The sequence below is a fragment of the Salminus brasiliensis genome, chromosome 1 (genome assembly GCF_030463535.1).
Source record: "Salminus brasiliensis chromosome 1, fSalBra1.hap2, whole genome shotgun sequence".
Lineage (NCBI taxonomy): Eukaryota > Metazoa > Chordata > Actinopteri > Characiformes > Bryconidae > Salminus > Salminus brasiliensis.
Window position 1 is genome coordinate 61,106,309 of NC_132878.1, and position 61,977 is coordinate 61,168,285.

Sequence of the window (61,977 nt, forward strand, 5' to 3'; positions counted from 1 at the left end):
AATAGTTCACGCAGATCAGAGCTCCATCACTCTGAGCAATAACTGACAACAGGCAAAGCATTATGATTTCAGGCTAAATCTGACAATGTGTAGGTCTATGGTGCCTTCTTCCAGCCCTGAAGCCCTGTACTGTGTAAGATCCTTCTTTTTCTAACACACCCAGCTTAAGGCATCAGCAAATTGTGCAGCCACATCAGATTTAGGGCTAAATAATATAGGTACTCGCACTGGCCTGCTTAAAACATGTGTGACAGAACACAAGCTCTACCTCAGCTCTGTTGGGTATACATTTGTCAGCCTCTTCACCTGCTTCTCTACTTTTATGCATAGGGGTTGTCTTTTTTTCTTTTTCTTTTTTTGCTTTTCTTTGACATTCTACTCTCTTTACTTCTGTTTTCTGAAAACAGTGTAACATTGAAAAGCTTAAAAAAAGTTGCCAGAGAGAATTATCAGACTTGCAGGTCCTTTATGTCTTCTACTATGTGACAGTGCAGCTAGGGTGCTCTTAACCCTTCCATTCCAAATCCTTATCCCACCCTTTCCATTTGTTATAGTATTTTACCATGTTCTTGTTGCTTTTACACTTGTGTGATTTTAGGTTTCTTTTACAATATTTTTTTGTTTCCTTTTAATTATCTTTGTTAGCTCTGTGAAAAATTATTATTATTATTATTATTATTATTATTATTATTATTACTACTAAGTTTTAATTTACTCTTTGTAACACTCAACAATCTAAAGGGCTCGCTGATAAGGCGATCTTAGTGTTAAGGTCATCTTAAAGGGTTGAGAGAAGGTTCAGTGTGAGGCTAAAGAACAGGATACTGCAGGACACTACATGAAGCACACTAAATCAACCTGATTGAAGGAACAAAGGAAGAGTTGCATTAATAAACTTAATGATAACCACCAACAGTGTCATATACAACATATACAAGTACTATCTGCTAAATGCTATAAAGATGGTTGGTGGCCTAATATGACCACACCTGCTGTTTGCTAAGAAATCTGAAGTAATAGGTAATGTATTACAAGGATGGCTCATTAATCAGGTACATAAGTGCATAGAGAATAAAATGTAAATCTCTTAGAGGTTCAAAGTACTTAAACAGACAGGGAAGGGCTAAGTCAACATTACACCACACTCTCCTCCTCCACTTGTGGTTTGCTTTCATCCCAGTGGTGAGCAGCCTTCATTCAGGTTGTATAATCTCTATAAAAAAAAAGCACTGACGATAGAATGGGACACTCTGGGGCAGCCATACAAGAGCCTAAGATCACCAAGCCCATTGCCAAGTGTCAGTGTCAGGTATAAAGACCCCCCAGTATTGGGCTGTGGAGCAATGGAACTGGAGTGATCCCATACTTTTGGGATGAAAAAGTGCTGTTCTGGCTGAATGCCAAGCTAGTGTATAGCCTTAGAAGAACAGAGACTGGTACTGTCGCAAAGGGAGGGGGCGCTGCCGATTAATATCATTTTCAGATGAATGGGCGCCGCCCAAACAGAACTGTAAGGCCAAGACCAACAATGCCAACAATACCTTTCTGAACCTAGACATATGAGGCTTCCAATTTCTAGAATATTTTCTAGCTAGACAATGCTAAATGCCTTTGCGCAACAATAACGTGCACAAGCTCTGGGTTGAGTAGCCCCTTTTATTGTTGCTTCCATAGAGTCAGTGTAACCACACCTTAGCAGACAAGGAGGCCACTGGTCTAGATCAGCAGGTTTAGTGGGTAGAAAAGCAAGAGATTACGAAGCAAGATGTAGCTTCTGAAGTAGAAAAAAATGCTTAAACAGGAGTAAAAAAGGTATGACATTAAAAAAAATATATTCAAATACTGAAATCTCTAAAAGAAAAAAAAGAATAAGATATATAGCATTGCAATACTTACAAAGCACAATATATATTTTTCTGTTGAAAGAAACATCAGTAATGCCGCACAAATAATAATAATAATAATAATAACAATAATAAGCTATCTATCATTTAACATGTGATAAATGCAATTTAAGAAATGTAATTAGCATGCTTCATCACTTACCCCAGATGCAGCAGATCAAGGCCAAGACATGTTTGACACCTTAAGTCTGCTCCATCAGTGTAGAAAGTGAGATGCTATGCTAATGTGAGATTGGTGATCGTCCAAGTTCAGTGTTTGTTAGCAATGTTAGCCTAGCATCTCTCAAACATCGTCTTGGCTGACTGACTGCATCAGGGATCAGCGATAAATCGGATATTTCACTGTTCCTTTAACTGTCTTCTGTGGTCTACAGAAGCACTGACAATCGACAGAAAATAATAGTGTTGTCTCAGTTATCCAGTTATCATAACACAGCATACTGCCAATTCTTCCATCAGCATAAGAATTATACACTCTCTGTACAAGAGCATGAACCACAGGTCATGCATGCAAATATATAATGAAATACTAAAGCCTGAAAAGCTGAGGATGATGATGATGATAACTGTGGATGATTGGGGGGAGGGGGAGGGGGGGGGTGTTGCACAACAAAGCCACCAAGGCAAAATGGTCTGGTGCACTTTGCTTGCTTAACTGATGATCTGTCATGTCCATGGAAATGTACAGTAAGGCCACCAATGCAAAGGCAGTAGCTAGAAGGCACACCCACCGCAGTCAAGATCCGTGAAAACCGGATATGAACAGGGGATAAACTGGTACATGACGAGTGGTTTTGCCCTCCTTCCGGCTCCACAACGCACAGACCGGGCTGATGAGCCCTGGGTCAAGAAGCTCCTGAGCCGGTTTGTGTAGAAACTAGTCTAGCTAGAGTTAGCTACAGCAAGGCAGCACTGTTTAATAAACGTTGTGAACAGTGACTTGTGGCTCGTCGCTGCCAGTGTTACAGCTACTGTCTGTGATTTTACAACAGACCATACAGTCACACAGTATTTACAGAAACCCGAGACCCCCCAATCAGGAAGTTATGCCGTGTTAGAGAGCCTGTTAACGGGTCTGCACTGAGACAGAGACAGCCTGCTGTAGAAAGACCCAGCTACACGTTTACAAAACCTTACAAAAGAGGAAGCGGCAACGAGCTGGGACGAGGTCTACGGATGTAGAGTAGTAGTGTGCAAGTTCGTGCGGGGTTTGGCAGTCAGAACGAAATTGTGGCAGAAGTTCAGGAGGGATGCGATAAGACGTCGCACCGTTGCCCTCGGAGGATGTTAAAGTGGCTAAACCGAAACTGTTTACCTGTCCTGTGATGCCGGTGATGATGGCGACCTTCCTGGGCTTGCTTGCTCCGCCGTTGGCGGCACAGGCTGCAGTTTTCGCGGCGCATTCAGCCATGGTCTCTCCCGGCGGTGTTTCGGTACTTCCCGGCTCGGCTCTCAGATTCGCTTCTGTAACCGTCAACAGACGCGCGTGCTAAACCCCCACAGCTGCGCGAGCGACACATCAGGAACCCGCTACGAGCAGCCAATCAGAGAGGAGGATGCCAGTGACGCACTGTGGTGACGCAGCGACTACAAATATGGAGGAAAAGAGGGGAAAACAAAACACCCCCAGCAGAATCACACAGCGCCCACTAGAGGACACGAGCGCAGGAGAGGAACCCAGCCCTTTTCAGGAAAAGCCTCTCTGTCCAGTTCAGGCAGTTTTACTCGTCATTCTCGCCTCATTCTGGGATGGGCGGAGTTCAAACACAGTCACAACCTGCGTCAACTGAAGTTACTACATTAAGGCCCTGGGATCGGTTTATACTGATAAAAAGGTAAAGGTGCACGTGTCATGAAATGTGTCCTCTGCATTTTACCCATCTGTGGTAGTGAACACACACACACACACACACACACACACGAGAAAACCCAGGGCAGTGAGCACACACACACCCAGAGCGGTGCCCTGTCTCGCCCGGCGCCTGGGGAGCAGAGAGGGTAAAGGGCCTTGCTCAAGGGCCCAACAGCCCGGGTGTCGAACCCACAACCCTGTCATCAATAGCCCGCTGAGCCACCACTGATACATTCAGTACAACGAAGATAGCACGATAGGCTGCCACACTATCAGGGTGTATTTTGTAAGTAGTTTCCCATGAGCTAGATAGATATATTTCCCATTTTTATATTTCCCAGTTTCCTGATAGCTAGATATATAGATATATAGACGGAGAGATAGATACTTTCCCGATGGAAATGTAGCATCCAGTAGCAGTTACACAATACAGCACGGTAATACAATATAATAATAAGGGTGGTACTGTGTATATATACAAAAAAAGAAGTAGTCCAGGCACAGCAAATATAAATAAATAAATAATCTATAGAAGATGCCATCAACTATAGATATATATATCTTATTACAATAAGGCATGAATATATACATAGATAGATAAATATCTCACTTACTACAATAAGAAAATCCTTTATTAGTCCCACAGTGGGGAAATTCTCAATGAGTCAGATGAAAGGCTGTGCAGTACATTAATACATGAATGGGCCTGTGCTTCCTTAGTATAGGTGCTCCCTGCTCAAAGGATGACTTACAAACATAGCACAGTTTATGTTGAGCTTATGTTTCTAAAAAAAAAAAAAAGGAACTATATATGTATCTAATCTCAGTAATAAACACTGCATGAAAAACTGCACTTGCTACTTACTACAGTAGTATTAATTAATAACTTACTTTTTTTGTATAAACATATTGCTTAAAAAATATTACACATTCATCACGCATTTCAGATTCTTGGGAACATACTTCAATAGGACTCAGTTGTTATTATTGCTGTTTTGTCTTTATTTAATTTGCAAAAAATAATAAGTTACATTCCACAATACATCAAACCAAACAGAATAAAATAAGTATGTGACAATTAAAGCTACAGTCTCAAAAACCGAAATCAACTGCACTAAACATTTTGAAAACATCTACACTCTGTAAGGCTACGAAACACAATCATGTTGAGCACACTCAACAGGCATCTAGTACCACAATATCCTCAGTTTTGAGATCATGATGTATTCCCACATGATTTAGACTCCCCCTTAGACTCCTTCTCAGAAACCTCCATGTGCATATGTGAGACAAAGGTGACAGTTTGTTAGTTTTTAATCTTTCATATCTGTACACTCTACACAAAACTGTTCAAACCTTGCACTTCAAGTACATTTTGGATACAGACCAGAAAACGTGTGCATATAGCTAACTAGCAATAAAAACATAGGTAGTGTTCTGTTGATGGGTTTGCCTTCATGGAAGGTGAGTTGAAAACCCAGCAGATGTGAGTGTGAAAGCAGTTTTACAATAAAGAGCCTGCAGCTGCGTCACAGTTTTGAATGATCTCAGAAATTCTCTACTATCTGTGAACGTAATCTGTATCCGCCGCATCTGTTATGTACAGTCAGCTGGCGTACTAAATTCAGCTTGTTTGTCAACCTCTGGACTTGACACACAGTATATATGTGTGAGGCAGTTGCAGAATTCTGTCAATATCTAGGTGAATCATGTATTTCTGTACACTTTAATTAGCAATAATTCTTCAACTGTAATGTGACGAATAAACGTGTAAAACAATGTTACATGTCTGATTTTTCCTAAAATCTGTTGTTGGAGTGTAATGGTTTTGGTACCTACATATTTAGGTTATATAGCCAAGTATATATTCTCAGAATACAGCAACCGCCCAATTGCTTCCATTATTAATAGGTTTCAAGCCAATGTATACAGAGAACTTAATGTATACAGAGAACTTTTATAAATATAGTAAATATATCATATATATAGGACATTTCAACAGTATTCAAAAGCTAGACCCCATTTACACACAGCTCAAACCAGTTCAGGAGGTGAAGTCATATTCGAGCCACACGTTATAGCAATGTTATAGCAGCACATCCACAACCAAAACCCCTCCAAGTACAACCAAAACACCAGTAACAGTGAATTTGCATATTTCACAGCGATCGGGACCAGAAACGCATTTGACTATCAAGTGTAAGCGAATGTAGTTACAGTCTTATCAGGATACAATCCAGATACTAGTCACATGATGTGACCAGGTGTAAATGAGGTCCTAGAGTATTCCTTTAACTTATGGGCACTCACGAGATCTGTGCCTCAATATCTACACAAGATTTTAGTGTATATCTTAATAACACAAATATGCACGTTGATTAGCTGGATCATATCAAGACTGGCACTTCACAAGAAGCTGGTCTCAGATCAGCAGCCCCACAAACACTTGTCAACTGCAGAACCTTCTCAGGGCTTTCAGAGGACAGCTGAAAGTTTGCAACCATGCACAGCAGAAATAATAAAAAACACTGGTCCTGGCATGCAGCAAACCGATTTGAGCAGAGGATGTAGGCATGTTGGAAGCTGCTTGGGAAACTTACCAAATCTATAAACCAGCCCTGCTTAGACTAAGCTTTTGGTTTATCTAGGTCTGGGAAACCAGCCCAATATGTTCATGATGTCCAACTTGTCCATATCTAAACACATGGAAGGTGCTGGATTTGTGTCATAGAGTAAAAATGTTCACGTAAGCCAAAATGCATAGATGACATAATATTTACTTACACATTTACAAGATCAACTAGAGCAACAGTTTTCTCAGTTGAGCAAGCAGAGAACTACACTTTATGGACCAAATTATTGGGACACCTGCTCATTCATCTTCAGAAATCAAGTGTATTAAAAGAGTTTATCCTGCTTTTGTTAGAGTAACTGCTGTCTCTACTCTCCAGGGAAGGCTTTGTACTCTATTTTGGAGCATTGCTGTAAGGATTTGGTTGCATTCCGGGACAAGAGCGTGAGGTCAGGATATTAGATGATCACCAACCCACCTCCTTCCACATCTTATCAAAAGAAAGTACTGAAATGATCATCAGTGTAGCTCCAGTGCTTCTACATTCGACATTTGGCAATGTACCAATAGGTTCATGTTTATCTAGATAGTACTTCTCTACAGGGACTAGATAAGCTGTGTGTGTGCATTTGCACATTTGTGTTGGTAATGGGTGCAACTTAAAGTAGCTGAAGGCATTCATTAGTAGTAATAGTGCTCTCAGCCAATTTGGTTTGTCCCATTTTGAAGAGAAAGACCTGATGTTAGATAGCACATAGCACATCAAACTCAAACATTAGTGAATGAGCTGCAGCTAAAATTGCTTACATATTGTGTAAGATGTTTACTGTTTATTCCCATCTGTACTCCTCCTATTCCATGATGTCCCCAGACTGGGAAGCTTCTGACAATGGAGCGCTGAGACCTGATCTTTGCTGGACTTCTGATCTCCTCACACTTAAAAAGCAGGCAGTTGTGACCGTTGTGCCACTCTAGAGCTGTGAAAATAGGCTACATAAAAACAACTGAATATTCACGTCTATGCAGATCTAGAGTGCTGCAACTGTCTAACTTGCTATCGCCTGCTTGTCAAGAGACAGGCGATATCACCAACACCATAGCCCTGTGAGGCCTGTGAGTCTGAAAACAGGAAGCCCCCCCACCCCCACCCTCCTCCTCATGTAATAGCAGAGTCCTAACCCACAAATGGGAATAAACAGTGGACACAGTGAAGGAAAAGAGACACAGACCTCACTGCAATGCAGAACTGCAAATGTAAGCTAGGTGTGAAATGTGAACTTTCCATTAAACTACACAGAGTTTACTCAAAACACTCTCTATAATCACTATTTAACGTAGACGTTTTTACTGTGTACCAGATGGACCATACTGGAAACAGTACATAGTTTACTGGCAGGATATGGCGATGGAACGATATTCAAGTGTAAATGACAGTACATTGTTTTGTGTTCATTTCTTAAAGATATAGTATACTGGTATAGTAAAAACTAAATGTTCAGCATTTTACATACCTTCATAATTATCAAGCAAACAAACAAAGTATTTAATGTAACATTAATAAGACTTAAATAAATGTTGGCTTTTTTACTGTATTAGAGTTGTGCGTATAGCAGATGAAGCAAGTGGAACCCTATAAGCTATAAAGCTATGAATTTCCTGTTAATATAAAGCATATATTAGTCATGATGCACCTGTGTAATAGCTATTCATTGCATGCATAGCAGCTGGGAGGCCATTCAGGTATGTTGTTGGTCCAGTTTGACATCCTGGCTCCAGGAGGGTAAAGGACACCGTCTGTGTATAAAAAAAGGGATGGTAGGCTTGGTGAAACTCAATATAGGAAAAAACAATATGTGTGTGTCTTCTGCGAGTAGATAATGAGGAGTGAGAATATGGCCAGGTGTGGTTGGGGAATTGTAGGGCACAGTGTTACCTGTTTAGCTTTCTGGAGGAGGAGAACGGGTGGAGTGGCATTTGTTTTTCTACAGAAAAACACACAAGTCACTAATAACAAGAGCTCCTACTACAAAGTACTAATGAATTTGTTAGCGAGGCATTGCTTACTTTCTGATGGAGACGATAGTGAAGTGTTCGGTCCGACAGCCAGGGGTGTTTCAGCGATTGAGCTGCACTCATCCTCCAACTACAGAACAAAAACACCAATTTACATTTAAGCCATTTGGGGATTAAGTCATTATGCAGAGGCAGGCGAATGAAGCATTACATGTCTTGCCCAAGGATTCTTGTTGGTATAGCTACTGTATAGCTACAGTAAACCAATACACAACAATTAAATAAACTATTAATAGTATAAAAAAAATAATATGCTGGAATAATATCTGCAGTGTATCTTAGTAGTTTTGATGTGTTACCGATCTACTATCATAGATTATTTTTTGAAGGAATGACCAGATATTAGAAGCAAACAAGAAAAAAGACTGAACTGGTTCATGTAAACAGTAACACACACACACAAACGCTTGCTTACAGTACACACATCGTACCTCTTGCTCTTAACAAGCAAGCATGTGATGAAGTCTTTGGCCTCCTCAGAGATGTCTGCAAACTCCGCCTCCTCGAAGCTCCATTTGCACTCCAAGATGTTATTCAGTGTCTCATTATCATCATCACCCAGGAACGGGGACAGGCTGCTTAGCCTTTAAACATACAATTAACATAATCCACAATAAACGCTTATGAATTTTAGAGTTTGGGAGGTTAGCTTTAGTAATGCACACAGAAAAAAGTTTGCAACTGAGTTTGAGTACCACAAAACCTTTTCAATGTAAACTCAAGTGAACTTAGAACATAGATTATCCTATAAATGACCTAAACCACCCCATTTATCTTGCCTTATCCATGTAAATGCTAAAAGTAAATCAAAAATATAAGAAACTGGCACTCACAGCATGTACGTAATGACCCCTAAGCTCCACATATCTGTTGGGAAGGAGACAAATTCATAGTTGATCACTTCAGGAGCCAGGAACTCAGGTGTGCCAAAGTTCACCTTTAGCTTCTCCCTGGGTTTATATCTGAACAGAAAGAGTGAGGAGCATAAAACGAGAGTTGGGTGGTGTGGAATGAAGGTGGTGGGATAATTTTGCAATATACAAACCTTCTCGCCAGGCCAAAGTCAATGATCTTGATTTTATTTGTTTCTCGACTCACACAGAGTATATTTTCTGGCTGGAAAAAGCAAGGATTGATAATCATTAGCATCAAATTATTTTTGCCTATGAGCGTTAATTGGATGTTGGCTGGTGACTGTGTTCTACCTTCAGGTCGAGATGCAGTATGTACATCTTGTGCATGTGCTGCAGGCCCTCAGTGATCTGTCTGATGAACAGCACTGTGTCCAGCTCTGTCAGCTTATAGTTCTCATCAATGATTCGGTCAAACAGCTCTCCTCCTTCAACACTGAGAGTACACACACATCTGAATAGGCTTGTGTGAATAATATTTATGCTTTCCTGTACTTCAATTAGTGTCCAGGACATCCTAGACTCTTGCTTATCCAGTGTTTCTTCAGAACCTGCTGCGGCGCTTTATACAATGCTTAGCACTGAGCATAGTGACATTAGGCTCATATGTGGCTGCTTCAGAGACACTCATCCTATTTGGCTTTTTCATAGAGATTATACAAGCCGTGTGTGCACAAATGAACACTGAAGGGTTGTCTGCACACTCTTGGACACACAGTATGTGTGTGTGCGTGTGTGTGTTTTTCTTTACTTACTACTCCATGACAAGAGTGACATCGAAGCGAGATTCATAAGCTGCATAGAGCTGGATCAGGTTAGCATGGTTCAGCTGGTTCATGACCTCAATCTCACTCTTTACCACGTCCTGACGAGACATATCACAAATCAGATGTATGTAGTATTTATTTCTATATTTCTCAGTCAGAAGAGGTGGAGCTGACAATATTATGGTACTGGTAAAAGGATTTACCTTCTCTTTCTGACTTCTGGCTTTGATGATCTTAGCTGCCAATGTAAGACCAGAAGACTTCTCCACACACTTATGTACCATTCCGAAGCGGCCACTAAAAAAAACAAAAAAACACTGCATATCAGAAGAAATTAACATGAAGCTGTTACAGCTAGAGTTGTCTATTTTTACCTATTATTTTTACCTACTATACAGTATGATACACATACTATATACATACTATATACTATAAAGGATGTAGTATGTATAGGTCACTATCATAAGACATTTTATTGAGGAAGAAAAAGTCTAATTTTTCAGTGTACGTCAGTGATGTACTATACGCAAAATCTGCTTTTTTAATATCCCACCCTTTACAGAGGCTTATATCACTCCTAGAACACGAAACCTACCAACCTGATTGGTTAAATTAAAACTGATAAATAAATATAGTCAATAAATCAGAGTTAATGAGTCATGTTAAGGGGTAATTTATTCTGGTGAAATGTGAAAGAGAGAAAACACCCATTTCCTTGCCAAACCTCTGAGCAGTCAAAGAACAGAAAGAACACCTGCGTGTATTATTTGGTTTCCTTTAGTTGCTATGGCATGAGAACAACCAAACACAAACACCCAAGCAGTGGTGTGGACTTCCATAAACTAACTAGGTGTGGATGTCTAAACTCTGAAACTCTAGCCATGGTAGACTTTAGTTTAGCAGAATGTGGTGATTTTCCTGTTCAAACACAACTGACTCAACACACCAGTTAATCATCAGGTTCAGTAGGTGTGCTGGAGGAGGAAATCACCAAACTGTATTGACTGCAGGCCTCCAAAATTAGACTTCCACACCCCTGTTGAAGGCATCAAAAAAAGTAAAAGTAATTACTTGAGTAATAAATAGTAAGAGTAAATAAACCATTTACTCTTATGTCATTTTCGTCATTAGTACTTTTACTTGTACTTAAGTAAATTATCAGTAACGTAGCAGACCTTTTACTCAAGTATGAATATTCAGATTCTTGGTTCATTAATAAAATGTTAGAAACACAATTGCTGTAACATTCATATGTCACCACTCGACACATTTGACTTTGGCCAATTCAAAGCACATCTCGCTTGCTTAAGAGTCCTAGAGTCATGTAAGAGTAAAGCACATCATAACCTACCTTTGTATAGACACAGGAAGGAGTTAATGATAGTGGTAGGGGATTAGGCCCTAGAGCTCCACTGGCTCTTTCGGGATTTACTTTCATTGCAGGAAAAATATACCACCTGACACATGAGACCTGATTGTCTCTCTCTCTCCCTCCCTCCCTTTCCCTCTCTCTCTCGCTCTCTCTCCCTCCCTAAGAGTACTGTACATATACACTCTTTCACCTGTGGGTGTAACTTTATGGAAGCACAAAGTAAACTAGTCCTTAATCCTTCAGAGAAAAATGACTACAGAGTTTGCCACACTTAGGAAACATCAGTCTCTGGTACCATCAGAAACAGGCCAGCCATGTCCACAGGAGATCAAGTAACACAGATCAAAACTACTGTTCCTGACACATTGTTAGACAATCTTTAGGTCATAGCTGTAATGGTGTAAATTTTTAATTATTATTATTATGATGGGTTCTCATTATAACTCCTATTCAGAGCAGCTTGCATCTGAATTATGTTTCACAAGTAGGTATATAGTGTTAAGAGAGTGGAGCATAGTGTGCTCCCCCAGCTGAGAATTCAAACCCTAGTCTGCGACAGGGAGGGTACTGGTGTTTACCACTCTATTACACTACACCATTAAAAACATAGATGTTTTTAATGCAACCAGCTGATTGCTGTCTGTTCTAACCAATGACTGTAGAGAACATGGATGCTGTGGTTCCACTGTTTTATAGAAAAGCCAAGATTGTCTGTCATGTTCTCACATTTGCAACCTACGCAATAAAGAACAAAGACAGAGCCAGATTCCCCTACTGAGTTGGTAGACCCGCCCCCTTCTCCCAGACCAAGCGTGTGACCTTAAGCTTAGAGTGCAGAAGCAAACTGGATTTTCCACTGGATACCCAGTTTGTCCGGTAAGTGTAATGTCTAAGCAGTAAGTGCAGTTTGTTTCCGTTCCACTATATCGCAGGTACTGAACAGAAAGTGTGCAATCCAGACATCCATTTTTATTTTTTGTATGCTTCTTTCTTTAACTCACCCCCCAAGCACTTCTTCTCTGTTGATGGTGTAGTATGTAGCTATCTGTTGGGTTTTAGATGTCACCACTCGGTGTTCAAAGGGTGCAGGAGGTGGAGGTGAACAATCTGGAAAAAAAGAGCAGAAAGGAAAATCAGTCAATATTTATTTTATTGCACATCTATAGAATAGAACCGACAGCAGAAAATCCACTACCAATTATGTACTCTTCAGCTACTGTCTCTCCTTCTTTCTTCTCCCCTTCTGGTTCTTCTGGTTCCTTTGTTAACACTTCTATAGCCTCAACTTCTGGCTTTTCTTCCTCGCTCCTCTCCACCTCCCCTGACCTCTGCTCCACTCTGCTCTTTTTAAGGTCATCTTTCTCCAGATTCTCTTCTGTGACCCGTCTCTTAGTGCTGCCAGTCAACTCTACGTGTTCTTCAGAGCTAAACACACTTACAAAAAAAGTGGGATACTTAATAGCAGTCCAATATGACTAGACCAGATTAATTATATTAAATAATAAATTATATTACCACATGACCAGTTGTTGCAGTAGATTCTTAGAAAACCAACAGACAGCATTCATGATATCCATGCTTATGAGTCAGTGTATTTGAATAATTCATTAAAAGGGGTGTGTTCAAAATAATAGCAGTGTGGAGTTCAATTAGTGAGGTCAATCATTCGGTGAAGAAACAAGTGTGAATCAGGTGGCCCTTATTTAAGGGTGAAGCCAGCACATACATGCATTTCTCCTTGAAAGCCTGAGAAGTATTGGTCGTTCGAGACATTGTTCAGAAGAACAGCGTACCTTGATTAAAAAGTTGATTAAAGAAGGTAACACTTATAAAGAAGTGCAGACAATGATAGGCTGTTTAGCTAAAATGACCTCCAATGCTTTAAAAGGGAGATCAAAACCTGAGAGACGTGAAAGAAAACGGAAGACTACCATTCGAATGGATCGAAGAATAGCTGGAATGGCAAAGGCTCCGCCAATGATCAGCTTTAGGATGATCAAAGACAGTCTCAAGTTACCTGTGAGTACTGTGACAGCTAGAAGAAGCCTGTGTGAAGCTAATCTAATAGACATGAAGTCCAAACAAAGTCCCACTGTTAAAAAAACGTACTGAAGCGGATACAATTTGCCAAAGAACACATCAACTGGCCTAAAGAGAAATGGAAAAACATTTTGTGGACTGATGAAAGCAAAATGGTATTGACCCCAAAACTCTGAATTCAAGCCACAGTACACTCTGAAGACAGTAAAGCATGGTGGTGCAAGCATCATGATATGGGCATGTTTCTCTTACTATGGTGCCAGGCCTATTTACCGCATACCAGGGATCATGGATCAGTTTGCATATATCAAAACACTTGAAGAGATCATGTTGCCTTACACTGAAGAGGAAGTGCCCTTGAAATGGGTGCTTCAACAAGACATCAACCCTAAACACACCAGTAAACAAGCAAAATCTTGGTTCAAGTCCAACAAAATTGAGGTTATGGAGTGGCCAGCCCAATCCCTGGACAAATGTACTGTGGAATGTAGTCAAAGCATCCTGGGCTGGGCTGCCAGACGTGGGTTGACTCTATGCAACATAGATGTGAAGCAGTTCTAAATATTAGGTAAGTGATTCACAGGAATGCTAAATTAAAAAAAAATGATAGTAAAAATTTAAGTAATATTTTGAGTTTGTAAAGACAAATGCTGACACTGCTATTTTTTGTTATTTTCTGTAAAGTAGTTCAAATTATATACATTTCTCATGTACATGTTCTGATTTAGAAAACAGTGTGCAATGTTCCCAATGCAGGGAAATAAAACTATTATAAAGATTTTGTGCTTAACTCATATTTTTGAACAAACTGTTATTATTTTGAACACAACTGTATGTAAAAATTGTCTACATGGTACTGAGCTTTGAAAATGTAAAATACATACACTTGAATAGATCATACTGTATAAATGGAAATGGAAATATATCACTATATTATACTATGTATACTATTTATGAACTGAAATAAAGACAAGACAAACAGATAACTTTGACCTAAAAGAAACACATGCGCAAAAGTGTTATGTGACATAACATATAATTTATCTAGTTTAGTGAACTGGTCAAATTTGTAAAGCAAATTTTTCAAGTTTGGAAAACATGAAAAATATGCTGTACAGTTTGTTTTGGAAAAACATATTATTTATGTTCAAGCACATTTGCCTATGTATAAAGCATAAAGAGTGCCTTTCATGCATCTTATTGAAAGGGAAGAAACTGGCAAAAAAAAACATTGCATGGACTGCATGAATGGGTGTACATTCTCAGTTTCAAACCAAATGTATTTTAAGTACATGGCCTGAAACCATACTAAACATGAATAAGAACACCATTTTATCATTAACCTAGACACCTAGCTATGTCTAAAGCTGAGATTTTGAGTTTTATTTTGGCACTAACCCACGGCAGGCAGAAACTTGACCTTCGAAGAATCATATTAAAGGATAATTGGGAGACACAAAAGGTTGAATGTGGTACCTTTCCTGGTAGACTGCACTGCTTTCACTAATTTCGCTGGGTGGGACAAGCAGAGGGGGCATTACTGGCACACTCAAGTCCTCGGGTCTCTCTGTCTTCTGTTTCAATTCAGCGCGTATGTCGTCATCTTTCTCTCCTTCCTCTTTTTGTTCCGCTGCCTGCAGTTCTTTTCTCTTTTTCTCTGTCTCCTTTTCAGTCTGTGGTTCTTGCTCATTTCTAATGAAGTCCAGGTGTTCTGCTGCACAGGCAGCAGCCTCGGCATTGCCATGAGAAAGCTCAGTGTTCTGCTGGTTCAGCTTTTGCACTTCCTCTAAGTCGGTTTGGGCTGCATCTAAACACAGAGGACAGAGTGTAAATTGTCAAAGAGCATCAGTCATAGTCTTAAGGTTGTCAACATATTTCTTTGTCTGAATAGTTGAGGCCTTGCTCAGAAACTTCAGCTTTTTTTAAAACTAGCATCTTTTTCTTATAAGCTTATAGGAACCCCCATGGACCCAGCATACCCTTCGGAGAAATAACTACAAGCTAAACACTTTATAAGAGCGCACAAATCATCACAGATATGAGTTGTATACTTGCAATGAGTCCAAGTTGGAAATGGCAATGTTTTCCTTACCTGCTACATCTGGAGGCTTTTTCTTCTTCTGGGATTTTAGCCCTTTTAAGCACACTTTTGGCTTCTCCACACCATCCTTGCTTTTCAGCTGGACAAATGAGACAATATTTTACAAATTGATTTTTTATCAGTAACTTTCTGAACTCCTCTATAATGTAGATGAGTTACAGCATACATGTTTATTCAGCCACAGTGGTACGAAAAAGTTTGGGCATCCCGGATGATTTGTCTTTATAAATCATTGGTTGTTCGGGTTAAGCAATATCAGTTAAATATATCATATAGCAGACGAACACAGTGATATTTCAGAAGTGAGATTAAGTTTATAGGATTTACAGAAAGTGTGCAATAATTATTTAAACAAAATTAGGCAGGTGCTTAAATTTGGGCACCCCAACAGAAAAAGTACATCAATATTTAGTAGATCCTCCTTTTGCAGAAAAAACAGCCTCTGAACGACTACTATAGCTTCCAATGAGAGTCTGGATTCTGGTTGAAGGTATTTTGGACCATTCTTCTTTACAAAACATCTCCAGTTCAGTCAGGTTTGATAGTTTCCAAGCATTTAATTTATTTATAATCTTCAAACCATGTAAAGGGCAGCTGTTGTGTTCACTTCATGTATTTTGTTAAAGGGACTATGACAATATGATTTTACCATTTACTCTGCTGCTTAACCCAAAATATTATCATTTCATAAACAGGACTCTTTTACTGTTTTTGGGCCCCAAAACTGTATTGATTGAGTATTTTGGCAGGTTGTGGGGCCCAGTGTAATATCTTTTCATGGGGGACCGAAATCCCTGGCATGTAAATTCAGACTATGCAAACACATGCAAACCTAAAAAAAGGCGAGCTAGGCAAATTGCAAAGAACAAAAAACACAGACACAGTCACAGATATCAAGAAGTACACACAAATACACACACAAGTATGTGGCATCTTGCCAAAGTAACTTTAGAGCCACTCTGGGTCAGTCTCAGCCCAGGGTCAGTTGTCTCTTCAGGTTTAATGTTGTTCATGAAGCAGAAGTCTCCCAGTGTAATTAAGTGTGCGGTAAACATTAGTTATTCTATTCACCCCATCAATTCATCCATCCAGATCACTCACCCCCTCGCCAGCATGTGTGTGAGTGCTCTTGAGGAGTGGAGAATGTTTGAGCACCTCTGCGATGAAACTGACAGCATGCTGGAGCCCACTGAGAAGCTGCTCCAGAGCGTTCAGCCTCCTGTCCTGTTGCTCTGCCCGCTCCTTCACAGTCTTCATGTCAAGATGCAATACATTCAACAGGTGCTGCAGATTCTTCTCAAAAGCCTTCTCTCCACTGATCGCATCCAGCCGGCTCATGGCCACCTCCTGTAGAGAGAGCAGCTTGTCTACCTGACTGCACAGTGCATCAATTCGTCTCTCGAGCGGCAAGAATGAGGACTTTGAAGACGGAGAGGGGGTCATCTGGGCTTTTTTGGCATCTGTTCGTCCATTGCCGGGGTGTTTCTGAGCATGTAGAGGTTTCGAGTCATAAACCCTGGCTAGAGATGTCACCAGACTGGAACTCATCTTGGTGTTAAGACTGACTGGAACGAAAGGCAGAACTCGCAGAAGACCTCAAGCAAAAACTTGACTAAACCAATTTGAAACAATTTCAGTCTAAATTAGCCTGCTTGAACTAGAATGCATTTATTAGTCCCCAGGAGCAAACTCTCTCAGTTTATTCATATGCTGGCCATCCCACAGTGCATCCCACACTTTTATACTTCACTCCATGGGCTAGTGCTGATTGGTCAGCGTATAAGTGGTCACTGTGAGCGCTCTGACAGGGTATAGATATTTCCCTATGATCCCCCTGTGAAGCATGAAGCCAGGTGTGAGGATACTAAATCCAGAGCTGGTCCGGACAGTTGAACAAAACAACTTGACTTAAATGAGTCACACACACACACACACACACACATGTTTGCTTTGATATAGTGACAGGACAAGGGGTCGTACATACATGCTATATGAAAACATATGAAAGTATCTTTTCAGCTAAAGACTTCTAATACTGTAGACCTAAAGAGTTGTAGAGTTGTGTGCATACGTGTCCAATGCCTGATGGGTGTGAGTGTGTGTATCAGTGCATGTCACACTAGGATGTCCTTCTCTTTCCTGACGGGAAGCATTTCCTGGTTTAAACACACAGGCAGGTGTGAAAATGTGAGTGAACCGGAGCAGGTGTACAGTAGAAGCAATTCAGTTTGTACACAAGGACAGTTGAACACAGTACTGTGTTAAAATGAGCTGTACAGCACCGCTCTGGCTCAAAGTCAAAGAGGATGTTTGTTTTATTACATAACATTTGCCAACTGGAATCAGCTTTAAACCAGTAGCTCATAATTGTGTATATATTACTGTACTGGTACAATACCACTACTCTACCAGGGTTTACTTAGGGTTTACTGTTCAAAAGTTCACTTTAACTATTGTCAAATCTAATTAAGGATATGGTTTCGATCTGGGTCTAATAAAATACAGTATTGGAGACTCTGAGAGGTGCCATGATACAGTCAGCAGTCAGCTGGTGGAGTAATGTTAGTCTGCATCAGTCAGGAGGGAATTCAGCTGTGTTACGCTGTGTTATACTGGCTTTATGGATTTTAACTAGATCCACTGGGCCTATGACCACCTGTGAACCTGCTCCTGACCCCCGAGGTTACAAGTGTACAGGTGTTGCTAAGAAACGCAGACGCATGGAGAATACACAGTGCATGCTACTGATAGGTAATTTCACAAGCACGTGTGCTACCTGGAAACCTGAAGCTGCTAGCCACTGGATTTGTATGGCATTATTGGAACTGTAATAGTTTAGGACTATCATGATGGTCACTGTAGTCTTGTTTGCCCCCTCTTGCTGCTGCGTGTAGAGAGAATGACTGATGCTTGTTTTTGTCTCTCTTTATTTTTCTTGAATGGATGCAATATTGAGTGAAATATCACTTTGGCAAATAGTTTGTAACATTTTTAGATTTTTATTTATATTGTATAAGTAATTATTACATAATAAAATAACCCATAATGTTAACATGGCAAATGCCAAACATCTAAACGGTGTATGCACTTGCAATAAAATAATAAAATAATAAAAATAAAGCTGTATACAGTATGCTTTCCTCTGCTGTGTCCAGATTAGATACAGTTCAGATAATAAACACCCCTCTCACATGCCACAGTGTAACCTAATAGCCTGAAAGCATTAGTAAAGGACAAGAGCAGAGGGCCCAATAACATACCATGGCACACAATGATCTTTTAATAGCCTGGATCTGCTGCTCCAGTTAGTTTGTACTTGTGATGTGATTGGCTTGGTCATTAATAGTCTCTGCCTGAATGGCTGGCGTTGTCCCTGAATGAGAAGACTGCATCTAGGGGGCTGGTGACTTGTCCGGAATGTGAACCTGATAATGCAAGTCATCTTCCTCTTTCCCCACCACAAAAATATGTGAAAAGGGAATACGTGCCTTTTTTGTTGTGTGTGTGTGTGTGTGTGTGTGTGTGTGAGACTTTGCAAAGTGCTTTTTAGTGAAGCTACATTCTTCACTTTTTAAACCACTGATTTTTGGATACTGATGTTGAAAGAATGCTTCAGCAAACCATTTCTAGTAAACACTGGACTTGCACTATCACAAATTTTATCTTGGTAAATGCATGACCATTTTTTCTAGCGTGGAAAATCTATTAGAAAGCTATGTTAACAAGTTTACCTAAAAAATAATCTTTAAAATGGCATCAATAAACCCTATTTAAACATTAAGCTAAGGGGAATTTATTTATGCGTTAGACTAAACAGTGCTCATAAGATGTATTCACCCTCTTGAATGTTTTCCCATGTTATTGCTTATAAATGGAAAAAGTTTGTATGTGTATATACATATATACTGGTTTAGAAACAGACAACAGATGTATATTTTAAGACATTTTACCACAGAAGAGTTTGTGAATGCTCTGCAACGTCTCTGAACATGATGGAATGCTGAGGACCCACATGTGTCAAGTGTACTTAATGAAGCATCGGGGGGTGTAGGCGGGAATGGGATGGTTTGGAAAAAGCTACACATCTAGGTGAAAAATGTAGGATAACATCAGGCCAGACCTACAGACATAAACGAAGCTTAAATTAAGCACCATTTGTCCAGACCAGTTTGACTTGCTTCCTTCACATCAGAAGTTGGACAGCAGGTGGAAAATCTACAGCTATACCTGACCCTCACTGTAAAGGTTCAGTGTTTGTGAACTATATAAAAATCAGCACAGAAGCTTTTTATTAACCCGGGGAAATTAGATATCAGTAGAGAAATTCCATGGAAATACTTTTAATATTTATAATTTGATAGTGGAAAGAAGAAAAATCATTTTTGAATCAAAACAAAAGTCAGAAGTGCATATAATTATGTAATTAATTATCAAATAGACTTAGTAGCATATATTTTGGGTGGTGGTTGAGAGAAACCGAGTGTCACGACCCGAGTACCTTAGCGGTTCCGGACTCCATTTCCCAAAATCTCTCAGGTGATCGTAGGAGTGATCACATGACTCCGACCATCCCTCCACATCCTGAGTACTGATTTGTATCACCTGTGTATACTCAGATAGCTTAGTATATAAGCCCAGGCTTTACTCTAGGTAAGTTAAGAAATATATGCCTATCTTGGTGAACTACTGAGTGTTATCTTCTGATTGTTTATGACGTCTTGCCTTTGTCTTTTCTACTTTGTTTTTTGCTTTGTCCTTTGGACTTGTTGCCTGTATGTTTTGCATTGGATTTCGACCCACTGCCTGCTTATGTGACTATGAGTTTGCCTTGACCATTTGGATGTGTTCCTTACCTCCGTTTATTCTCCTTTGCCTTCCGGAAGTGATCCTTGCCTGTTTTGTTATTACGAATCTGGACTATGGTATTTTTAGTAAAGCCTCGTTTTCAATTCAACTCTGCGAGTGTCTGATTCTGTTTGACACATTAGACTGAGAGTAAAAAATCTGTTGTTACAAGGAAAAGAGGATGAGCTGGTTATGCAAATATATAAGGGACTGGTGTGTTACTGGGGGACAGACAGGAGCTAAAGCTAGACACTAGGCAGAATATAGATGTACTGTATGTACATACAGACACACAAACACACACAATGTAAAACCTAACTCACTTGTCATATCCCACTTCTTCAATACTTTAGCACTTCAACACAGCTTCTAATAGATATACTGCTGTGCATCCTCTTTTGATACTGATATTGAAATCTTGAATATTGTTCGATACAGATCGAAGCTCAAAACCACTCAAACACATCTAATGTTAAGTCAAAAAGTTTCTAAGCAACTTTGCCATAAGGCTCAAATATATGTGTGTATATACTTACTACAAGTTTGGACATATGAGTGAAAGTGTTTTACATAATCTTAAAGACATGTTGATCTTTAGTGATTAAGAGATAATTTATTTCAAAAACAAAAATACTATAATTTATAATATAAAAATGAATAAAATAAAATACAAAAATTATATATCTATAAATATTGTTTTTTACTTCATAAAGGAGTTGATGTGGCATCATGTGAATGCCAATAGAAATGCTCCAAAGTGACTGAAATCTTTTTACATTTCCTTCTCATGAAAAGTCACTATTTTGGAGAGGTTTTTGTGTGACAGTGGCAATATGTAGCATGTCCTCGCACTTCCTACACACTAAAGAAATGTTAACAATTTGCAAATGAATACAATGTGTTACATGAGCACAAATCTTGCACATATCTGGTACGCTAAATAGGCATTTGGGTGATGTAGCACATGTATGGTTTATCACTTTTTACACTTAATCATTAACAATTTTTTCAGAATAGAAAAAAACATATTTTAGGAGGCTCCTCATGATGCTGGTTAAGAGAACACCAAGGCTGTAAAGCTGCATCAAGCTGCACAAGAAGCGGTATTGTGAAGCTAGCACTGCACAATTTAATGTGTTCATTTAGAGTCTTTTCAATTCAATATTTGTTTTTATGGTGGGAAATAAGGAATAATCTTGTTCCAAACTTTTGACTGATATTGTTTGTGTATAAACACACACACACACTGTCCAAGACTATTTCCAATTTCAACATTGTATTTTTCAATGAGAGCCATGCTGACCAACTACTGATGAACTACTGTGTACAGACTGACCACTAGAGGCCAGTAAAAGAACCAAATTTTTGCAACTGGATAATGCAGAAACAGTGAAATGCATACGCCTTGTAAAGTTAGGAAACAAATAACTAGTGATTAAATACAAAAAAATGTTTTTTTAATAGCTTTGGCTTTAAAATGCACATGAGCATTACTTTGTTTGCCCTGCACTTTACTGTCCATGTGCGCACACACACACATTAACAGAGACCCACCGCTGAGTGATGACAGCCTATAAAGTCAGCGTGGTGCTGAATAGCTGTTTAACTACCTGTAGCGAGTAAATGTCAATCACTCATTGAACCTCATGCTTTATGCATGCATATCACAGGGCTGCATGTTTATAAAAGCACTAGATAAGATGGTGTCTGTGGAGTAACAGAGGATGTGCCTGTGCATATGTGCATGCACGTGTGTAGTCAGGATCTATAAAACAGCTATGGGCTTGTTAGTAACCAAAGCTGAAGGCAGAAATGCAGTCGGTGTAACAGAAGCTGGCACTATAAATATGATTAACTCATTCACACTTTAGTCCAAAACTTGATTTTTACAAGCTCTGTAAACTGGATGGAGTGCATGTATCCAAACGAGGGGCTTTGAGTATGCAATTGTTTGTGTTACTGTGGGTTAATGTCCAAGCAGCTGTGTACAGAGGGTTCCAGTGCATAAGGCTATTTTAGTGCAGGGGGTTGCAGGGGGTAACTAAATCTCCCCCCAGCCCTCACCCTCACCCACCCTCGTCGCTTCTCAATTTGTCTTATGTAAGGAGTCTGAGTCTGACAGTTGCTCCTCCTCCCCCGACTGAAACAGACTGTGCTTGGCTGTGCCACTCTGGGACTTGGGAGCTGGGTGCGTATGAGCTGACGTGGGGGAGTCCCTGGGAAACTCTGGCTAACACGCTTCTGGTGATGAAGGCAGGGACCTGGCACATGTGTGATAAACACATCACCCACAGCACTACAGCTGACCTGCAGCTGCTACTGCATTGCCATGATTAGGGTCATTTCAAGATTTTCTACATTTATTTTTACAACTGATCGGATTCAATTGGTTTCCTAATAACCATAATACAACTATGCAGCAGATCAGATTATAGTTTTAAAGCTGTCCGACTACTACTACTGTTCAACAGTTTGTAATCACTTATACTCTTTTATACACATATTATTTTTTAATCTCAGTAATAACTTCAATTGGAAACTTCAGTTGGAAAATAAAATGGAATTACTTGGAATAACCTCTTATTTTACATGAACTTCAGTTCAAAGTTAAGAACGTTTTTGCCTTCTCCTGTTTTTTTGTTTTTTTTATCACTGGGTAGTGTAAATCTCTCTCTTGGTGGCTGTAACATAGCACCATTTTGAAGCATGAAAACATCTCACAGTGAGAGCTAGCCTGGCTGAAGTACAGCCGCCACACGGAGGGATTAGTTTTAACACAGTGTCACAACCAACCCATTCACTGGAAACTGTGGAAGTCTATATCCCACCCACCCCCAGGATTGAACTGTTTTGAACATCTTTGTCCACAGATTCAATAAAAAACGACTGATTAAAATTATATAAATAAAAATATATTTCAACTACACTGTGCTTATATCTGTCTACTTTGTAGTCAAAATCATATTCACCAGATTTGACACACGTTCCAACAGAACAACGGCCCCAAACATAGATCATTTGTGGTCCTAGAATGGTGGGTATAGCCTGGATAATCAAGCAATCAAACACGAGAGGGAGTCTGTTATTCACGATAACACCACCAGCCAATTCCTTCCACTAGAAAGTAGTTCCACAACAAATGGGTTAATGCTATTCAACGGTCAACGGTAACAATTCCAAAACACCAGGATTGACAAAGTGGAGGTTTACTAAGGTACCTGTTGAGCCCTGTACTTGGACAACTGCTGATACTGTAAGGCTCATCAAGATGAGCTAGAGGCATTATAAATAAGGAGACTGGAGACTGATAATTTGATCTTCAGTTTCAAGTAAGTTGGTCCATCTTCATTCATAGAGATTGGAGCATGGAAATTACTGGAAACTACTGCACGACACATTGCAAAGATTGCTGTCAAGTGAACAGACTTGCCTTTCAATTGGCCTCAACGAGTCAACTGAGTAATACAGTTTTAGTACGAAAAAAGCCATGCTGTTACCATGAATATCAGCACGGTTAGAATGCTTCTCAACATCTCATCAGATATACAGCAGTATAAAGCAGGCTGACATGAAGCTTTTGGAATAGCCTTCCCAAAGCCCTGACCTCAACCTTGTTGACTAGGACTGTGCTTAAAAGTCAGGAAGGAAGAAAATCAACAAATGTAACTGAATCCTTCCTATTCTGTCTAGAAAAGTGGTCAAATATCCAACCAGTATTCTGCCAGAAGCTAGCTGATGGCTACCAAAAGCATTAGGGTCAAGATGCAACTTGCTACAGGGCATATAATCAAATATTAGATGTGCCTTTTTATGTGGGCAAGAAGAGACTACCAGCTGTTTTGAAACAGCATTTTGAAACTTTTGACATTTTGAAGCACTGCTGGAATGATAATTTAAGTGGTGGTATGTATATTTTTAACCCTGTGTTGATTTCTGAAACCCAATGAAACTTGTATACCAAATTCTTGTTCTTGTTTTATTGAAGATGTATGTTGTACACTCATGTCATGCCACGAAATGACCCAAAAGTTTTAGCTTTGCAGTTTCCAGTATAGCATGCAGACAGATATTGGTGTTATCCAAAGGTTGGACACCTGGAGAGCTCATCAGACAGACATGGCTCCTTTCAAATGACTTGAAAGTAGAATGCTGGCTCAGCTATTCCTGCACATTAATAGGGAACCTTTTTTCAGCCATTACACCTGCACTGAATTTGCCTTTTGCTCATTTGTTTTAAGCTAATGATTAACATACAATGCATTAAACAGCATATATACAATATTAGACCACCTGAGCCTTCATTCACATAAAATTACTGTTGAATACAGTCCCTCTCCACTAAGTAGAGCATTGTAGAAACATTAACTGAAAAACACAAGGAAGCTGAGGCTAAAACTGTCCCTCAATGCAGACACGCAGTCACACTGTGACACCTGATACTTAACTGACACATTTACACTTATTCAGAATAGAATATTGTCTTGGACATGGAGACAAACACCTTTACAACGAGGAAGCATTTTCACATTACCACACTGGAGACAAGGCAGAGCAGGACTGGAGAAGACTATTGAATCAAACCACAGGAACTGGTGAGACGTCACCACACAGGCTATCAATAAAGTGGAGTTTTCAGGTTCATGAGCAGCAGTACTCTAGCACCCTTAGAATTGATTGATTTCCAAGAGTTATATGAAAATGCATGAATGTAATTTTCAGTTCATTATTTAATCATACCTTTTTTTTATTCTCATTGGTTTTTAGGTAGATACAGTTAGGCAAACTATTCTATTGGTTTAGGAATCCACTGGTGGAACTGAAGGCATAACATGCCAAATTAAATACTAGCACAGTTAGGAACTTATCCACTAATCATATTTTGATTTCCAGTGGGAAGGGCCAATTCCATAAGACATAATTACCCCTCTGGGCCTTCTGGCAGTACTAGATTCATCATTGGCTGTGAATATGAATGGTAGTCACAAGATTCAGTCAGCTGTTAAAAATTGAAAACAACAGCAGCAGCTCTGTGACGGACTGGAAGGTAAGACGTGAATGTCTGTTACAAACTTCAAATATTATGATGCAATGTCTTTAAATGTTCATGTTTAATCTAGACATGCCAAAAATATCCAAGTGCATTATGGTTAGTTATGAAATGCTACTAGGATATCACAGGGGTAGCAAAAATTGACATTATTGTAGAGACTGGGATTTTCCTCTCATCTTTTTTTAGCCAAACTTGACAGAACCAAAGGCCTAGCTCTAACACTCTAGTTTGTCACTTGTACACTAATAACTACATGCAAATTCATGGTTTTAGAATATGAGTTTCTTAGTGGTTTCAGTGATAATTTAAGCAGTACTGAAAGTACTTCTTTTGGGGACCATTTTAGTAATGAAACTGCTCAACCTGACAGACTCAACCCTGCAGAGTTTAGCGTTTTCTGCCTCTCTGAAGTAGATCATAGATCATGAAGCATATAACCTCTGCAGTATTCCTTACTCCAGCATACCCCAGCATACACTTTTAATTCACACTTCTAAAAGATTTAGTCATAGTAGACACTATTAAGCAAGCGTGTAATATGTTTAATCTGGGATTGAGAAATGGGATCATCCTAGGATCATCTTAAGAAATTCACATAATTGTGAAAAACACAGCCCTGCTCTGCTGTTTCAGAATGTACTGAACTGTTCAGAATGTTGTGGTTTGTTTTAGAAGATTTGAAAAAATTAAACGCCAAGAAAATCAGCAATAAAAAATAAATAAACACATACATACATACATAAGACAAAACAAACTCTAGCAAAGTCTGACATTTTGGTGAGATTTGAAAAGGTATAAGGAGGAAAATGCAGACACTTGCGAAATTGTATCAGTGTAGACCAGCAGGGCCTTCCGGATAAACCTACTGACCCCGACCATGTGTTAACGTATCCGAACATCTGAATCATTTGACCCATATCACTGAAAAAGCAAAGCTGGCAAACTGCAACATCACACGCACAGTTTTTAATGGATCTAAATTGCTGTAGGAAGTGCTAGACGTTACATGTCTCTCCTGTGTATTGCCAGAGCTACAGGTCAGCTGCAGGCCTGAAATAATAGCATGCCTCAACACAATATCTGCAGCATAAATCACAGCATGAGTACTGACCATTACAAAGATGCTCTTTTACTTATGAAAGCCTTTAGCCTGTTAAATGAACCCATTATAGGGCTTTATGGTTAGTATGAACAATACAAAGTGGCTGTGTTATTCTTAAGCAATAAAAGTGAGGAATGAAAGCCTGGAGTAGCCACGTCCAGAACTCTAAAGGGTGTGTGTGTGTGTGTGTGTGTATATGTGTGTTACCTCTGTGTCAACAGATGTGCTTCCTGTAGTTTTATCCCTTTTCCTTTTGTGGGTGAATAAACTCCAAAATTGCCTCCATAAGAAGGATGCCACTAAGCACACACTACCCACAATCCAAACGTCCTTATACCGCAAGAAGTTCTCCATGGCAACCGCAGTCTCAAACACAGCGGGCCTGTCCAAGCCTCCCTCCGCCCTCAAATGTCTTCTTTAATGGGACCTTTAATTCCCCCCTCTCTCTCTCTCTCTCTCTCTCTCGTTTCACTCAGTCTCTCTCACTCGCTCTTTTCTCCCTCACTCTCCCTTAACAGCGATATGGTTGTTGACATCAGCAGTGTGACCAAGCCACCGATTACGAAAGGCAAGCTGGAGTGAACATCCCCCCTGCCTCCCCCAGCCCTCCTCTACTCCCCATAAGGAGCTCAGGGCCTGCCACTCAGGGAGACGAGTGAGGGACAGGTGGAAATTTGGCTTCTACACAGGCTAGTGTATCCTTTAACATTAGACACAGCACTAAATGTGCTCAATCATTCTCCTTAACTCAGACATGCGTGCATACACATGTGCACACATAGTCACTAATGTGGTCAGAAATTGCTATACATTAGGATACAATTTAATGCACCACAACATTTAAAGTAAATCACAAAAAAAATTGCATACATTTTTCGATGTAGTCATTTGTATGTGTTTTTTAAGAACATTTGGTAGAATATTGTGTAAACTGTGTAACGCTGTATAACCAGAGTTATATTCATGTACAATTCTGTAATAATACTGTATCAATTCAGATGCTTCTCTTACTACTTGTCAAAAAATACATGTGTAGAGCTGTTTATGATTTGTGTTAATGACAGTAGTGTCAAAATGAAATACAATCCACAACTGTAGTGGGCCCAGCACAAAAATACCAGTTCTCACATAATGCTGCTTTAAAAATGTATGGCCACAGGGCTCAGGTTCACCAATAAGCTTGCAGTTAGTGTGGATTGTTTTTGTTCTGCTTTACTAAAAACTGAAAGGCTAATTTTGCTAATCTGCTAACCAGTTCATTCCACACTAGAGGTGATAGAAAGTGCTGTGCTGTTGTGAAATACAGTGTAAGTGTTCTGTTGACTTATAATTAAAGTTACAAACAAGGCCAGTTGGATCACTTTTGCCTTCCTCTTCTTTGTCAACATATTCACTTATGCATGCATCATTACTATGGCAACCAATGTGAATACAGTCTAAACATACAAAAAGTCATCTGTAACATCAACACAATACATGATTATAATCCACAATGTGAGTTTTAAAGACATATTTAAGAGACAATTCTGATCTGCATTGCAGTCTATACTCTCCAATGAGGCTGAAAGATCTAGTAGTGCAATAGAGACAGGGATATAACAGTAGAAGGTATTATACTGTGTTGGATTGTATAACCTTGTATCATCAGTATGTGGCTAGCAGGTTAGTATGTGGCTAAGAAATTTTAGAAACCTTTTAATTAATTTAATTTTCTCATGGTTTATTTAATCATATATATTTAATGGACAAAAGTTTCATCCAACATTTAAAAAACACATATATGCTATAGTAAAAGTCTTTACTCTTTAGGAAAGGCTTTACACTTTGGTGATTAGATGATTAGTGATGCTCTTGTTGGATACTCTATTCTGGATCACAAATAACTCCAGGTCATCCCAGAGGTATTGGATGGAAATCCTAACACTCTAGAGAACAGTTACACTGCTCCACAGATTTTTTATGGAGATACACCTTGTGCCAGCAAAACAGCTCCGACCTTTCGAGGCATGGATATCACAAGACATTAGCATAAGATAATTAATCATTTGATCCTAGGGCGCCCATGACCCTGTAACCAGTTCCCCCAATGTCCTTTCTAGGAGCACTTTTTGGTAGGCACTACTCACTGCATACTTTAAACACCCCACAAGACCTGTAATTTAGGAAATGCTCTGACTCACTGGTCTAGTCATCACAATATGGCCCTTCTCAAAGTCACTTAGATCTTCACACTTGCCCAATTTTCCTGCTTCCAAAGCATTAACTTACATGTATATCCCTAATATGTAAATCCCACCCCTTAACAGGTGGCATTGTAACAAGAAAACCTATGGCATTCACTTCACACCAGGGGTTTTAATGTTATGGCTAATTGATGTAAGCAAGTTGATGGTGTGTAATTAAACGCCTGTGTTAGCATGAGTGCCCTTTAAAGTAGCTGAATTCACTAATTAGAAGGGGTGCCTGGATACTTATACTGGGTATACAGTGTACCAAAATCAAAACACATGCTCATAAACTGCAGGGCATGCCATGCACTCCAGCTATTTAAGCTTGGTCGTCACAGAGGAGGTCTGGCCAAAAGTGATATCCTACTAATATGAAGAGTCCTACATGTGTGTGCTAATTCAGAATAGCAGCATGTGCACAGTGAAGTGCACATATATGCTGTGACTCAACAGACTATGTGGAATAAAGTTGACATGACAATTTAGCTACACCCTGTATAATTCCTGGGTAATGTAGGGGCATCTAGATAACAGCAAACAGCAATTGAACAGCTATTCCTGTACAAGAATAATATAATTTGGAAGTTCTTAACACACATGGACATTAAATACAGTATATTAAGGTTAGATGGCTTAACTGACTAGAAAGTCCAGAACTATGTGTTATGTTAATGGCAAGAAGGTTAAATACAAAGAGAACTATATCCATAACAGCAGAACAGCTCCCCCCAGTGGTGTGCATCTCACACCACATCCACAAATGTGCCAAGTGAACTCACATGCATAATGCACAACACTCAAAAAGTATTTATAGTATTTATAGATCAACAATTGACTTTTCCTCACATGTAAAAAGGAATTATCTAATAATTACAATATTTTAACGTAAAAAAATCTAATTAAAATTTCTAATTATTAAACTTATTTCATATCCTGGGTTCATTTAATGCCAATGATGTGTTTTATTCTGTGCACTCAACTGCCATGTGTGTGTGTGTGTGTGTGTGTTTGTGTCTGTGAGACAGAGAAAGAGAAAAAGAGAGAGTGAGAGACCTGAGTGTGTTTGAGCTCCCAGTAGCAGCGGAGTGTTTCCACACGCTCAAGGTGTCTGTAAAAAGCCAGCCGGCTCACACTCGGCCCCGTGCTTGTGAGCACATCCTCCTCTGCTGAACGACCGCTCAGACATGCAGAATGCGTTGATGAGTCTGCTTTTGAAGAACCACACACACTCTGTCTTTCTCCAGCACACCTGTCCACACTGCAGAGAGAGTGAGATAAGAACATTTATTACATTAAGGATCATCTTCACAGCAAATTATATAAAAAATATCTCGCTTTTTACTATTTTAACTTTTAACTCAAAGTGAGTTTAGTCAGTTTATTGCTAATTGAATTAAAATTGCTAATTGCCACTCTCTGACTGCGTTTACTACTGTTTACTCCTCACTGTTAAAATTACAAATGAGGTCAACTTAAAATGATAAAAAAGTAACTCAGCGTTACACAGCGTTTTTACATCTCAGTGAGTTTGCATGTTAAGTTTGATTGACATCAATTAAATATTAAGATGGTTAGTCTGTGTCCTCCCCCTCAATCTGTTAGAATTACCCACATGATGTCCTCAGACATGATAATGCAGCGCTGAGCCCTTGCTGGGTTTTGAATTTGATGAGTGGGCAGTTAGACAGTTGTGCCACTCTAGAGTTGTCCAATTATAAAATTACAAGTTCTGAGTAAATTTACTTTCTTGGGCACATGTAGTAAAGACAATTACATTTAAGTAATTTCAGCTGTAGCTCTAATGTTTTTAAGTTGGTTTAACTCAACATGTGTTGCTGAGTTAAGTTGAGATAACTCAAAAGACGCTCTGTGATCAGTTACTTTATGGTTTTAACTTGGCCTGACTTGAACAAAAAATACAATGCTCCCAAACTCTTGACTGCGGAGCACTGTAGTGTTGCCAGGACTCAAAAACATAAAAGCAATTTAGGCAATTCAATTACAAACAAAAAAAAACACATTAACACTCTGAGTAAATTTATTTCAGCACAGATAACTGTGTGGTTTATCTACACACAGAAAACGTCCTTAGTCTGAACCTGAGGAACGTTTGTGGAACTCAAACAGTTCCAAACACAACAGGACAGCATTCCAGACCATGTACAGACATCCAGTCCCCTCCAAAAGCTTAATATGCATCATACTGTCCGGGTCAATTAGGCACGAATGAGGTCCCATCTGATACCGCACACAACAAAGCAGCGTCCTGACGTAAAAGTACACAGAATGGAGTAGACTCTTTGGTGCTCCATCAACAAAGCATTCACTGAGTGCCGCTCTATTTTTAAGGCACGCTCTGGCCAACAGGGAACACGAAAGAGTTAAGTGATGGTCTTCTGTTTCCTTCACTTCCCAAAGCAGCTGTTCTTAAGACTCAGTGCACACCATTAAAATTCATCTAGTTTTTGCATCTGCAGTGGAACGCTCCCAGTCTTTAAACCGCCTCACGCTTGTTGTCCGAGGCCCCAAGAGGCCCCTAGCAGCAGGGAACCCCTGGGCACTGAGCCCACTGGCCCAGTCAATCATCCATCACTGGGTATAGCACTCTCTCTCATTTATTATTGTTATTGCACACATAGTATATAGTAGATATACATTAATTAAACTATGAAATATTATATTTATCATTGCTGCCACAAAAAAAATCTAAAAAAAAATGGCAACGTTACAGGAGAAGAAATGAAAGTTCAATGTAAAAAGATTTTATTATAAGTTATTATAAGTTATTTTGGAGCATTTTATTTGTGTTTTTAATTAAATGTTAACACAATGTAAAGAACAGCTCCCAGATTCACTTTATGTAAAAAAAAATAATAAAAAAAAGTTATAGATATAAAAAATATAGATACAAGGTTTGTGAGTGACATCAACAAAATAATACTTTAACATGCTTTACCCTTTTGGGTATGTGGAGGTCACTGCAGGGCTGTGTGTGTGCGCTGTATGAACGATCATCACTTTATCTGCCTTGGTGCTGTGTTCCAGGGTTTTAATTAAAAGGCTTTGAGGTGCTCATCCCACGCTAATGAAAGATAAACTGTCTCTCTTTCAGCACATTCTCTCTTATGTGACATTCGTGTAGGCCTATCTCACGCTCTCTCCCTCTCTCTCTGTCTTTTTGTTTCTTTCTCTCCCCCCAGTGTGGTCTCAAACATACCACAGTGCTGTCTTGAAATAGGGAAGTGTGTGTTTGTTCGTGTGAGTACCTTGATTCTTAACCAACACATAAGTTTGTTCTTGTGTCTGTAACTGTGTTCATGTTGCCTTTCTGGTCCCTAAGTTCCAACTGCAGTGTTAGAGTGCTTATTCTACATGCAGTCTAAAATAATTACAGGTGTGTTTACAGACTACTGTAGTCTGTGAAATCCAGCCTTAATCTGTGAGGATGTCGCAGCCGGCATTAAATAAAGTTTGAAAATCAGTCGAAAGGGCTTGGCATCAGCTTAAATGTCAACATTCAACCAGGCCGAAAGTGTGAGCAATCTAATATAGCCTTTTACGTTGACGTTATTTTGGGGAGTTGAATAATGTTTAGAAGCATAACATTGATGCATGCCCACTAAATCATTAAACAGGATGTCAGATGACATAGCATACATGATAAGCGGTGGTAATTAGCTTCGTGTTCGGGCGAGCGGCTCAGCAGGATCTTTACAGTATGCAGCGAAAGCACACAAGGAATTACAGCACTATTTCATCTTCATTAATTTTGACTGACAGTTTGCACTTGCTAGCATATGGTTGGAACAGAGGTTTGAGAAGTGGAGACGAGACAGATCGCTTCAAAGCAGGCTCTATCTATAGCCCTGGGGCTCCGAAATCTTAGCTGAGACCCACCAGCACCAATCCACTGGTATTAAAGTCCATACGATAGGAAAAAAGGAAATGGAATAAACTTGCGTAGAAGCTACGATTACCAATAATGTTAACTCAAGACAAGTGAGCTGTGTTTCGCACTGATAAACAGTACATCACCAAATAATTACTCTTATTACTCCAAACTATTATTTATCTCAGTTAACAGGGGAATATATAGCACTGGAAATAAAACCTCCCTTGGGGGGGATCATTTAAAATAAGAAAATTGGTTTATTTAGTTTTGTATTAATATATTATTATTTATTTTACAAACATGTAAAAAGTAATGTCCACTTTTAACACCTTATCTTAATTATATAACCTAAAAAATAAATAAATAATGGCCTTTATAGCATTTGTTTTGAAATAAACCTTATGTAAATACTGTCCAATAGCGATCCCCGTGCACTGCAGATTTTTCCAACAACAAACCCACCTGATTCAGTTCAGTGTTGTCACTCCAAAAGAACCCTATGTGGCATCTTTATGTTTATTTTTTAGATATGTTAATGTGTAGTTAAAAGTGTGACTGCAGTTTGATTGGCAGAGAGACATTCTAGTAGTGCTATCACTGCTATAGTGCTATCAGAGTGAGAGAGCGAGAGAGAGAGAGAGAGAGAGAGAGCACAAGAGGGAGAATGTCTTTAATGCTAGACCTCTTGTTCTCTCGTTTCATTATCATCACTAGCACAGCTGCTGAATGTAAAACGGTACAGTATGAGATTACATAGACCTACTTTTCCACTCATGCAAACACACACACACACATATAATAACATTCTACCAGTATTTTATTCCCATGAAGAACTCAATAACTGCTATGTTAAGTATGTGCATTTATGTGCGTATGATAGTGTGAGGGTCTTACAGTGGCAAGCATGTGTGTCACTTTTTACATGCACACACACACACTGAGCAAAGAAAGGTGAGCGTTTTTTGTTTGTTTGTTTTTTTACTTACACTTGGCAGTTAGGCAGGTTGGCGATGTTTACAATTTTCTTCTCTTTTCCTCCCATCTCGGTCAGAACCTTTCTGTTCCTCCCGCTCGGCTCCTTCCAGGCGTCACTTTCACCTCTCCTCTTCCTTTTTATCCTTCACTGCTCTCCTCTCAGTCCACAGCCAGTCAGAGATCACAGAAGAGTGCGGTTTGTGCTGAGTGTGAGCAGGTTTCTCTGAGTGGTGAACTGAAGAGCAACCCAGTGAATGAGAAGGCAGAATCAGACGAGTGTGTTGATGGGGTGATGTGAGGATGGGAAACAGGGGGAGGAGTGTAACTGTTATTGTAGGGCATGTGGAATTTGGACACCATGTGTTCTGTGTGGATCAAGGCAAGGAGACCCTGCAGAAGAGGGCTTACAGTTAGTGGTGCCCACCAGAATCACTTCAAGGCCACTTGCATGTAGCTACTGTACTTGCAAAGTCTGTGCATATATGATTTACAGTACAGAACTGAGCACAGACAGCATAGGTATCCATAAGTACCCAAGTAGCTAGCTAGCTATACGAATATGTATCTTAAATATGATCAGTGGCAAACCAGTGAAAAAAACGTGGGCTTTAAATAAATAAATAAGTAGCTATAAATATAAATAAAAATGTACACGTTATCCAAACTCTACTTCTAAACATAGCTATATATATATATATAGAGAGAGAGAGAGAGAGAGATGGATAGATATCGATATATGTATGTATATGTGTTTGTTTGTTATTTATTTATTTATATTTCTGTATAAACGTGTTGTTCCTATAGCTATGTCTTGTACCTATTGTGAAAACCTGTATGATGAGGCTAATCCCTGCTAGCCCTCCTCCGAAACTCTTCAGCTAGCTAGCTAGTTAGCTAGTGCTACTAGGCCATGCTTTTGAAAATGTCAGGGTCTTTTAGATTAAACCCAGAGATTAAACTCTTTACATTTTCATACATTTTAACATAGGCTTTACCTTGTCTGTTGCACTTTAACAGTGTCATATTTAGTAAAGAGGGTTGGCGGAGCTGCTGCAGCCGCTGCTTCCCACTAGCTGACTGACTCCCCTGCTGTCTTGCTCCTGTTCACAGTCCGTGGTGTAAACAGCGCTTCTCCCTCGCACCAGAACTCTAGAAATGCTTGGCTAATTCCTCTGTCCATATTTTTTAATTGTTTTCGTTGGTTAAAAATGAAAATTAATAAAATAATAAAAAATACAAAAAATGCTAAAAATTCAGTCGCCATTTCTGCTTGTAAACTCCCAACCAATGAGAGAGCTTCTTTATCTGGATCTGCCTGGATACTACTGAAACAAAATCCTGATTGGACAATTTTCCGTTTAGCGGTTCAAACCTTTAACCGTTCTGTTGACACCTATAAACGCGCCAATGGAGAAAGACTAGTACAGTAACCTTGAAGTGAAGCATAAAGTGTTGAAATTGTGTTTGTGTGTTTTTATAACTTTTAAATAAATGGAAATAAACCTAAATGCAGTAGTTAGAAAATGCTGTTCGTCAGTAAAGTTATTGATATGTTAGTTACAAGGACAGACAGAAAAACACATTTGCTGTGATCTCCGGTCACTGTGTGGATTCGTTAGGGTTTGGGTTAGGATTAGGACCAGGGTAAAAGTTAGGCTTAGATTTAGGATTAGGATGAGATTAAGGGTAAGGAAAAATGTAAGTTAATAAATAGATAAATAGATATGTTAATAAATGTTTATAATGTTTATAAATTATAAAAACATTAAACACCTGCAAAACATCTAAAGTGTGCCATCCAAATAAAGTGCTAGTGGAAGTAGAATAATTGTACAGTGATTTTAATTTGATGAAAAGTGTTTTCCATAAATGAAAAAATAAAGATAAAGATTTACATCTTGTATTTTTTGTACTGTGAAACAAGCAGAAATATGCATACAATATGATTCATTATGTGTTTACATTATCCTTGCCTTTTTAATTCTATTGTTTTGATAATAAAAGAATAAGAAGAGAATATGACCTTATAATCTTTGAAACATGGACTGGATATTATCTAATGAAGTCTCTTTAACTTTTCCTGAGGTCTTATCAGGGGGCACACAATATGTACATGCTATGATTTGAGGAGATAGTTGGGTGCTATTAGAGAACTTTTTCTTGATTATGGATATGTGGTCAAGGATGAACTACAGCTTGGTTGCTGTTACTAACAATATACACACAGACCTCAGTGATTTAAGATGCGTGTCTTCTCTGTATAAACTTTGGGAATGTTTACAGTGTTGAAATCCTATTGCTAGATCTCCAGCCACACTTGAGAGTGGAGGCAACCCCCATAGTACAGAAGCAAATGCCTTTGCATTCACATCCTAAAGCAAATCTTTTAGTACAATTGCAGGCACTGTACAAGCTGAATGTCAGAGAAAAAAACATAGTATTTACTATATACTATATGAAATATATTCCAACCATACATTCCAGCTCAATATTTGTCTCATCTGATCAAAACATTTCCTTCCAGTATTTAACTTTGTCCATGTGGTCAGCTGCAAACTTTAGTGGTAGGGCTTTTTGGAACAAGGGCTTCTTGGATGGTAGCCTCTTAGTCTGTTTTGGGGTAAAGCACACTTGATTGTAAACAGTGACACAGGAAAAGTGGCTAAAACCAAGTCAGAACTTTACACCCTTTGATAAATATCACAGCCTGTAAATGCTTTTTTTGCAGCCAGCTGAAATTCTTACATTCTTGTTTGAGGGATTTTCACCCAATCCTCCATTCAAAAGGCTTCTAGTTCTGAGGGACTCCTGGGCTGTATTGCATGCACTGCTCTTTTGAGATCTATTTACAGATTCTGATGATGTTTGGGTCTGAAGACATGGAGGGCCAAGGAAAACACAACCTGGTCTGATGAATCTCGACTTCTCCTGAGGCACACAGATGGTATGGTTCGAATTTTGCACTGTCTGCTAAATCCATGAACCTGACCTGCCTTGTGTCAACAGTTCAGGCTGCTGGTGGTGGTGTAATGGTGTGGGGAGTATTATCTTTGCAGGTTTTTGGCTTACCAATCAACCATCACTCATTGTCGAGTCTACCATCTTCCATGTCACATAGCAAAAGTCTCTTAAACAGGTTTCAGAGGCATGAAAGTTTGAGTTCACGTTCACGTTCTTCAGGGAACTTCAGGGTCCCTAGATCTGAATTCAATAGAACACAATGGGGATGTGGTAGAATGGGAGATTCACAGCATGAACATTTTGATGGAATTGCTTGATACAATCATGTCATCATGGATCAGAATATATTCCATTTCTCATGCCTGTCACCTCCCCTTTTCATCCCCTTCATTGTTATCTCAGTTCTCCAAGGAAGGTTCTATGAAATTTGCCTACACCATTAATGAATGCCTCACCCTGTCTGGACAAAGTCCAACTGATGAAACAAGATCAGCAGGCTCAGTCGCAGTTCAGCACTAAACATGCAATAACCAAACCCATAAAGTACACAAAAGATAGGCCTCACATTCTCTCTCTCTCTCTCTCTCTCTCTCTCTCTCTCTCTCTCTGCCATTGTAAATTGTTCTCTAACTTCATTACAGATTCTGTAACCGTCACATTAATATATTTATACAGATTACCCGGTACATCCCACGATTCATTATATAATACCATGAAATCATTTCAAAAACAACCGAATACTGTAATTAACCGAATAACAATTTCTGTCTGTCTCGAAGAAAAAAACACTGCTTAAAAAACAGCCTGGCCAGTTCCAGCTGGTCGAGCTGTTTAAGCTAGTTGACCAGCACAGGGTATGTTTTTGTTTGAGTGTGATGGTTTAACAACCTGACCAAGCTAGTCAACCAGTTAGGCAAGGCAAGCTTTTCCCAAGGTGGTCGACCAGTATGACCAAGCTTGTTGACCAGAATGCCCAACACGACCAGGTTAACCAGCATCACAAAGCTGATCAACCAGCATGATCAAAGTAGTTGACCAGTATGACCAGCATGACCAAGCCAGTCAACCAGTATGACTAGCCCTACCACACTGCTAGTCCATCAAACTAAAATGAAAACATGCACTATGCTGGTCAACTGGTTTCATCAGCATAGGGTAAGGTTTCACCAGAATGGCCAGCTTTTGAATCACCTTGACCATCAAGGACCAAGACCATCGGAAACCAGCTACCAGCCAAAGCTGTAAAGATCTTGAGCTGTTTTCTTTTTTTCAGCAGGGATAGATAGCCTCCAGCCTGACAACGCCATACACCTACCAGTGAAATAGCAGCCTACACGCGTGGCAATGTGTAACCTCTAAAAAAGAGGTGAGCCATCAGACAAGGGTTAAGGGGGCTTGTGTGTCCCTGCAGTTGTCTGACTGAAACCTTGATTGATTGCATTAACTTTAAGCTATCATTGACTTTTTTAATTACATCAGCCCTGCCTCACTGCTCACGTGTGGAGGGTATGGACGTGAGTCATCCTGGTTATAAGCAGTGTATGACCGTGTTGGTGAGTAGGACCCCTCATCCACTGTATTAGAGTTTGGGTGTGACGTGTTTGGGCGTTCACCGCTGCTGTGGGTTTAAAGTGCGCGTTCACGCGGCCGTGCACATTTTCGCCTGCAACCACCGACCAGGAAGAGCTCGACTTATCGGGGAAGAGCCTCTATACGTGAGTATGCTGTTTCTAACCCCTTTGCTTGGGTCTGCAGGCAGCATTAGTCCGCCCGTCCCGCAGTTCTGTGCAGTTAATCTGCTTTTCAATAGGATTTGAACCCAGGCATGCACTCCGCATTCCGCTGGAAAACGATGTGCTTACAGTGCAGTGCCTAAAGGAAACATGGAAGTAACTGTTGTTGCAGCACTTTGAGCTGCAGTGGAATGGATGAACGGTGGTGTGTAAACAGGTGGCTCTTTCATTGGCGAGGCGAGGCTATAGCTTTTATATTAAAGGCTGGAATGACGGCCAGTGAACGGTGAGGATGGGGAAGCATTGTAAGCTGGACACAACAACAGACACCCCTCCTCCTGCCAGTGAGTCCTCCATGAACATCAACTTTTCCATTCGTGTAATAAATAACGTGTTCATCTCACACTGCTGAAGTTGAACTGGATTCAGTACACTTCAGTGAAGTTTCAGTGCAGCTGAAGCACAGTAAACGTGGGTTTTGCTGGAGTGAAGAGAACATAGCTTCAGTGTCGAGGTGGGAGACATGGCAAAAATACAATATCAAAAAATTGCAAGATATTATTTCCATCACAATATTTTTTATTTACCTTCTTTCTGACATTTTTTTTTATTGCAATTAATGCCACATAAAAACAGTATGAAAATCAATCAATTATACACCAGTTAAACCCAACTCATAGTGCCCCTATTGAAACTGACACTTTGGTCAGCCTTCTTGTACTGCGCATGAAAGCATGCTGTGACATAATGTGGCATTGCTGACCATGGTAATAATAAATATTGTCATATTGTTCTCCCTTACTTTTTAATAAAATCTATATAACTAAAATAATGAATGTTTTTCTTTCATATCAGATTGAACGTATGTCGATATCCACCATGGATAGTCTGGCCCGCGCCAATGGCAACTTCGCCCTGGACCTGTACAAGGCCTTGAGTGCCAATAACCCAGTGGGCAACATGTTCTTTTCACCGTTGAGCATCAGCGCGGCACTCAGCATGGTCTACCTCGGTTCAAGGGGGACCACTGCTAAAGAAATGGCTGAGGTAAGAGCATCCACAGTAGGACAGTGTTAAGGTGGGTATTGCATTTAATGGACAGTGTAAAACACCACAACTAGATACCCCTACAATCTTATGCACCTATGATGATAAATAGCCGCCATCTTCTCAAAGTTGACCATTCACCTCAAAAGCCACCCCCCTCTTTTGACTAGATTTGACAAAACATTTTGACTGAATATAAATAAAGAATATGATATTATAACTTATATAAACATGGCAACACATTTAGAATGGGAATATGATTAAAAAACTGTGACAAAAACTGCACATATCCTAATGATGCCTTGAGCTTGTAGCATATTAACAATGACAGCTCTAATCACATCCTGAAAAAGGTTGTTGTGAGTGACCACAGATCCACCTACGGCATGTTTATGACTTGACAACGGACTTTATACCAAAGCAGTTTGCATGCTCATGACAGGCTTGTTAATGCTCTGTAACTCTTCAGATGTATAACTGAAGAGTATGTAGAAATGATAACATGGTTGTATGACTCCCTTGTGTTTGCAGGTCATGTCCTTCAGTTCAGTCTCTGATGTTCACACTCAGTTCAAGTCTCTCAACTCTGCAATCAACAGCCCCAAAGCCTCCTACATCCTCAGACTGGCCAACAGGCTGTATGGAGAGAAGACTTTCAAGTTCTTATCCGTGAGTTGTATTCCCACATTCATTTTGATTCTGTTTTCACGGGGCATGGGGCTCAAACATAGGCTAAGTGGGTTTCATAAATAGGGGCTCTGGGTAGGTTTGTACATGTGTTGTTACTGGGAACCAGTTGGAGCTTCATAAATGGGCCCCTTTGTTACATCCCACCTTAATCTTTCATGGGTTCCATCCAGGCCCCATGTACAGTGTACAACCCAGAGGGGCCTCCCTGTCACTGACCCTGGTAGGCATCCATATGTGGGGCCAACATGGAACACGAAGACAAAACTTTCTGGTTCCCAGTTGGGCTACCCACACAGGCCACACATGGACATGTTAGCTGGGTTTAGTTGTAGTACCAGTGTAGATCCCTAGGTCAAAGTTGTAACTTTTGTCAAAGTAATTCATTTCTGAATACGTTTTCTGTTATATTTAGTTCACATATTTAACTTCTTAGCTAAGCTGTTTAGTGGGTTAACAAAGCTGATCCACAGTCTAACTTTGAACTGAATTATAGGAAAGCCAGGACACAATATTTTTTTAATTCGTTTTGCATTTTGTGAAATGGTTAGGACAAACCAGACACTCACGGACGGAAAAAGAAGGAGTCTTTTATAGAGAACAGCCAATTTACAGACAGAGTAGACAACTTGAGCCAGATCAAAACCAGGAGTAGTGAAAGCAGATACATGGCCAAGGCAAAATGGTAGTGAAAAAAAATGAGGTCAACCCAAAAACATACAAGATCAGACAAACAAAGCAAAAGGACAAGGCAAAAAGTGGAAAACTGGAAGACAAACAGGTCAAAAGCACTATCATAAGAATAAAAGAAAAAATGCTCAGTATGCTTGCAATAATACGACAGCAGTACTTCGCAACGAGGCAACCAAAGGAAGGGTTTAAATACAAAACAATGATGCATAAACAGGTGTACGAAATCAAAATTCAGGCGACAATGAACTAGAGAACTGTCCATGATTGGCTGGTGGAGGGCAGGTGACAGTTGCGAGAGTCTGGCGGCAGTCATGGCTATAGTCATAGTGTAGTCCTTAGAGTCAACTGGACCAGTGGGTGAACCCGGGAGTGTGACCTTTTGGAACACTTTTGGAAGAAAGGTATGGGTGAAAGATGATTCTCTGTCCCTTCAGCATATGTTAGGCTGAATAAAATGTTATTTTATGTTAGTAAATTGATATTAATGAAAATTTGCATGTTGTTGTACCACTGCAATATCAAAAAGAATGTTTAAAAGAGCCGGCTTATATCAGCGCATTAAGCTAACTTGGTGGAGTGGAGTCGTGGGTTCCTAGTGTTGCAATCACTGCAGTAAAGCCGTTGCACAGAAATGGGTGTACATGCAACAGCATGCAAACTTCAGGCCACCACACGAATTACCAAACATTTTTGTTGCACGCAGCATGGAGCTGCATGTGGTTCATCTGATCTTACATGATCTTATTATGTAATTCTTCGTAAAACTCTTCTTCGACAAAGAGTACTTCTTACCTCAAGACCAAGATCAAGACCATTCCTTTGCGGCCCTGAAAGCCAAGACTGGACATGAACACTACAAAACTGAAAGAGTAGAGATTCTACCCAGGTGTTCTAATGTCCTGTGTGTGTAACCTGAGTGTTGTGTCCTTTGTTGCAGGAGTTTGTGGACTCTACTCAGAAGTTGTACCAAGCTGATCTGCAGGCTGTAGACTTCATTGGAGCATCAGATGAGTCACGGAAGCTCATCAACGGCTGGGTGGAAGAGCAGACAGAGAGTGAGAACACAACCTTTCCACATCAAATCATATTTGACTGTAAAGGCTATGTTCATCAGACCACCCTCATCATACGTTGCTTTTGTTTCTCAGATAAAATCAAAGATCTACTGAAGCCAGGCATGGTCACTGGAATGACACGGCTCGCCCTGGTCAATGCGATCTACTTCAAAGGCAACTGGCTGCAGAGATTTAATGCTCAAGACACCAAAGAGATGCCCTTTAAGATAAACAAGGTGGGATTCAGTGAATGCATAAAAATATAACACATGTACACATGATTGTACTGTTGTATACTTATTAGCGGCCTCTGTCAACGCTGGTCTGTGTGTATGTCCGTTAGAATGAGAGGAAAACGGTGCAGATGATGTACCAGATGAAGAAGTTCCCCTTTAACTATATCCCTGACTACAATCTGCAAGTGCTGGAGTTGCCATACGTGCAGAAGGAGCTCAGCATGCTGGTGCTTCTCCCTCAGGAGGCAGAGGATGGCTCTGACCCACTTCAAAAGGTCAGTACAAACTAAATCTCTAAATTGTTGTCCTTTATTGGCTTCTCATTAGGGCTGGGCGATATGGTAAAAATACTATATCACGATATTTAAATACTTTTTTTGTGATACTCGATATTTATCACGATACATGTAAATCATAGACTAAAAACATCAGTAGCAACAGATTCTTATGAACTACTATTCAGATCCTCTCCCAGACTGAATAGAGTGATTTATACTCAACATCTGCTGCTCTTTATCTAATTAAACCAGTCTAATTACACTGTTAGTAAGCACTAACAATATCCTCCATATGTTTATTGTTATCACAATAACATAATTTATCACAATACAATAAAATATTGTCATATTGCCCAGCTCTATTCTCATGTAGAGTAAGGGACAGATCTACTAATGTTTATGTCCTATTCCCTATTTTGACTGTGGTGATTTACTAAAGTGGACCAAGGTGCCCACAAAAGATCAAAGGGGGCAGTCACTGATATCTCAGTGTTTGCTGGTTTTTGTTTTTGACATACTATGAAAATGGCTGTTGTTCTTTACATGCACATGTCAAAATTCACACATTATGTGTCAAAATGTACATTGGTTTCCACTGCAAATTAAGAAGTTTTTTTCTCCTGTAAAGTTGCCATTTTGGAGTTACAGTACTTTTACCTCACAGCGGCAATATGTATTCATAGCAGATTCCATTTCTAAGTGCAAAATACTAGGAGGAGATTATAATAAACTGCCAATTGCTGGTGCTCAAAAGTGTATTATTGTTACTGCATTATCACTACATTGCTGCATTATTAAAACTACTTGTTAGAAGTTCACAGTTTTTTAAACAAAATGAAAAAAATACATACAGCGTAGCACATTTCCAAAGTTGCATTATAGATATTATTCTATAAAGAAATGAAAAATCAGGGAAACACAATAAAATACTAATTTGGCCGATTCTGATTCTATGACTGCTTGTTTCCTCATTCTTTCTGTAAGTGTTGTGGCTTCTGCTTAATATATGTCACTCTAATGCTTTAATGCCGTGCTCTCAGCTACAAGCTCACATTCAAGTTCAAATTTGTACACCTCCCAAATGAATAGGAAGCTCTCAGTGAAGTTAAACAAGTATTTCATGAAATCTCTCATTTTCAATTTCACTCGACACAAAAGTCAAAATAAGTCAAAATAATTTCTTACTTCCTTGAAGGCGCTCATTGTTAACATGTAAAGAGCTTGCAGGAACCGGTTGTTGGTTCAAGTATGTGGGTGGTATATTTGACCTTCCCAAGAATGTGAAAAGTATGCTGTTGAGTGTTAGTACTCTCTTTTGTGTCGTATGTACATGCAGCTTTAGGGGTGGTACAGTTTGACATTTTCATTGTATGATAACCCGGTCATGGCATTAAGAAATTTATGGAAACACTCAAGAAGGTGGTTAAAATGAAAAGAAGAAAAATGAAATGAAATGTTAACAGTGTCACTCTCACATGCATTAAATTAAACATTCCAAATTGGTATTGCCATTAAACAGTAGATTTGAACAGTATCTTTACCTTTCAGCAGAATGTTTTCTTTAATTACTCAGTGCAGACCTGTAAGAGAACTAGCTGTTCAGCCAAAAGAGGAAGAGGAATTGGATGGTTGCAAAGACAGTGGCACAAATCAGTTAATGATTTTGGTAGCTGTCATGAGTGATAGCACAAGCTATCCATGTAGCATGGAATCAAAAAGTACAGGAAACGTACAGATGATGTATTTTTTGTATTCCAAATAATACAACGGTCAGCTCTGAGAGCACAGCGTGATCAGGTAACGGTCATTCTAATCCAGGCACAATACCTGTAGCAGTAACACTGGTTCACTGGTTACTGGGTAACAACAGTGGTCATCTTACCTCAGCTGTCAAAACTACAGGAACTGCTTTTATGCTATAAGTAAATTCATCCTCAATAGTATTCAAGACTTTTCTTCTTCACTTTGTAGAGCCCCTGAGTAACATCAACACAGTGCTCAACATGATGTGGTGTCGCAAACAACATGACATGCTCCATTGTTTGATTGTTATAGCCTAACCTCTTCCTGACTATATTTGTCCTGGTTAACAGCTGGAGAACGAGCTGACGCTGGACAAACTGCTCGAGTGGACCAATCCAGACAACATGGACACAGGAACGGACATCGTGGTCCATCTGCCAAAATTCAAGCTGGAGTGGGAGAGCTCTCTGGAGGGGTTGCTGAGCAAGATGGGCATGAGCTCTTTGTTCCAGGCATCTGCTGCAGATCTGACGGGCATGAGCAGCGACGGGGGCCTTTATTTGTCAGCAGTGGCCCACAAAGCCTTCGTGGAGGTTAATGAGGAAGGCACAGAGGCAGCAGCAGCCACCGCAGGCATCATCGCTTTCTGCATGCTGCGAGAGGAGCACTTCATGGCGGACCACCCCTTCTTGTTCTTCATCAGGCACAATCCCACTAACAGCATCCTTTTCCTTGGCAGGTTCAGAGGCCCACCATAAAAACGTAGTATATTCTCTTATGCCATAAAAAAAAAGAAATGCTTGTTTCATGTTTTCATTGATAAATAATAAAATGATTAGTTGAATAATTAGACTTACATTCTCTGACTGAGACACTATGCCATGCAAGCAGTAAATAGGCAATACATTTATTACAGACATTCACTGTGTAATCTGTGATCAGACCTCCTTCCTTACTTTCTATGGAGCCACTTCCATTTCTGAGGAATCTCCTTTCAGGTAGGCAGTTCTAGGAAGTCACCATCCCTCTGTGTGAATAAATAGCTAACCAGAAATTAAAATAAATACAAATTAGAAAAAAGAAAGGAAATCGACCATCAAAATTTCCATTTTTAAAACTATTTTAGTGTTTTGAAATAGTAAAAACACTTAAATGCACTAATGTAGTCATGCAGTTATTTCAAGCCTAAGGTCAGATCCAGGGCCCGTCACCCTAAGCAGGATCTATTGCTCACAACACTACATATGTTGTTCACAGGACTAGTTGGCAACTTGAGGCATGTTACATTTGGGATTACAGCTCAGAGCCCATCAATTAGGTCCAGCCTTGTGATGAATGTGGTTTAGAGGTGAAAAATTGGGAGGGGGAGGAGGGGGGGGGGGATAACATTTTATAATCAACTATTAGACTCCCTTAAAGCTTCTGAAATCCTAGGCTGCATCCGGTCCACATACCACACTAATTAACTGCCCATTTTTGATCCTGTTCATCTGCTGAATTATAAACAGCATACCTACAATACTTTCTGTTTATATAAACCATACAGTTAATAAAAATAAATTATATCACGAATGTTTACAATCTTATAACAGCGTTTCATCTCGTTAAAATCGCAGGAATCTGAATCTGGCCCACTGATTGATTGATTCTGGACACTCACTGTTGGAAGCTACACTAATGACACGCCACTGGGCGGCGCTGCAGCGGACTGAGTCACCTAGTGAAACCCGGCCGGAGTTCAACCGTAGTTTACATGTAGCTAATCACCTCAGTCTGAAAGACCACATCACCCATTAAACTCGTCCACTGTCCAAGAGATGTCGCCAAGTTCGCTAAATACGCTAACAGCTCACGAACTATTTGTTCTTGAGGGTGGATTTACTATCACGTGCGCACAAAACCAGCAAACACGGGAGCGCATTTCAGAAACGGAGAGAAACTGTCTGCCTGTGGCACTCGTGCTGACATTTAAGGGAAATCCTGCTGTCTGCTCTTGCTAGGACTCCACTTGTAAATGATTTAGGGGGCAGCGCAGCGGCTGATGTCCCTTCCCGGACTCCTCTGCATCTATCTACAACCTCCCTACTAAAGGCCTCAGAGAGCTCTTTGAATCTGGCCGTGGTGAATGTGCTCACTTCAGCAATCAAGACCAAAACAAACGGAATAGCTTAAATCACACGGGCTTCTCTAAACTCATTTGCAGCAAATTCTAATATAATCATTTATTTTTAGACAGTAAGTAGAGCTGTACACCAATGGGCCACATCATTAGGACCACTCATACATTTGGTAACAGCTTTTTCTAGCCTCTCTTCTCCAGCCTTCGCCTCTGCGCACACAGCCGTGCTGCTGTTTCACGGGAACACACCAACACACCTTAACTGATTTAATGATTTTCTACAACAGTTCAGAAAATAAATGAAGTACGAAATGAATAAACAGAGACGTGAAAAAAAAAACATTAATGTTTTATTGTTAGCATTAAATTATTGTTCCTTAACGTTACAGTTGTACTCCGAGCTCAGAGCCAGTCAGTTAGGGCCAGCCCTGTGATGAGTGTAGTCTAGATGTGAAAAATGGGGGTTCAGCCCTTTCTGACAAACCATCAGATCCCCTTAAAGCTCATTAAATCTGGCCCATATACCACACAGAACAACTGCCCATTTTTTAAATCCTGTTCATCTGCTAAATAAAATCCATAGACCTACAATACTTCCTAATAATACAATTAATACCATTAATATCAATAAAATATAAATACAGTAATTATTACTAATGTTCACATTCTTATAACAGCATCTCATCTCGTTAAAATCACAGGAATCTGAATCTGGCCCACTTCTGGACACGCACTGTTGGGAGCTACAGCAATGACCCGCCACTGGGCGGCGCTGTAGAGGACTGGATATAAATAAACAGAAATAAATAAATAAAAAACAGAAATGAACAAACAGATCCGTGAAAGAACAGTTTAATGTGTTTTAATACTAGCATTTCTTTCCACTAGATTACACTTCCTAAACAAGCAGCACAGCCTGCAGCTCCCTCTCCAGCTCCTTACACAGACCAACACTGTGGTTTCTCGTCTGTGTGTTTGTTGTTCTGGTGTATTCTTGCCTTTATCCTTTCAGTTTACTTTTAGCTCATTCTTGTTTTCTTCTGCTGAGGGCATTCACCTTACTTTTTGATTTAACAGTGTTTAACAGCGACTGATGCAGTGTCCTCAACCTATCAGCCTGTGTGGCCAGACCCATCTGTTGTATTTGACCATGGCCATTGCGTTTGACCATTTTGCAGCTTTAGTTGTCTGGGGGTGTGTAGATTTGGGGGAAAAATGAATAAAAACTAAGTAAACTTGAAAATCAGTTAGCTTTTAATTCATAAATATAAACGCCATCATTTTACAGTGTTTCTTGGCTACCCTGATCCTACAATTTCCTATGGGAGTCTGCTTCTGGCTTATTGGTAGCCTGGGATCCTCTAAAGCCCTATTTTTCACTCACAGTCCATTGAGAAATTAACAGGACAAATCTGTAGACGATTCCAGACCTTCGGTCGGTTCCACATCTGTTCTGTTTAAGTCCACTGATAATACACGCAGATGATGAGATGTTTGAGAGATGAGTAAAAACGGTCATTTCTAGACATTGCAAAATGATCACAAACACACTGCTAAACATTTCAGATTGAGTTCATTGTAATCTATGCATAACACAAATCATTAAATAACACAGTCAGACAGTAATGTGTGGTGATTTTAGATTGGCTGGTTTCATTAATAAAAACATTCTCTGACTGGGAAAACTCATTTTCTTGCAGGTAATACACAGATTGACTTGAAAAACACAGCTAATGCCTCTGATTACTTTTAATATGACACCCCTGAGATCCGCTCAATAATCCTGGAGTCCTTTCCTCGCTTTCTATGGTACCAGTTCCATTTCTGTTGGATCACCACCCCAGTTAGACTGCTCTGGAAAGTCCACCACCAATTTAAGAGCTAAACAGAAACATAAAAACAAACACACACTTAATAAAACACTCTATCATCCATTTGTTGTGTTCAGGCATTTGCCCTCCAGATTTTATTACTCTGTTCTGATTGGCTGTCCCAGGCCAAACACTTTGTATAACTCCAATGTAAATGGGTGGGGCTGAACTGCTGTATGTTGAATAGGCAGGTACCGCATATGAAATTGTCTTGTGTGTGTGTGTGTGTTTTTTATATAACATTACAAAAATATATCATTAAAATCTGTCTGTTTTTACAGTTCAGTTTCCAGAGATGGAAACTTAAACATGAAAAATCAGGTTTCCATGATATGGGCCCTTTAATTTAGCTTCTTGTAAGACATTTAGCTGTGGATTGGCTTTACTGTTTTGGATCATTATCATTCTGCACAACCTGATTATGTTTCAGCTTCAGCCCATGGACAGATGAACACATCGTCTGCAGTTTATTAAAAATGTGTTCTGTGTTTAATAAGGTTCTCTTTTGTCCATAGATTTTAAACCAGTCACAGCTACAAATGTGCAATACTAAATACAATCATGGCACTGCACATGGAAGTAAAAAATAATAATAATAATAATAAAAAAGACTTGCCTTTGACTGTGCCCACACTCTTGTGGCTGATGGAACCCCAGTTGTATTTTGGAGTTCCTACTGAGGCTTTTACTCGTACTCTGTCTCCAAAGTTGAATTTATAGAATTCTGTAGTAAACAGAAAAATCATATTCATAGGGTTTAAACTTTAAACCGCCCATTTATGTTACCGATTTTATTAAATAATTCCATTAACCATTACGATATCATCATCATCATCATCATCATCAGTCTTACCTGAGTCAGCACTGGAAGCCAGTTCCATTTCACAAACTGCAGCCTTCCAAGATTTATGCTCAGGAAAATTTACAGTCATACTTTCACCATCAACAGCTGAAGAAAGAGGTGGGAGATCTGTTTAACTAAGTAAATATGCTGGCTAGCTACAGCATTAGTGTAATCAGAGTGCTATAGTGATCATTAGCATTGCTAGCTACAACTGGTCAAAACTGTGTGACCCATCTGCACAGCAAATTTGTGAAGATGTGATGAATCAACACTGTTCGTATTAAATTCACACCCAGTGTTAAAGTAACACTGGCAAATTTGCAGTGTTGCTGGAGATTTCGTTTGTATGCAAAATTAGCATACTGCCCCACACACTAATCATTTGTACTTCTGCAGTGCTAATTAGTCTTAATTAGTTTGTCCCCCATCCCTTTTACAGTACTTTACAGCATTAGAGAAGTGCCAACAGTTGCTGTAATAATGTATGTTGTTAATTTACATACACCATAATCGTGTTCATGCTAAAATAGTCTTATATTTAGTGCAGTTGATATATGAGTACTTCATGAAGATTTTTTAACTTTTTCATCTGATCGTATGAATGCTCACACTTGCCTGTAATCACACCAACACTCTTGTGACTGACGCTTCCCCATCCACGTTTTGGAGTACCAACAGAGGCTTTCACTCTGACTCGATCTTCAATCTTAAAGCATTCTGTAACATAGGGGGTTGGTTTTTATCTAAGCATTTGAGTGTTATGTTTTGGTAAGGTTATTTTCTTATCTTTGTCAATATTTAAACATACCCTAAATTAATCAATTGAGGAATTCACCTTTAGTGTCTTTGCTGGTTATTCGCTCCATTTCAGAGACCATGCCTTTCCAGCTTTTACATTCAGGGAAGTCCACAGTCACAACATCATCCTTAATAGCTAAGAAGAGAAGGGAAATATTAAATAAATATTAAAATTTAAAAGCAATATTGGCAACACCAGCACATTATTCAACTCATATTGAAAAAAGAAAATTAATAAATGAAAGAAATGCTGACACCTTTCTAGTCCTGAAAGAAATTTCAGCCAGACAGATAGAAAGGATATGTATTAATCTGGAAGAGTATATCCAGAGTTACAGAATTAGCAAATACAATGGTGTAAATCACATTTTTTACAGGAAGCTATAAAATGTACAAGATGCTTACATGCCACTTAATCAAAGTCGTATCATGTGTGTGTCCTTAAATCTTATTATCTTAGTTAACTTAATGAGATTTGTCATTAATGTATTAATGAAGTATAAATAAGTATTACGTACTATATTAACTATAGTAATAAGTACTATATTAACTGCAGACTGTCCCCACCGTGGCTGTTGCTTTGCTCTGTGCATCACAATGCAAACCTTACATGACAGCTATGTACTAAAATTAATATGGGTGAATTAAACAGGTACTTGCCTTTAACTGTACCCACGCTTTTGTGAGTGACTCCTCCCCATTGGTGTTTCGGAGTCTGGACTGTGAGCTTTACTCTCACTTTGTCTCCAACATTGAAACTGCAGTTCGTAGTTGACAAGCCTTAGACATGAAGAAAATGAAAAGAGTAAAAGCCATATTTTACCACACTTAAGAAATAGCAGAATATGTTTTATTTTCTTAAAGAAATTGTGCCTAACTTCTTCATCTGGATGTACAGTGCAGAAGTGCAGAAATACGGTACCTTGCAGAAGTATTAATCCCCCTTAAAAGTCATTAGATTAATCTGGATTAGAAATTCATGAATGAATTTGACCTAACTGAAACTGATGTTGGTTTTATTAAGGTTTCTTCCTCCAGCTCTGAGGGAGTTTTTCCTTGCCACTGTCACCGTTGGCTTGCTCATGGGGGTCTTTGACCCTTCATGTTATTTCTTCTTTCTTCTCTGTCTCTGTCCTTTATTAAGTACTAATTATGTAAAGCTGCTTTGTGACGACAACAGTTGTAAAAAGCGTTATACAAATAAATTTGACGTGACTTGACTTAAACAATTCTGAAACAAAAGAATAACCAACTGGAAAAAAGTGCTGTGGAAGCTTGAAGTTTACACAGATGAAAGATATAACAAGGAATTACAGCTCACAGTTGGCCTCTATCTGTAGATCATTAAAACCGTTCACCTTTTCTGGTTAAAAGACCCCCTCAATTCAGGTGCCATTGTTCAGAGTGTGAATCTGAAGGAACACAAAGAACAAAGCGCACTCTAAGGAAATGAGAGATAAAGTTGTCTTATCTTTGGATATCCTGGTGGGCTGCCTCTACAAGGCTGCCCCTTACAACTTTATCAGAGAGTGAAAGGGACTCGTGAAGAAAGGCTCAAAAAAGCCAACAATCACGCTCAGAGTTTAGTGTCCAGTGGCTGAAATAATGGAGCACCAGTTCCATTTTTTTCCATATGGGACACAAAGACAGAAAGTTGCCTCAAAGTGACCCACCTAATATGTGGGTTGAGGTTCTGTGGTCAGATGTGGACAGCCTATTTGCTAAAATTCAAAATGCTATGTGTGGCACAAACCTAATTCTGACCATTTCTCAATAACACCCATCTTAACAGTGAAGTATGGGGATGGTAGAATCATGTCGAGGGAACACTTTAACTCAATACGGGAAGTATCTGTGGCTCTGTTTGAAAAGTGTGGTTATCCTTTCCTGGAGCAAATTCTCCTGGAAGAATTGTGTGCAAAGCTGGTAGAAAGTTACAACAAACTTAAAGCTAGTGCAGCAAATGGTGGTTCCACCAAGTGCTAGTCAGAGGAAGTTATTTAATACAGATAAATCTTTAAGAGAAGCTAAATACTTTTACAAGGCCAGTGCACATCTACACAGTGTACAGGTATTGATCCTATTTGTCCAGTCACATTTAGTATCCTAGATCACCTGAGACATCATCTGCAGGCACCACTTCCATCTCAGGGACTATGCCACGCCAGCCAGAATACTCTGGAAAGTCTACAGTCAGGGCCTCACCGTCAAGAGCTGTCCAAAGAAACCAGATTATGAATTCAAACATTAGAGCTTAGTGTCACATGATAAGAGTACAACATATTGTATAGCGTAGGTCAAGCAGATGTTTTTATTGTTAGAGTCAACCGAAAATCAACCCTGTCAGTTTGCGTCCCTGGATATATTAAGTACGACTGATCATATGATTTAAAAGACCACATTCTTATTATCCAATAATCTTCAATGAAAATATATTTACCCTTTTCTGCCTCTAAAACACTTTCTGATTTTAGATTACATCACCATGCTCCATTGGGCTGGGAATCTACCTCTCACACCATCGCCCTCCTCACCCTCCCTGATCATGTTTTACTTGATAATGTGTGGCAGTATGGAGTATTATCTCAAAAAAGTCTTACACTTGACAACACCCACACTCTGGTGAGTAATTCCTCCCCATTTGTGTTTTGGAGTCTCAACAGAAGGCTTTACTCGGACTTTGTCTCCAACTTTGATGAGATTGTTTTGAGCTGGGGCTTCTGCTGTACAAAGAAACATTAAATTGTTAAAAACATAAAACTTGTTAAAACATAATACCATGACCAACCATGGTACATTAAGCAGCTTATTGTCTATATGAAACAGTGATACAACATGACAAATGAATGAATCTTTATAAAATATTGTTAATGAATCACTTAATCCAAGATCATGAATCATCTAAACAGATATATCTTCCACTAGCCAGTATCGATTGATCAAAGGCTATCATGAACAATGATTATTTACTAACTTTAGAGCTCACTGATGGAATTTATTCAGTTGATATTTGCAGTCATGTAAGTTTATATCACACATTTGACATTTGGCTTGAATTGTGATTTAAGGACCAGAATTGTTTGTTTTTATTGACATTTATAACATTTTTGTTTAAGAGTTTTCACATGGTGATGGACTCTTATGATAAAGACACTGCAGTCACGCTTTTGTGGACTAACTACATAAAACATAAGCAGTGAAAAACACTTAAAACCTTTAGTATAAACAAATGAGATTTATATTGAATAGACATACAGTACTTGATTATGTAAAAGACCCAAGTAATGGAGCTAATAATGCTATTTAAAAACACTTCATACTGTATCAGCTGTATGAAATATTTTCAAAATAGAAATATGTTCAAATTTAAGAACATTGTCTGTATAATACAGTATCATTTATGTGTGCTGGGCATCTTTCACTTGGTGTTTCTGCTCTCTGCCTTCTGACAAGACAAGACAATCATGTTCACCATTTGTGTTGAGCATAAGCACACATACACACTAGTGATCAAACACACATAGTGACAGTGAGCACACATGCCCACAAGCAGGGAGAGTAAGGGCCTTGCTCAAGGGCCCTACAGTGACAGCTTGCTAAGGTATCGAACCCTTAACCCTGCCATCAATTGCCTGGTGCTCTAACCACTGAGCCACCATACCAGTGTAACAGACAGAGCAAAGTTCTGTCGCTCTAGTGGGCCCAAATGTCCGGTGTCAATAATATCATTATTTTTTATATATATTAATATCATTTTTAAGCGCTTCTGCATCATGAAAGTGTCATGAATGTAGTCTTCCATCACAATCAAATCAACACAGCTAAGCTCAAACATCCTGTCCAGTAGTTCTGCTTACAAATACCTTGTTCAAAGGAACCGTTTACTAGCTCCATCTCAGAGAGGTCTCCCTTCCAGTTTTTATGTCCAGGAAAGCTGACAATCAAAGTATCGCCATGCACAGCTGTGAACAGGACCAGTGTTATAATTCAGATCCAAAAGCAAATAGGCATTCATATGTGATCATAATATGTACATAAGTACATAACCTCACTCTCTACATAAAAGTGCTACAAATGGTTCCTTGAGCGATGCCACTGAAGAACCATTTTTGGTTCCATTAAGAACTTTCACTTGATGTAAAGGTTCTTTACCGATTAAGAGGTTTTTCACACTCACATTTCCCACAGTCATGATTCACATGGAACCAAACATGTTTCTTCGATGGCATCCTAGGGAACCTAAGAGTGTGAAATATAATACTACATTTGTGTATTATATGAAACTTTCATTTGGATAAGGTGTAGATTGTAAAACTTTTAGTTTGTTTAATTCTATCTGAGGACTGTCTAAGTATTCTAATGGGAACATTCTCTCCATCTAGTTTGTCTGTGCTGTGCGGGTCGACCTAGGGCAGATGGGTTCCTCGGATTGAGGCTTGGTTTCTCCCAAGGTTTCTTCCTCTTAGTATGAGGGAGTTTTCTCTTGCCACTGTTGCCACCACCTCCATTGTGGTGCTTGCTCATAAGAGGCGTGGACCTGGATCTCTGGAAGGCACTTTTTGCCTTAAAATGTTTTACATTAAAATGTATCCAGCTTTTATGGGATGAGGGCTTAAAGACGGTAAGATCCAGAGAGTGTAGTTATTGTGTAGTAACAGTGTAGTATTAAAGCTAAATTTGCGGAAACAACCTACATCGGTCTTGTGGTTGGTGCGTGTGCCTAAGATTAGCACCTTCCAGTTTACATTAAGAGTGAAGATATATGGCAAAATATACCAGTCCTTTACTGGTTATTGGAACGTTATTCAGATGGCAGACTTTCTACATGTACTGTATGTTGTTTGCCCTCAAGCTCAATTTTAGCCTACTTGGAAAGAAAACATGGCTGAACCTAAAGCCTTGGGGCTTTAAGTCTATGAGTGTAGTCGACTCAGGGAAGTTTAATTATACTTCTGTCTCTTGTGGGGAAACCTACATTTACGATCCAATGGTTGGGGTTTTTTAAGCATATTTATTCATTTATTCAAGAAGGAAACTAAAGACTGTACCTTTGACCACGCCGATGCTCTTATGTGTGACATGAGCACCCCAGTTAAATTTTGGGGTTTTCACAGAAGATTTCACGCAAACTCTGTTTCCAATCTTGATCTGGAAATCTGAATCTAGGTTTGGATAGGTCTTTGTTGATAAATCGGAGACTAGTAGAGGAAACAAAAAATGTTTTAAAAAAATAGTTCTCAAAGAATGATTTACTCTCAGAAATGTTTAGCATGTATTTCCTCACCTGTGTCCAGAATGTCATCTGCTTCCTGTTTGCAGAAGCCCTCCAGTCTCTCTTTAAACTCAGAAACTGTTTTGCTCACATTTTCAAAGGAGTTGACCAGCTCCATCAACTGACTGGGACAGTCTTCGCCTCCAGGGGGAGTGGGCATATTATCAATATTCTGTCATAGGAAAGAAATATACGTACACATTTTATTAGTACTCATACTTTTCCTAATAAATCGTGTTTACTGTAGAAAATTACAGTGATAGACCTGGAGGAAGTAAACGTTATCCTCTGTCTGTAAAAACTTGTCTAGGACATCTCCCTGTCCCCTCAGCGCAGCGATCTCCAGCTCCAGCTGTTCTCGTACACCTCCAAGTTTATCCAGGTCAGCTTTCTCTTGAGCTCTGATCCTCTCGATTATCTCAGAGCATTTTCTCTCAATGAAAGAGACGGACTCCTTAAAGGCTTTTTCAGTGTCCTTGATGGCCCGGTGTGCAGAGTTCTGTTTAGAATCAGATGTACCATTTTAAAAACTTCAGCGAAACAAGCTTAACCATTTAGCATTTAAATGGTTATGGGCCTGTCTGGTCATGTCATGGATTTAAATGAAAAAGCTAAAGCTAGAACTCTGTGCGAAAAATGGCCAACTGTTGTTTACATGGCTAGTTACAACCCTGTTATTGGGCCTCAGGATAAAAATGTGCAGTTTTAACGGTAAGAATATTTAATTTAATATTTAATTATTTTTTGTAATTATTATAAGTCTTACTGGATAATGCTGCTGTCAAGTGTAAAGTAAAGTGTGCAGTTAGTTAGCTGAAGAGATTACATCTGGTTTGCTAGTGTCTGCTTTTAGCGTAACACAGATACCCAGTTACCACACACTTATGTGGCTTCATTTTTCATTTCCCTTTTTGATATGTAGTTAGCTCAGTTTGTTGTTTTCACATCACATAATTATTTGTTTCTCCATGCAGTATTTTAAGGTTGTGTTTTTTGACCATACATCACTTTAAGGGGCTTAATCCTATTGTCTTCAAATGTTTCCCAGAATAAGAAACGGTGTCTGATTAAAAACATTAAAACATTCAAATGTACATTCAAAATTTATTTATATCCAGTTAATGTTTCTGCTCAGTTTTTGTTGTATTTAAAATGATAGTTTAACTGAGTTGAATTATTTAAGATGACATTTATGCGCCTGCTGGGCCAAACTTTTAAAATAAATGGCAAAAATAAGCAGTGAAGTGAAGTGAAGTTGCTTGAATTGTCTTCATAGAAATCTATGATGAACAGGCAGCCCTAGTTAATGTGGAAAGACCCTAAACAGCTTTAAAACAATACTTACTACATGACTGTCGATTGTCTGTTGCAGCTCACAAAGCTCTTTCTCTTTTTCTTTGCATTTTCCATCAAATTTACTCTTATCAGTCTTCAGTTTGACCTGTGGAGAAAGCAGTCACATTTACACTTACAGACACGCCTACCTAGGTCATCCTATAGCCCTGCATCAGTAGTTGGTTTCTGCTCTCAGGCTGGATATTTTTGGTTGGCAGAAATATTCACAACCCAGCATTGATACTGAGGTGTGTATAACTACAGCAGTGCTGGCCTTATACACCTGCAGCAGTGCCACACACACACACACACACACCCCTACCATTGTTGTCAAAGTTTTGCTGTGAATAGTGCATTACTCAGATAATATCTGGTCAGCAGTGGTTCTGTGCTGGTCCTTTTCTGTGGCTGGACTTGGGTACAGGAAGACAGATGAATTGTGCAGTATCACATGAGCTACAGTCGAGTGTTTCCAAAATGGATAAAAACTAATACAAACTAATTTTTCAAAGTAAATACCCAGACATTATAATGAAGAAAAAAGGAAAAGGCCTACTTGTTTCTCGCCCCGTTCTGCTGCGCATGGAACAGTGTCATGTCCTTTATGATCATCCATTAAACACAGCATGCAGATGCACTTCTGGTCAGTACGACAGAACACCTCCAGCAGTTTGTCGTGTTTCTGGCATGTTGGCATGTTTTTGGCGCTCACCAGTTTGTGTCTTTTAAGAGCAGGAAAGTCATAGTGGGGTTGCAGATGTGTCTCACAGTAAGATGCTCGACACTCCAGGCATGATTTAACAGCTCTGGCCCTTTTTTCCATGCAGAAATCACATTCTATGTCCTCAGGGTCAGTGATGTCTTGAGCAGGGGAAGCGGTGTTGAAGTTTGGCAGGTTCTCCATTATTTCAGCAAGCATTGTGTTTTTGTTAAGCACAGGTCTTGGAATGAAGTTCTGCCTGCACTGAGGGCAGTTACTCCTCTTCAGCTCGTCCCTGTCCCAGTAGTTCCTAATGCAGGCCATGCAGTAACTGTGTCCACAAGGAATAGTCACTGGATCCTTCATTAGATCTAGACATATTGAGCAGCTGTATTGATCCCGATCTCTCAGCATAGATTCTGCCATTATACTCCCAGCACAGAAAAAATCCACTCTTGCGCTCTACTACTTGCCGACTGTTGTGCTTTCAGAACCGCTTCCTGTTTCTTACAGATGAAACAGAAAGCTGTTTACATGCCTTTGAAAGCAAGAGAGTGAAAGTAAAAGTAACATAAAGCTCTTACTAAAACCTGACACCATATAGCCTACTACACCATATAAAGCATAAACATATGTATATTTACCGCCCGATCCAGTGTAGATCCTGTTCTTTGAAATTTGACCTTTGGTTTGGACCCAGTCTTATCTTATCAGGGTGGTATATTGAGTCTGGTTACATACAGAGGACATGCCAGAGTTTTTACCAGACTTTTCTTGGATTGCTCTGAGGATTCTTTTTTTAGGTCAACGTGTTTAAACACATGCTGGAAATACTTTCAGCTCTTCAACAGTAAGGTTTAAGCTTGTGATATTGGCACCCTCTGTTGGTCATCAAAAGAAAAGGCCAGCATAAACACCCTTCCATTTGATCAGGCTGTGATATTAAATACAGTGTTGCCTCTCCTTTCTTATGATTGATAATTCAACTCGTCAGCCTTGGGTTGAATCAAGTGTCACCAGGAACAGACTGAAGTGTTCACAGCTGTCTCCTTCTGGCACAGACTATGGTCAGGAAAATAAAACCTGAGACCATATAAAGTAGCTGTTTTCAGGAATTTGGTTCCCTTTTATAATTGAATGGGAGAGCTTATGAATTAACTCTGAGTTATTGAGCACTGAGTTTAAATATGTACTTGAAGATACTATAACTCTCGCCGGGTGTAGAATCATAGTGTCCCACATTGCTGTAGAAGATGTACTGTCTGGCATTAATCTCATACCTCACTTTTATATCTAGGAACTCTCTATCTACCTGTTTTTCTTAAATAGCCTTATAAGCAGGTGTAATAGATGAGAGCTGGATTTAAAACTCTGAACAATCTTCCAATAACCAATCCAGCCATGAAAAAAGGAAACTCTGATGATGTAATGAATGAATGCACTTCCGTTTTTCTTTTTTATTACATCCTAATGTGAAATGTATTTAATGTGTGTTGTGTGTGTGTGAGAGAGAACATTTAACATAGACTTGCCCTTTTTACATCCCATAGAACCAACATTAGATTAGAGACATTAACTCACTGCATTTCTTACTCCTACAAATTAGGAGTAACTCCTCCAGTTTGCGTTGTCCTGCTGCCCTGCCCAGGAGTATTCCTGTCTTGTGGCCAGTGATTCAGGATAGGCTTTAGACCTACAATGACCCTGACCAGGAAGAAACAAAAAAGAAGATGGATGGATTTGCAGAATAATAGTCTTAGGAAATAATAATAATCACAGTGTTTTTATGTAAGATTTGTTTTGAAACATTTAACTTTCAATTAATTCATTCTTTCAGTTTGTAAAAACATTCCCTTCAGAAATGACACTAGTAGATTGACTAGTATTGACAATGACATGCAGTTTATCCATTCAGTTTATCCAAAAGCTACATATTATACAGAAAACATATATAATCAAAAGGAGCGTATTACTAGTAATGCCTATTAATAGATACATCAAGTGTAAAACAGCTTGATTTTTAGAATAATAGAAAAACCATCCATGTTACAGTAAGTCCACTAGATGGAGATATACTGGAAAGCACGTTTTTGCTGGTGACCTTTAAAGCATATAAAAAAAAAAAAAACACACTGCACCCTATGCGCAAGCCAAAGCAACTTACTATGAACTGAACATGCTATGAGGTTCAGACACGTTCAGATGCACATGACAGAGAATTAGCAAGGTTCTACTAATAGATTCAGCATTTAGGTAATATAAGCGACATCAAGCTCACCTAAACATCCAAATAAAAGAAGAAAACAAATGCTGTATGTCTCAGTAAAATTTATTCATGTCACTGCATGTTCAATGCAATACAACAGAGTTGCAGAGGGTTATCCAACTGAAGTGTACTTCTCTATGATAGGGTTATGCTTAGTTAACAGACTCTTCCTCATTTTTCACATACAGATGTAACAAATCATCGGTATACTGGTAGAACAGCACACAGTCAAAGCAGTGAGTGCCAATGACTCAGACAACATTAACGCATGAATCATTATATATTCACAGTCACGACAGGGCCTCTAAACTCAACCTGGGCATTGTGTTTAGTCTGACGCCATTGTGTTGTTTTTTGGTTTTTACATAGTTCAGTCCATCTAGAGCAAATATTGATAGAGAAAGAGACCATGATCAGATCAGACATGACCAGATGCAATTTTAGTTTCACCATGTTGAAATTACAACACTGTTTTATACAGTTCTCTTCATTTTAGCACACCATAATGTTTGGACATTTGGCTTTAGAGGTGTTTCTGATTACTCTAGGTGTGTTCCATTGCTTCTACCTAGGCTTGCTTCTAAGCTTCCAAACACCTTTGGAGTCTGCAGGTGCCATTGTTCAAGATGAGGACAGGAGCTGTGCCAATAAAAGTCAAATAAGCTATTCTACATTATACATACTATTATAATAAAGAGGCTACCCTGCAAGATGCAACCCTCTAAACAGAAAGGCCAGTTTGCAAAGAGTACTTTAAAGAGCTGCAGAATTGTGGAAAAAGGTCTAGTGGACGGACAAGACCAGGAATAGCCTGTATCAGAGTGATGGCAAGAACAAAGTGTAGACTGTCACAGGTACTGGCAGTGCCTATAAAAAAAACATTAATACCCTTTGTTATTTTTATAACTGGAATTATGGTCAATATAATTTGGCTTTTTTGACAAAAAAAGTACAAAAAACTTTTATGTCAAAGTGACTGAGACATGAGCTCAGTATTTCTGGCTACAAGTACACCATGAAGACAAATGAACACTTATACTGGTCAATGACTCCACAAAAGGTCACTGACTAGTATAAGGTATAGGGTCAGCAGATAGACCAAAAAAATCCTAGTCACTGAACATCCCCAGCAGTTCAGTTAAATCAGTCATTAAGAAATGGAAAGGATATGGCAAATAGCAGGCCGTCCTCACACACGACTAGTGAGGGAGGCCACCAAGATACCTATGACTTCAGACCTATGACTGAAGGAGTTAAAAGCCGCAGCAGCTGAGATGAGAGAGACGCTGCATACAACAACTGCTGCCCGGGTTCTTCACCAGTCACAGCTTTATGCAAGAGCGGAGAAGAGAGTTAAAGCTCGACTACAGTTCACCCAAAGCCATGTGTGAAACTCCAAGGTCAACTGAAAGAAGGTTCTTTGGTCTGATAAGAGCAAAATTGTTCTTTTTGGCCATCAGACACTATGACTGGCGGACACCAAACTCTGCAAATCACCAAAAACTAAACATCCCCACAGTGAAGCATGGTGGTGGTGGCATGTGGTGGCGGCAACTCTTTCAGAGTAGGTAGAGTGAGAGTCAGTTCACAGTGGTGGTGATAAAAACCAGACAGCCAAAGAATTTAATGCACCTGTGGTTGCTTCCCTTTCGAGACATGCTGCGCTGTCCGCGTTTTCTACAATGACCGGAACAGTGGAGTTGAGATCAGTTGAGATCAGGAAGAGTAAGAAAGGGTTCAGAGAGAAGTGCTCGTAGTATTGCTAGAAAGGCAAATGAAAATCCAGAAGGGGTGACAGACTCTGGTTGGTGGTGCGCTATTCTGCTGTGCAGCGAAACCTATTACCTCAATGGAAGAGTCATCAGAAAGAAAGAAAATCACTTACGCATCCTCACCACAAAATTCAGCAGCAGGTTTTCAAAGGAACATCTTAACAAGCCTAAAGCATTTTAGAAACAGATACTGTGGACTGATGAAGTTACAACTGAATGTATTGGCCATAATGAGAAAACTGATGTTTAAAGAGTGCAGAATTTGTGGAGCATCAGTCACGCTTTGGGACTGTGTTACAGCCAGTGGCACATGGAACATTTCACATTTGGTGGAGGGAAGAATGAATTCAGTGAACCCAAAATTAACAGTGAAATCTGGAAGCAAACATCACACTGTCTCTAAAGCTGAAGATGAAAAGAGAACCATCAGGATAATAATCATAAACACACCTTAAAATCCACAGTGGACCAAGGTTTTACTATGGCCCTCACAGTCCATCGTACCATACAGGGTATGGCCCTAACTTTTTCATCTGGCTCTGAAACTTTAAAAGATGGAAATATTTTTCTTTTCATTATTTAGGACATGTGTCAGGCTTTACTCTCTTAACTGTTCACAATCATTTTACTAGTGCCAAAACACGTAGCAACATGCTTACATGTGCATGTTTACTTCACATACAAATGCCATTTTTATTCATTTTTTATTTTAAAATGTTTCAGTGCTACATGCTGAGTAAGCCATCATCATATGTCATTATTACTAGATGAATTTATTCATTTATATGTATTTTTTTATTTAAAAATATTTTATTTTTATTTCTTTAAGTTTATTACGTATGTTATATCACTAACAGAACAATATAGGATTATAATTGTCAAA

At 39.4% G+C, this 61,977-nt stretch overlaps 4 protein-coding genes across 5 annotated transcripts in view; 1 reads left to right on the forward strand and 3 right to left on the reverse strand.

Annotated features, from left to right (window-relative positions):
* The window catches only part of gmds (GDP-mannose 4,6-dehydratase), a 61,041-nt gene extending 57,625 nt beyond the window's left edge, over window positions 1-3,416 (reverse strand). The window contains exon 1 of the mRNA XM_072674652.1: window positions 3,220-3,416. Coding sequence (XP_072530753.1) covers window positions 3,220-3,315 — 96 coding nt within the window. The 5' untranslated portion in view covers window positions 3,316-3,416. The remainder of the gene's footprint in view (window positions 1-3,219) is intronic.
* A 4,404-nt stretch (window positions 3,417-7,820) lies between these two features.
* On the reverse strand, window positions 7,821-34,763 carry mylk4b (myosin light chain kinase family, member 4b). Of its 2 annotated transcripts, none has more exons than XM_072684794.1 (16): window positions 34,680-34,763; window positions 33,696-33,919; window positions 29,871-30,075; window positions 15,584-15,671; window positions 14,968-15,298; window positions 12,647-12,885; window positions 12,453-12,558; window positions 10,283-10,376; window positions 10,068-10,177; window positions 9,607-9,748; window positions 9,447-9,517; window positions 9,235-9,363; window positions 8,833-8,985; window positions 8,393-8,471; window positions 8,262-8,310; window positions 7,821-8,122 (listed from the first exon to the last, which is right to left on the reverse strand). In XM_072684794.1, the coding sequence occupies exons 2-15, from the start codon at window positions 33,749-33,751 to the stop codon at window positions 8,266-8,268; spliced, it is 1,848 nt and encodes a 615-aa protein (XP_072540895.1). In that variant the 5' UTR covers window positions 33,752-33,919; window positions 34,680-34,763; the 3' UTR covers window positions 7,821-8,122; window positions 8,262-8,265. The 2 variants fall into 2 exon arrangements, with proteins under 2 accessions (XP_072540895.1, XP_072540906.1); XM_072684805.1 differs by having other exon boundaries at window positions 33,696-34,074; window positions 34,680-34,757.
* A 3,494-nt stretch (window positions 34,764-38,257) lies between these two features.
* LOC140560382 (leukocyte elastase inhibitor-like) lies at window positions 38,258-44,964 on the forward strand. The gene is made up of 7 exons (XM_072684832.1): window positions 38,258-38,360; window positions 39,234-39,425; window positions 39,957-40,094; window positions 41,743-41,860; window positions 41,954-42,096; window positions 42,204-42,371; window positions 44,468-44,964. The coding sequence occupies exons 2-7, from the start codon at window positions 39,243-39,245 to the stop codon at window positions 44,873-44,875; spliced, it is 1,158 nt and encodes a 385-aa protein (XP_072540933.1). The 5' UTR covers window positions 38,258-38,360; window positions 39,234-39,242; the 3' UTR covers window positions 44,876-44,964.
* Window positions 44,965-46,596: 1,632 nt separating this feature from the next.
* LOC140560376 (uncharacterized) lies at window positions 46,597-57,814 on the reverse strand. The gene is made up of 15 exons (XM_072684818.1): window positions 57,701-57,814; window positions 56,913-57,562; window positions 56,367-56,462; window positions 55,287-55,520; window positions 55,034-55,193; window positions 54,798-54,947; window positions 53,613-53,711; window positions 52,350-52,472; window positions 51,865-51,963; window positions 50,410-50,529; window positions 49,787-49,885; window positions 49,567-49,668; window positions 48,961-49,056; window positions 48,724-48,831; window positions 46,597-48,117 (listed from the first exon to the last, which is right to left on the reverse strand). Exons 2-15 carry the CDS (start codon window positions 57,480-57,482, stop codon window positions 48,041-48,043), a joined length of 2,133 nt encoding a protein of 710 aa, XP_072540919.1. The 5' UTR covers window positions 57,483-57,562; window positions 57,701-57,814; the 3' UTR covers window positions 46,597-48,040.
* Between the last annotated feature and the right edge of the window lie 4,163 nt (window positions 57,815-61,977).

Excerpts from the sequence above, each read along its gene's own strand:
- LOC140560376 (XM_072684818.1), bottom strand. The coding sequence starts at position 57,482 with ATGGCAGAATCTATGCTGAGAGATCGGGATCAATACAGCTGCTCAATA. Across the intron at positions 49,669-49,786 it reads AACCAGCAAAGACACTAAAG|AATGCTTTAAGATTGAAGAT; the intron begins GTGAATTCCTCA and ends CCTATGTTACAG. Across the intron at positions 49,057-49,566 it reads GAGTGTTGGTGTGATTACAG|CTGTTGATGGTGAAAGTATG; the intron begins GCAAGTGTGAGC and ends CTCTTTCTTCAG.
- LOC140560382 (XM_072684832.1), top strand. The coding sequence starts at position 39,243 with ATGTCGATATCCACCATGGATAGTCTGGCCCGCGCCAATGGCAACTTC. Across the intron at positions 39,426-39,956 it reads CTGCTAAAGAAATGGCTGAG|GTCATGTCCTTCAGTTCAGT; the intron begins GTAAGAGCATCC and ends TTGTGTTTGCAG. Across the intron at positions 41,861-41,953 it reads GGTGGAAGAGCAGACAGAGA|ATAAAATCAAAGATCTACTG; the intron begins GTGAGAACACAA and ends TTTGTTTCTCAG.
- mylk4b (XM_072684794.1), bottom strand. The coding sequence starts at position 33,751 with ATGGGAGGAAAAGAGAAGAAAATTGTAAACATCGCCAACCTGCCTAAC. Across the intron at positions 9,518-9,606 it reads TACTGCATCTCGACCTGAAG|CCAGAAAATATACTCTGTGT; the intron begins GTAGAACACAGT and ends TGCTTTTTCCAG. Across the intron at positions 8,311-8,392 it reads ACTATCGTCTCCATCAGAAA|AAAAACAAATGCCACTCCAC; the intron begins GTAAGCAATGCC and ends GTTTTTCTGTAG.